The sequence below is a fragment of the Cololabis saira genome, chromosome 24, assembly GCF_033807715.1.
Source record: "Cololabis saira isolate AMF1-May2022 chromosome 24, fColSai1.1, whole genome shotgun sequence".
In the NCBI taxonomy this organism is placed as follows: domain Eukaryota; kingdom Metazoa; phylum Chordata; class Actinopteri; order Beloniformes; family Belonidae; genus Cololabis; species Cololabis saira.
In genome coordinates, this window is record NC_084610.1 from 3,408,872 (window position 1) to 3,480,960 (window position 72,089).

General features: G+C 41.9%; 2 protein-coding genes across 2 annotated transcripts in view; both read right to left on the reverse strand.

Annotated features, from left to right (window-relative positions):
- Window positions 1–17,208, reverse strand: part of LOC133425439 (inactive dipeptidyl peptidase 10-like) — a 92,333-nt gene extending 75,125 nt beyond the window's left edge. Inside the window, exon 1 of the mRNA XM_061716294.1 lies at window positions 17,149–17,208. Within this exon, the coding sequence (XP_061572278.1) occupies window positions 17,149–17,208 (60 nt within the window). The remainder of the gene's footprint in view (window positions 1–17,148) is intronic.
- A 14,110-nt stretch (window positions 17,209–31,318) lies between these two features.
- On the reverse strand, window positions 31,319–52,372 carry LOC133425440 (sodium/hydrogen exchanger 2-like). The gene is made up of 13 exons (XM_061716295.1): window positions 51,954–52,372; window positions 50,239–50,564; window positions 49,193–49,330; window positions 41,536–41,786; window positions 39,384–39,601; window positions 37,028–37,227; window positions 36,864–36,953; window positions 35,945–36,015; window positions 35,694–35,861; window positions 34,217–34,322; window positions 33,861–33,977; window positions 32,223–32,316; window positions 31,319–32,144 (listed from the first exon to the last, which is right to left on the reverse strand). The coding sequence occupies exons 1-13, from the start codon at window positions 52,240–52,242 to the stop codon at window positions 31,804–31,806; spliced, it is 2,409 nt and encodes an 802-aa protein (XP_061572279.1). The 5' UTR covers window positions 52,243–52,372; the 3' UTR covers window positions 31,319–31,803.
- Window positions 52,373–72,089: the final 19,717 nt, after the last annotated feature.

Below are 72,089 nucleotides of genomic sequence, written 5' to 3' on the forward strand. Positions count from 1 at the left end.
CTTCCTTCCTTCCTTCCTTCCTTCCTTCCTTCCTTCCTTCCTTCCTTCCTTCCTTCCTCCATTCCTTCCTTTCTTTCTTTCTTCTTGCTCATTTTTTTCTTTCTTTCTTTCTTTCTTTCTGGCTCATATCTTCCTTCTTCCTTCCTTCCTTCCTTCCTTCCTTCCTTCCTTCCTTCCTTCCTTCCTTCCTTCCTTCCTTCCTTTACGTACGTTGTGCGTGGATTTAACACAGAACCATAAATCATCTTTACACAAAAACGTCATCAACAGGAATTTATGGTTTTTACCGTGAAATGACAAATTCTTACCGTGGGGAATTTTTTTGACGGTAAATCGTGAACGGTAAAATATCGCCCATTCCTAATTAACGGTATTATTAAAAGATGCAGAGTACCTGGAGAAATCTCCTCGTATAAGGCAGAAAATCTGTGTTTGATGCTTCAACCTTTGTACTGGATACAGATCTTAAATCAACCAGTAGTGAGTATAAACCAGAAAACATGTTTTATGAACATCAGTGAGCTGTTGGCGGAGCAACTTTCCACCACCGAGCTCCGCTCTGTGCTGTTAATTTCACACCATCCATCACACAGCGGGGGAACTTCGTGGAGAACTCGGTGCGACTTGTCATCTCTCGCTTGTGAGGAGTGTGGGCTGTGCAAATAACGGCTTCACGTCGCTCTTAGAGCTCAGATCTGGAGCTGAGAGTCAAGCAGCCGCTCCTCGTCTGCACTTAACATTAAATGTGAGGACTTTAATGGTCTCCAGGTCTTGTTCCGACTGAGTGGGCGAGGCGAAAGCTCACCAAAGGCTAAGTTGCTAATTAGGCTGATGAACATCTCCGGGAGAGTGAGGATGGTTAAGATAGTATTACTCATCTACCAGTACTGGAGTTGAGGGGGATGAAATAAAAACAGTCAAAATCATCCCCCCTTTCCATCCCTTATGTCATTTCATCAATGAATGTGGTTTTACTGCTATTTCAACATTTAGAGTCATCACCAGAAAAATAACTTATTTGACAATTTTCACCTGTTTCAAGTAAATTTTCAATTGAAATAAAATCTGCCAGTGGAACAAGATTTATCTTCTCATTACAAGTAAAAAAGATCTTGTTCCACTGGCAGATTTTTCTACTTATTTCAAGTGAAAATCTACTTAAAACAGGTGAAAATTGTTGTTTTTTCCAGTGATGAGTCTTGTTTTAAGTGTTATGAGATTTTTTTTACTAAAATGAGACATTTTAACTAGAAATAAGACAAATATTCTTGTTAAGATTGTGAGTTTTTGCAGTGATCCATGTTACTTATCCTGTGAAGGACAGAGTCATATTGATAAGTTCAGAAAAGTGTTTTTTATTGTTGTGTTTTGATGTATTTGATGTAAGCCCAGTGGATATTTAAAGCTTACAGAAGGCTGCATTTAACTGCTGCTATGTCATTCCTGCAGTATTTCTGCAGGTGTTTTGGTCACTGCTATTATTTGTAATATATTATATTATTTGTAATCAGCACAAATTATCTGTCCCCATATGATAAAATCCACCATCCCCCCTGATTTTATTTTTACAACTCCAGTACTGCATCTACTGCTCCAACGCTCGCGTCCTAATGGGCTTTTTTCTTTTTTAAAGTCCACGTCCATCTCTACGGTGACAGATGGCTGTGACAGCGGGGGGCTAATGTTAATATTCAGCGGTTGTGGTTGCGAGCGCGCCGGTAGGATGGCAGGCTGTTCCCTTTCACGGGTCCGAGGGTTTGGAGTCGGCAGCAGTTGTTGCTTCGTCAGAAGCGATCATCAGGAAACGTCTGTTGGTTTTATCTCCATAATTGTTGGTTTGATTTATGTTTTTTCAGGTGTTTTAACAAACCAGAACGAGGAGCGAGAGCGAAACTCTGAATAAAGATCTAACCATATTTAATGGAGAATATGTTTGGAACACCTGGAGGGGTCAAAGGGCAAAGCTAAGCTGAGCAGCAGGCCGCTAGTGCTAACCCAGCGGTCGGCAACCCGCGGCTCTAGAGCTGCATGCGGCTCTTTAGCACCGCCCTAGTGGCTCCTGGAGCTTTCAGAAATGTTTGATGTTTTTTTTCCTTTTTTTCTATTTTTTTTCCCTTTTTTTCCTCTTTTTTCCTTTTTTTCTTTTTTCTTTGTTTTCCTTTTTTCTCTTTTTTTCTTCCTTTTTCCTTTCCTTTTTAAACACGACACTTCGACTTTGTTCTAGACATTTTGACTTTTTTCTCGACATTTTGACTTTTTTATCGACATTTCAACTTTTTTCTCAAGATTGTACTTCAACATTAATCTTGTCATTTCAACTTTTTTTTTCGAAATTTCAACTTTTTTATCGACATTTCGACTTTTTTCTTGAAATTTCGACTTTCGCCATTTGCCTTCATTCTAAGGCTGATACAAGACTTTTCATTTTTTGCGGCTCCAGACATATTTGTTTTTTGTGTTTTTGGTCTAATATGGCTCTTTAAACATTTTGGGTTGCTGACTGCTGTGCTAACCGTACATAAGAGATCTCCACTTCTGATGCGTCACCGTCGTCCTCCTTTCAGCACTTGTCTCAGGCTGTTTCAGTAGTGACACTTGAAACCGGGATGAACGGACAAATTTGATCAGAATTGAGCGTTTGCCAGCCTTCTGATTGGTCCCTGACTGACCAATCACAAAAAAATGATTCTCCACTGCTACATCCGGCTCAGAATATCCGGTTGGACAAAACTCTCTCGTTCACATCAATGGAAAAAGCCTAGTTTTTACTCGACTTGCATCAAAATTTAAATCACTGGATTATTTTTTAAACTTTGTATTAGTAAAAGAAACACTTCGGAGCACACTGCACACAGTGTAGTGAGGGTGCAGCGTATTTTTATCCCCAAACTGGCAGAAAAACAATCCGTACTGCCAAAACAAAGTTGGCTCGGCAGCAGCTACAACCCACACCTACAACCGCGAAAGCGTTTTATTTATTTATTCTTCTTAAAATGGTAAAGTGGTGTGTTTGGGGCACTTGTAAAAGTGACACCCGTTACCCAGAGAGAATCACAGGATCACAATCACATTTCATCCCAAAACCAATGGTAGATTACTAAAGATGTCTGCTTTGGATAAAGCTATGTGGACGGCCACACCTTCCACCTTCCATCAGCTAAACTCAACAAAAAACTCACTACATAGAACCTGAAGTGTTCTTTTTTTATTTATATCTAGTTGCTTTTGATTTTCTTTGGTACATTGATTAGAAATAAAGTGATGTAAAACCTGGTTTTTACAATGAAAGTGGACGGGAGAGATGAGAGTTTTGTCCAACCCAGCGACGGGGGCGACCTAGCGACGGGGGCGACCTAGCAACGGGGGAGACCTAGCAACGGGGCCGACCTAGCAACGGGGGCGACCTAGCAACGGGGGCGACCTAGCAACGGGGGTAACCTAGCAACGGGGCCGACCTAGCAACGGGGGCGACCTAGCAACGGGGGCGTCTTAGCAACGGGGGCGACCCTAGCAACGGGGTGACCTAGCAATGTGGGCGACCTAGCAACGGGGGTAACCTAGCAACGGGGGTAACCTAGCTACGGAGGCGACCTAGCAACGTGGGCGACCTAGCAACGGGGGCGACCTAGCAACGGGGGCGTCTTAGCAACGGGGGCGACCAGGCAACGGAGGCGACCTAGCAACGGGGGCGACCTAGCAACGGGGGCGACCTAGCAACGGGGGAGACCTAGCAACGGGGGCGACCTAGCAACGGGGGAGACCTAGCAACGGGGGCGACCCTAGCAACGGGGGCGACCTAGCAACGGGGGTCACCTAGCAACGGGGGCGACCTAGCAACGGGGGCGACCAGGCAACAGGGGCGACCAGGCAACAGAGGCGACCTAGCAATGTGGGCGACCTAGCAACGGGGGTAACCTAGCAACGGGGGTACCCTAGCTACGGAGGCGACCTAGCAACGTGGGCGACCTAGCAACGGGGGCGACCTAGCAAGGGGGGCGTCTTAGCAACGGGGGCGACCTAGCAACGGAGGCGACCTAGCAACGGGGGCGACCTAGCAACGGAGGCGACCTAGCAACGGGGGCGACCTAGCAATGGGGGAGACCTAGCAACGGGGGCGACCTAGCAACGGGGGCGACCTAGCAACGGGGGCGACCCTAGCAACGGGGGCGACCTAGCAACGGGGGTAACCTAGCAACGGGGGTAACCTAGCAACGGGGGAGACCTAGCAACGGGGGCGACCCTGAATCTTACATCCAGTACATTCTTACATATAATAAGACGAGTTTCAATAACTGTTCAATACAGTGATATAATACTCAATTATATGTATATATAAATATAGTCAAAATCAAAGCAAATCAAGGCAAACAAAAGAAAACAAAACAAAACGCTCAGCAAGTAATTATAATGCATGGTATTACATTATCATTACTTTACTATAATACTACATAATAGAGAACAATAGACAGTAATGGTATAACAATATACTTGAATAACTATATAAGAGTAGATATGCTATATATAGACTGGTTTATATATTTACCTCCAATTATATACATAAAAATTACTATAAATCTATATATCGACATATCTACATATAACTATAAATCAGTATATATTAATAGAGATATAGATACACAAATACTGTACGTATAATATAACTCAATATATCTATGTACATACCTACATATAACATATCTATATCCATAATATACATCTATATATCTACATATATTAATAAATGTACATATCTACATGTTTATTCGCATCTGTATTGTGAATATAATGTTTCTTTGTATCTTTCTTTAAATTGTGATATGTTTTGACTTTATTCACAAAACTGTTATTGTCTCCTAAAAAAAGGTGTCACCTCTTGGTTGGAGACATGACATTAATCCCTGTAAGTGGCTGTGACCTCTGGTCTGGCTGCTAAAATAAACAGTTTTATATGCTTAGAAATAAGTGCAAGCATAATAACAGAGATACAAACAGCCCATCATCATCATCATCAACCGCAGCTTTGCAAATGAACATATTGTCATGTTTCAATGTGTTTTCATTGTAAAGCGAAGGCTTGTTGCTTCTACAACTGACTCACTGCAAATTCCAGCGTACAAACACTCCCACTCATCTGACCCTGAGCAAATGGGATTTAACTGAGATGTATATAATAAAAATGTCCCAGAATAACAAGTTACTTAGCAACAACCAGCACAATCACAGCAGCAAGTGAAAATTATAAGGCGGAGAGGGAGCGATAATGACGAGATAACACTCTCCACATTTTCTTCATTTGTCACTAACGCCGACTCTTTGCATCAGCTGTGGATCGTAGAGTCGCTGCAATAAAAAGAAAATATGCAGCTTTGTAGATTTCACTCAGAAACGAAGTAGGTTTTAAATTAAATATCTGAACCTTTTGCGTGGGTATGGCCTCATTTTTCAAATAAAATCAAATATCAGACAGGAATCATTTCATATTTACACTCGATGAGCCTGAGTTATCTTGCTTTCACACAATAGGCTCAATTAATTGTTCTGATTCAAAACCTCTGGACGTGAAAAGAGACTGAATTAAGATAAACTGCTAATGAAATCCTTTTATACAGGAAAAATTAAAAATCCATCTCAGTTCAACTTCTAAATCAGGAGTATTTTCTCTTCTCATCTGTTAAACTGTGAAATAAAATGAGACAAGAGCCTCATGAGGCTGGATTTCCCCCCAAATTGATGGTTTAATCAATATTAGAAAAAACAGCCGGAGGAGAGACATTTTTAAATGCCAGTTTTGTCTGGTTTGAAAGGGAGCTGAATATTGATTGTCGTAAAATGCTTTAAAATTAACAACCAACATGCAGACTCAGTAAAACCAGAACAAAAACTCAAAATAGAAATAATTTTTATGCATCTGATTTAAAATATCCGTCTGTGCGGCTTTTCATGACATCAGCACAGCTTTCCGTTCACGATAAACCGTCAAAAAAATTCCCCACGGTAAGAATTTATCATCTCGCGGTAAAAACGATAAATTCCTGTTGATGACGTTTTTGTGTAAAGCTGATATATCGTTCTGAGTTAAATCGACGCACAACGTACGTGAAGGAAGGAAGGAAGGAAGGAAGGAAGGAAGGAAGGAAGGAAGGAAGGAAGGAAGGAAGGAAGGAAGGAAGGAAGGAAGGAAGGAAGGAAGGAAGGAAGGAAGGAAGGAAGGAAGGAAGGAAGGAAGGAAGGAAGATATGAGCCAGAAAGAAAGAAAGAAAGAAAGAAAGAAAGAAAGAAACAAAGAAACAAAGAAACAAAGAAACAAAGAAACAAAGAAACAAAGAAAGAAAGAAATGAGCCTGAAAGAAAGAAAGAAAAAAAGGATAAATTCCTGTTGATTACGTTTTTGTGTAACAAACATGGCATAATTGTTTTTTATTAATTCAATGTAATTGGTGTAGTTTAGTAGTATTTAGTATCTTTTAGAGCAGTGATTTTGGGGCTCCAAAGACTGAATGTGGTGATAGATTTATAGTTACAAAGTTGGAGTTGAATTGGTATATTTTTAATCGTCATTTTTATTGTTATCGGGATAAATGCCAGAAATTATCGTGATACATTTTTTGGTCCATACCGCCCATCCCTAGAGAGGACGGTTTCTCTCTGGCCCAAAACAACATTTCTGTCTTTTCAGGGTGTATTAGAGGAACTGGACAAGCTTCCTGTGACAAATATTAACATACGTTCAAATCTGTGTGAACATCCTCATTTCAGATGTCTCAACTGCAACAACATTCAACTGGGACGAGGACGAGCAGAGCAGAGTTGTGACCTGTTGGACCTGATGCTGATGATCCACGGTGAGTCAGAAATAAACTCTAATCTAAAAGTGCAATAACCTTCGCCCGCTAAATACCTCACATATTTTTGCACATGTAAATATTATGCGTTTTTTGGGTTTACTATTTTCTCTTGTACATTGCTCATTTTTCTACATTTTATATTGCTCTTTTTTTAATTATTGAGCTATTTATTGGTTATTTTTATTAAAATTTTTTAAGGATACACTTTTTTATACCTTGTCATACTTTCATGTGTATTTGTATAAACCGTTGAGCGTGTGTGTTTTGCTGCCAATTGAATTTCTCCTCTGGGAGATCAATAAAGTCTATTGTATTCTATTGTATTGTATTGTATTGTATTGTATTGTATTGTATTGTATTCTATTCTATATTTACAGGCTGGTTAAAAAAAAAAACGTTTGGTTCTCAATGTTTTGGTTTCAAATCCATGAAAACTCTCAGGGGTGAATTCTTTTTTGTACCTTGTCAGAAGAATTTATATAAAGCATTGAATTAATTTCTAATATGATTGATTGATAGTTGCCTCAGCCAATGGCTAGTCGTTATCACTTCCTCATCTCTTGTTATCATGCTAGCGCACTTGTCAACAGAAGTGTCGGCAAATTTGAATGAATTTTTCATTTTACCTTGGAGAACATGTTAAGCGGTTTATCCCGCTGTAAATGTCTGCCAGCAGCTCTGGAGATATTCTGCAGGGTTTGGATGAAGGAGCTGGTAGCCGAACGTAACTTTGATTGACATATAGTGGGCGTGTCCCTGTTAGCTTCCGGAGAAACATGTCTGCATACGGAGAAAAATGGGCTTCAGAACCGCTCTGCATCAATCCGTGGGTCACGTGACCTAATGCATCGTGAATTGTTTTCTACCACAAGTCAAGACCGGGCAAAGCAGCAAGTAGCTAAAGTGATGCCAATGGAAAACAGTTGATAGCATGGTTAAAATATAAAGACCACGCCCCCAGTAATACATAAATGTATTGCTTTGCATAGTTTAACTGATGCAGGATAAAAGTAAATATTTTATCTCTGCTACAAAGATGGTCATTTGAACATGGAGGCTTGAGGATATGGACTCGCTTTTGGAGCCACCTAGTGGTCAGTGGAGGAACTGCAGTTTTTCTTACATCCCTGTTGGCGTCAACCCAGAAGTTCAAATGTTTGTTGGGCGCGTCATAAAAATCAACCGCAACATGTTGTGGATGTTACAGTTTTAGCTTCAGTGAATCTGTGTTTTCCTATCACTAATCAATGAAAATCCCAAACACCGAAGCAAAAAGAAGCTGTTTTACTTTTAAACTCTTAATCTGTTGGTTTCAAAAGACCATAAAACTCATCATGAAGTCATTTCTCAGAAAATAAATCAGGAGATGGTGTTACTGTGTTGAAGTTACACCAGTTACAGTTTACAAAGTTTATCCTCGGGAATAACTGGAGAACTTTAACCACCATTTATCTTCAAATATACTTATTCGTACGTCTTCGTATCTTTATGATGACGACAGTTCTGACTGGAGGGAACGCTGCACTTCTTTAGAGGTTGGAAAATGGTGCAAGAAATAAAAATATCCAGGAAATCTGAGCTGAATTGATCTGGAAGTTGCTCAATTTATTGTTAGTTAGAGCAACCTGAGGTCTATTATTGGATGGTAAAGCGTGTAAATCATCTTTCATCATGAACCGAAGCGACATTAATCAGTAAAGTGTGTGAGAATGGGATATGCGCTTGCAGAAAAATGCCACCTGGAAAAAAACAGCGATGCAAAAGGAGGAGCGTTTATGATCTCTGCTTCCATAGAAATCAATTTGTACTTAGATATTTATGAAAGCCCAGGCCATAAACTCATTTTTATGCACTTTCTTTACACTTGCATAGTCAAAATGACCTTGGTTTATCTGCAAGGTAAACCTTGATTTAAGTGGACTGACATTATTGAGTCTTGTCAGAGGCTTAAAATTATGATTTATTTTGGTGTGATGTTCATGAAGTCAACAATGAGATAAGTTGGATTTCCTGGAGGATAAAGTCCTACTCTGATTGTTCAAAGGTCTGACTTTGATGCCTAGTTTGAACGCTACTTGTCTGACCAACCGTGACAGGAACATACAAGCTATATTTTACCTTTAAATCAGTCCTAAATGTCTTTTCAAGACCTAGATCCTCCCAAGTTCCCTTGAAATGGCTACAAAGTGAAATTTCCTGGTCACGAAATTCACCTCGGCCCTATCATTTTGAGCGGTTTCAGGTGAAAAACGCTCGCTTTTATGAAAGATGGGAGGCGATGGAGGCGGTGGGGAAACTGTACATTCACTAATTTTGAGTAAATTTACAGTCATTTGAATTTTCTTCTCATTAAGTCGCGGTATAATTAACAAAAAGCAATGCTTTATCCTACAAAGTCAACATTTTATCACTTCACCTCAAAAGTGGAGGTCACTAAAGTAAAAAGTGATTTAAAATCTTTAAAATGAATAAATAAATAAAATAAATCCCCTCCAGGATCAATAAAGTATCTATCTATGCAGTATTAAAAGTGCTGACAAAGTAATTAAGGATAGCCACAAACTGTCAACTAAATTGATGAAGCTCTCACTTTACTTGTCACCACAAAGTAGTTTGGTGCCAAGTGAAATTAAAGTGCCGAGTGGTGCCATTTCTCACCATGTGAAGCCTTGAATGGAAAAACAAGCCAGGGCAGAACTTTTTAAATATCGCGACCGTGAACTCCAGCAATACTTTGGACGGACCAGTATGTACGTGAGGGGACGAAGCCGCTCGCTGCTCCGAGTGACACAACAAAGACCAGAAACAAGTGCCCCTTTAAACCAAAGTTAGTGAAAAGATGGAGGGGTTTTGTAGGTTTACCCTCAGGACGCTATTTTTTTAACGCTACTTACTCAGACAGCTATTTATCTCCTCAAGGATGAGAAAAACCATTTCAACTTCAACCTTCAACTTCCCAAACTTTAAACTAAATGACTACGTTTACATGCAGTCAAAATTCTGGTTATTGCTAATATTCCGGTTACTGAAACATTCAGAATATTCCGTTTACATGGTAATTAATCATTCAGGATATCTGGATCAAACCAGCGACGCACGGAGAACATCATGACACAATTACCGTCATTTCTGCTTCTTCTTCCTGTATCCAAATTCAAAACAAATGCTGCTTTGCGCAACTTTTCTCTCACCTTCTTGTAAATCTTCTATCTCGGTACTTTCTACCGTCAATGCAGAAATGTTCATATCCTTCATTACATTTAGGAAGTGATTAGTCTCCTCCTGGTCTTGGTTTCTCCGTGTTTATAAGAACTTCCTGGACTCAAAAGACCAGGATTCCTTGCAAACAGAGCATGTGCAGAAAACAACTTCCTGTTCCGTTTGATGGGGATATTCCGTTTGGTGTTTACATGACCCAATATTCAGGTTTTAAAAGGAGTAACCCAGGGCTCATATTCGGGCTTTTAAAAACCAGAATATGAGCAAATTGGGGTTACTCAAAGGGGTTATTGGTGTTTACATGGCCGTGCAAATTCGGATTATTGCTAATATTCGGGTTTTAAAAGGGTTATTGATGCATGGAAACACAGTCAGTGATTGTAAATCCAGGGAAGCTTGAACAACTTCCGGCGTATTGTGGGGTTCGAATCCCGATTGTACCAATGATCTAATCAGGTTTATGCCAGAAGGGAAGTAGGAAAAAGTGTAGCTCCTCAGCTGACCACTGTGTTCAGGCTCAACCGGTCCGGTTTCAAATGTTCAGCTGCAGCTCCTCTGGCCTGCAGCCGGATTTACACCCATCATGTTGGCGTATCATTCAGAGTGCACCAGGCTGCAAAGCCGGTGTTCTGCCAATCCCTGCTACCTGCCGAGAAATGCTACTTTGTGGTTCTGCGCATGCGCACAGTCGATTTTCAAAGTTTGATTGCCACGCTAAATTGATAATATGGGATGTTGATGTTGAGTATTGATCCTTCAAAATACACGACCCATGACATGAATTGCATTACACTTTGTGAACATTATACGATAAAAAGGAAAAAAACTATTCTATCGCTTTATTTGATATTCATTCAGTCATTGGCCTTTATTTAACCAGGCAGGTCATTAAGAACATTCTTATTTACAATGACGGCCTGGCAAGCGACACGGACCACTTGGGGGGAAAGGAAGTGGTTTAGGGAGTAAAACACAGTAAAATTGTACCTCTACAAAGGTAGAAAACCAATTAGGTAGCATTTTTTGGCAAAGCCGCAGAAATTGGCAGAACACCGGGTCACCAGGGGTCCCCGGGGGTCCCAGGGGAGCTCTGCTAGTCCACGTTTCATTTGTTGTTTCTTGAAATGAGGATTTTTGGACAGATGTTAATCAGAATGACTGTAAAGTAATATATATCAGCATCATATGTTAGCATTAGCTGAGTCAGCCAAAATGGCTAACTATGATTGACATAAGGTGTGTGTGTCCAAACCAACTTTCCAGACCTGCACACAAGCTCCTCAGGAACCTTCGGTGACATCACAGAGGGCGTGTACTTGAACTCAAGGAAAAGACAGACGTTAGCATTATGCAGCACGTTGCAGTAGTTTGATTCAAGATCTGTTTTATTGAAGTTATCTCAATTCTTTGCAGTAGTTTGAGTTGGTGAAGGTGATCCTGCTCACGGTCCTTAAAGTAAACGGCTCCTAGCTCGCGACAATCAAAGACTTTCTCCTAAAACTAGTTTTCCTACTAGTCTGGATGGGGAATAAAAAGAGGGGGAAAGTAAGATAAGTAAGGTAAGATAACCCTGTAATGCCTGATGTATCATATTTGGTGAATTCCTGAGACTTCTGTAACATCCCATAATCAAAACAAATGAAAAAAAAGGTTTTTAAAAGAAACAACATTTTTAAAAATGAAGCCAATGAATGAGAAGTACATAAAATGACCCAATGTATTTATAATTATGCTAAAATTATAATTTACAAACTGTTATAGACAAATTGATTGTTTGTAATTTCAAAATACATTTTCTGAAACTGTAAAATTGCTCTGTTTACTTCAGATTATTTATCAAAAGACATCCATTTTTCTTTATTCATAGATTTGTTTTTCTCATCAGCATCCAAGTCCGCCTCAAACAAACTAGCTGTAACCTAGCAACCAGGCAGTTTCCTGCAGTGGATTCGTTTGTACCTACAAGTGAGACTTTCCCACTTCATGGTTACTTTCAGCCTAAATGCTCCGACGCTGGGATTTCAACTCTAGAGGCTGCAAGCGTCAACGCAGAAAACACGCTAATTTTACCGCTTGTGCTTTTATCTGTGGGGGTTTGTTACTACACTTTTATCAAGAGCTTCCTTGAATCCACCTTTTAGATTCCTTCCCGTTCTTTTACAAAACCTTGTCTGAGCGTTTGTGCAAAAACGCCCAACATTTTCTTTGCTCAGAAGTGTGCTAGTGCTCACCTGCCAGGAGAAGCAGCTCTGCTCACCTCTCCACCTGTTATCCTGTTCCAAGAGAAATTTCAGATGGTCTGGAGACAGACATTTAAAAGTGAGAAATGTTCTGAAACTTTTTGTGAAGCGGCAGGATGAGACAAGTACAGAAGAGTATTAGGGCCATGCAAGAGGAAAAAAAATTGAGAGTGGAAGATTTTTTTTTATTGTGCACTTCGAGAAAAAAGTTGAAATGTCAAAGTTAATGTTGAAATACAATTTCGAGAAAAAAGTCGAAATTTCGTGAATAAAGTCGAAATTTCACCTTTTTTCTCCACATTTCAACTTTATTCACGAAATTTAGATTTTTTTCTAACAATTCGACTTTTTTCTCGACATTTCGACTTTTCTCTCGAAATTATACTTCAACAATATTCTCGACATTTCAACTTTTTTCTCAACATTTCGACTTTTTTCTCAACATTTCGACTTTTTTCTTGAAATTCTACTTCAACGTTAATCTCGACTTTTCGACTTTTTCTCCACATTTCAACTTTATTCACGAAATTTGGATTTTTTTCTAACATTTCAACTTTTTTCTCGACATTTCGACTTTTTTCTCGAAATTGTACTTCAACATTAATCTCGACTTTTCGACTTTTTTCTCAACATTTCGACTTTTTTCTTGAAATTCTACTTCAACGTTAATCTCGACTTTTCGACTTTTTTCTCCACATTTCAACTTTATTCACGAAATTTAGATTTTTTTCTAACATTTTGACTTTTTTCTCAACATTTCGACTTTTCTCTCAAAATTGTACTTCAACATTAATCTCGACTTTTCGACTTTTTTCTCGACATTTCGACTTTTTTCTCGAAGTGCATAATGAAAAAAAAATCTTCCTCCTCTAAAATATTATTTGTATTTTTCTCCTGCCTGGCCCTAATACTCTTCCGTAGACAAGCATGGGCCAGGCATGCATATGAAAAAATACCTGGAGGAAAAAAAACATGATTTCTTCGCATAAATTGTGTCTGTTCCGTCTCAAAGCTCCCTCCTGGCAGATTACTGCCGTCCGGCTGCCGGGGCGGCAGCAGCACGGGATGGGCAGGATTAGGCTTCGCCTGGCTGTCGGCCTCCCTGTCTGAGGGATCTGCTCACAGCTAAGAACCGCTTTGCATAAACTGCAGGCGATAATGAAGCGCTTTAATGTTGGAGCTTGTTGCTGTCACTGTTTTTCTGGCTTAGAATATCAATGACTAAAACACGGGGAGGTCGCTGAAGTCACAGCAGCACTTTGATCATGGAGTATCGATGTTGATCCGGGAAAAAATTAATTAATCAGGCGGCAGGTTGAATTCCCTTTTCTATGCTGAATAATTGATATAAGTGAATTTCATTTGTCGTTAATTTGGCTTTTAATATGATGAATAAAATATAAAAAGTGGTTGGTTACCTGTCTGATATCACCGAGCCCACAAACCTCCCAGACTGCATCAGTCTGCAGACGCCACTCAGGCTTTGTGATGAGTGCTTGAGAAGCATCTCCCCTGGCACTGAACAGGACCATGATGCAAATGGGCATCCCCTCTCTAAGGTAATATTAGAAACTACTGCTGCATTCAGCTGACGCTCCGTCAGCACAAACCTCCGGCTCTTAGCTAAACTTCAGGCCCCTGGCGCTTCCAGCCAACCCACAACTTCGGTAAAATTAACAGCACAACAAAATTAGTTCTCTTTAACATATGAAGGATTATGGCCTGTGTCTAAAACCAAATCAACAGAGATTTGACTTTTTTTTTGGGAGCCAGCCCCTCGCGGCCAATCTATGAACTACGACTTTTCCTGCACCCGGGTTTAGCCTCTACGTAGAAATTGAAATGTTGGAGTAATCAGGGCACCAGGGTCAGATGTGGCCTATGGCCACTATAGCTGCTCCCAACTTTTTCTAACTGGTTGATGAAAGTGCAACGCTCCGACTGATGGTTGTAAACGTTTTATTACAGGATATTCTGTCTTGCAAACGCCCAAGACCACCGTGAACACTGAAACAAAATACACAGTGGCAAATATTCATCACCGAAACCGTCATGTTCCCATATATGAATTGCTTAACTGAAACTTATTACACAAAATATTAATGCTCTCAAAATAAAAATTATACACGTACAAACAAGAATATTTCACTCAATTGTCCATACCGTTAAAAGTAAAATAAATCAATTCACACAGAAAACAATGCTTATGTGTGCGTTCGCTACAGCCACCTTAGTCGTGCCCCCTTAACCCCCGAAGGCCTGACCTTGTTTGGTAGTTTTATTTCTTATCACTTCGGCCCCTCTTAAGCGTAATTCAGTATTATTGTTTAGACGCTTCAACATGTGATGTCCACACATGTGGATCTCTTAGGAGATTAAAAAACAACAAACACAAAAGATTAAAAGCTAAACATCATATTTCATCCCAAAATGGGAGGAACAAGGGAACGTGGAAGTCAGCTAAGCCACTCCTACTTTGGTCCCGTTACCGCCATTACCAACAGTTGGCGTAGTTAGCTTGGATCACATAAACCAGTGATGTGCTGACAGGAATCAGCAGGAGAGACCACGTCTCTCCAGTGTTAGCGTCGCTCCATTGGCTACCTGTAAAATTCAGAATCCAATTTAAAATTTTATTACTTGCGTATAAAGCCCAAAACGGCTTAGCTCTGCATTATTTGCAAGACCTGATAGTGCCTTATGTTCCTGGCAGAGCTCTCCGTTCTCAGAGTTGCAGGTTTACTCGTAGTTCCTAGAGTATCTAAATGTAGATTTGGAGGGCGGGCGTTCTGCTATCAGGCACCATTACTATGGAACCAACTTCCAATCTGGGTTAAGGAGGCTGACACCACCTCCACCTTTAAAACTAAACTTAAAACCTTTCTGTTTAGTAAAGCCTATAGTTAGTGTTTAGTAAACCTCTAGCTGGTGTTGGTAAATCTCTAGGTAGTGTAAACTCTAGTGTGTTAGAGTCAGTAGTCATAGTTGCAGCTATAGAACAAGACTATAATAGTTAGTCTCAAATATAGGCTTGGTGGTAGATATGCTGCTATCGGCCTATGCTGCAGGGGGGCACCGACATGATCCACTGGGTGGTGCCTCTCAACTTTCTTCTCCTCTCCTCTTCCCTTCCTCTCTTCTCCATTTCCATTTTTATTTATTATAAGTATTTCATAGCTATCATTTTTGTCCATCGTTCCTGTAGTTTCTTGTGCTGGCTCCCCTTTTTTCTCTTTTGTGCATGTTTGCAGGCCGGAGCCTCGGGAGCTGCATGCTGACCTGCGGCCCCCACCCCCGCTCATCCTGCTGCTGCTTCCACCTGCCTGTTGTGTGCTGCTGACGTCCCTGTCCACCCCAGTCTGGCCCTCGGCAGGAGGGTCCCCCCTTGGGATCCAGGTCCTGGTCCAGGTTTCTTCCTCCTAAAGGGGAGTTTTTCTTGCCCCTGTTTGGCTTAAGGCTTTTCTCCCACTAGGGGAGTTTTTACTTGCCATTGTTTATGTAATAATTGCTCGGGGGTTTATGTTCATGTTCTGGATCTCTGGAAAGCGTCTAGAGACAACATCTGTTGTATTAGACGCTATATAAATAAAATTGAATTGAATTGAATTGTTGCTAACTCATGTTACCTTACGTGGTTCTGATTAGATTTGGGTCTTCCACCCTCATTATGGACGTCTCAACCTAAACAACGTTTGACCCCAGGACTGGGGCGGTTCTGACCGAGCACCAGTGGGTGACGTGGAGTTCTGGGTGACGTTAATCAGCCGTCTCCCAGCAGGGAAGCTATCTGCTAACGGCTAAGCTTCATACCCCTTCAGGTCGACCCAGAACAAGACGCGGCGGTCTGTTGGTTAAATCAAAAGCACAATAAATCATATAACTCTTTAAAATATGAATTCACTTAGGTCTTTATTCACAGCCGTAAGCGCTGGTAGCAGCGGTGGCGCCAGCTAGTTACCAGCTTAACTTAGCCAGTCAAAAGATCACGCTCCACTTAAAAGATAATGTATTGCTTCATATAGTTTTACTTGATGCAGTGCTTTAAATGTGACCCCCATGCAGTTGTCATGGATCCATGATGTGGAGACCCTATTGGTCAATCGAGGAACTGCAGCATCGCCTACTTTTGTCTTGACGTCAGCGTTGAAAACAGGATGCTGATTTTAGCAGAGACAAATGGCATTAAAATGTTCAGCGACAGGTTTTCAGAGCGACTAATGTCATCACAGCAACTCTTTACAGCTAAAACACACTTGTGGTTTTAGCATAGATCAATATCATTTTGTAACAAAGCCAAACTGCAACATTGACTTGTGTAATTAGCCCTGATGGAGAAAGTGGACTGTACAGAAAGTTTTCAGCCTTTCTGCTTTAAAATGAAAGCTGAGATGAATGAACCAGACTTCAGGGCTAAACAGGAAGGATGAAACGGAGCGACGGGATTGAAAGGGAATTTCTGGCAGGTAATTCAAAATGAAAACAGCGATGTGAGCAATAGGTTCTTCAGGAGAGAAATGGAGATGCGGTTAGAGCGTGGGTTAAGTTTTATTCTCTCCATTTTACAGATGCACATGAAAGATGGTTTTTAGAAAGAAAAAGCTCAGCATTCATCTTCTGAAGGCGGTCTGTGGCGCGGCGCCGCGCTGCCTCCAGACTGAATGTAAAATCAAAAAATAAAGCAGCCAGTTTACAGCCTGGCAGCCGTAATAAACAGATCTTCTGTGTCGTGTGATTCTGTGATGCTCAAAAAGAAGAGGAAAAAAAAAAGTGTGAAAACTCTGAGGAGGAGAACCAAGACTGAGAGAAGATGGAGAATGGAGCATCCGCGTCCGGATGGGTCTTACCTTGGTGTCTTTGCTGGACTGGTACTCGATCTGATGCGAGACGGATGCAGTTTGGTTCATGTTTGCTGCTCGGCTTCGGGGAGAGCTCCTCCACCACAGAACCACCGAGATCCGAGGCGATCCGGACAAGTTTCCTCCGACTTCCCTCAGCGCAGCAGTCCCTGCTGCTGCTGATAATGCTGAGATGTGAAGGCTGCAGAGCTCCTGCGCTGGGAATGCAGCTCCTCCTCGCCGCTACCGGAGCCTCGCAAGATGCAACACATTTAGATACATAATCTGTTTTCCCCTCCTTTGTTTTTCTCTCTCCGGCTCCTAATGATCTCTACACATTTACACTCCTCCCCACCCCCCACCTCTGTTTCCTCTCTGCCTTCTCTGCTTTCCTTTCCCTCAGTAGCAACTACATCTCCTGCTTCACACGCTGCTGACAGACAGTTCATAAACCAGGAGGTTTGCCAATGCCTCCCACATACCAAGAAGCTTGTTGATCAGAATGCAAATGTTGCTCCAGGCAAAGGTTTTGCAGGCGAGTTCGGCGTTCAAAAAGGTTCTGGACTCGCGCCGATGAACCGATTCGTATCGAGGTGAAACCTTTGACCCTTCAGGAGCTGCCTGATGTTTGTCGCTCAGGTGGCCCCGAAAGCTGCACCGAGACGCATTTTAACCCTTGTGCTGTCTTCAGGTCAAGGAAGGAGGAAGAGAAGAAGGGAGGAAAGAAGGAAGGAAGGAAGGAAGGAAGGAAGGAAGGAAGGAAGGAAGGAAGGAAGGAAAGAAGAATGGAAAGAAAGAAAGAAAGAAAGAAAGAAAGAAAGAAAGAAAGAAAGAAAGAAAGAAAGGAAGGAAGGAAGGAAGGAAGGAAGGAAGGAAGGAAGGAAGGAAGGAAGGAAGGAAGGAAGGAAGGAAGGAAGGAAGGAAGGAAGGAAGGAAGGAAGGAAGGAAGGAAGGAAGGACGGAAGGACGGACGGACGGACGGACGGAGAAAAGAAGGAAGGGAGGATGGGAGAAAAAGAAAGGGAGAAAAGAAGGAAGGGAGGAAAGAAGGAAGGAAGGGAGGAAGGAAGGAAGGAAGGAAGGAAGGAAGGAAGGAAGGAAGGAAGGAAGGAAGGAAGGAAGGAAGGAAGGAAGGAAGGAAGGAAGGGAGAAAAGAAGGAAGGGAGGAAGGAAGAAGGAAGGAAGAAAGGAAGGAAGCGAGAAAAGAGGAAGGGAAGAAGGAAGGAGAGAGCAGGAGGAAAGAAGGAAGGAAGGAAGGAAGGGAGAAAAGAAGGGAGGAAGGAAGGAAGGAAGGAAGGAAGGAAGGAAGGAAGGAAGGAAGGAAGGAAGGAAGGAAGGAAGGAAGGAAGAAAGGGAGAAAAGAAGGAAGGAAGGAAGGAAGGAAGGAAGGAAGGAAGGAAGGAAGGAAGGAAGGAAGGAAGGAAGGAAGGAAGGAAGGAAGGAAGGAAGGAAGGAAGGAAGGAAGGAAGGAAGGAAGGGAAGAAGGGAAGAAGGAAGGAGAATTAGGTCATTTTGACCCAAAGACAGTACAAGGGTTAAAAAGTTCTCTCAGCGGAAAATTAATTTGGCATTTGGATTCATCCTTTGGCTGATTTTTCTTTTTCTCACGTTCTCGTGCGCTGAGTGAAAACAGCCTCACGCACAATACACCCACTTGTGTTTCAGTAAACGTGTCAAGGTTGCTTTCGTGCTGCCGCATGACGGCAAAGAGCCGCCAGTCCTCTCGCTGTAATCAGGCCCAAAACCCACATCGCTGCATCGCTTTCTGAATAAGTCTTTTAAAATGTAATTAACACTGGACATCTGTCTGGTGTAATTGCATGATTTTTATTTAAATATTAGACATCTATCCACCCGTGTGATGAAGTTCAAGTGGGGATCATAATCCAGTTCCTGGTGGGACGTAAAACATTGATGAATCTCACCAGGGCCGAGCCTCATATCCATACCTGTTTTATCTCCACTCTTCCCACTCCAGATTTGTTGTAATTCATTTCAACTGCCGTTGACATTAAAAATGTACAGCCCTGCTTCATATTGGATGATCCGCCCATTTGTCCGCGCCACGAATCATATTTATTGTGGACTGTAATCGCTCTCCTGCAGTCGGTCTCATTAGAAATACTCACCTGCCCCATTTGTTATTGGATTCCCATTCACAGGACATAAAAAGTGAAAGGTTATGAAGTGCTGCTTCCCTGCAGGAGCCCGGTTCCCTGCAGGAGCCCGGTTCCCAGCACAGGCTGTGGTTCCTGGAACATGCCTGGGACCGGGGGGTTTGTTTTTGGTTTGTTTGTTTGTTTGTTTGCTCATTGATGGAAACATCTTATCGACCAGTGGGATGGCAGCAGCTCAGCGCATTTATACGGTGGCCGACAAGCGCAAAACGCACTGCAACGGCCTAATGCGTCTCAGTTAAGGAAAACGGCTTCAAGTACAGAAACGATTCAAATTCACAAACTCAAAAAGAGGAACGTGGTGCAAATGAAAAAACGTGCTGCAAAAAACAAAGACAAATGCAGCATCATCAAACGCTGCAAATAGAGAAACGATGCAAAGCACAAAATGATATTAAACAAGAAACCATCTTCAAAAGAAAAACGCTTCATAACCGGTTACCAAACCTGCAGGGGGCGCTCTCAGTGTAACAGCTCAATGGACAGACACACAGATGTAGAGAGAGACCGAACAGCTGACTCTAACGTTAAAATATAATAAAGAAACGTCTCATAATGTACAGCGTTGTACAGTGATATAAACCACATTATATCACATTACCGTTCCGGTAATGTGATTCTGTATATTTAAACCATGGATGTAAACACTGTGGTTCAGTCAGCAGCGCCCCCTGCAGGTTTGGAGCACTTCCGGTTGTAGTGACCGGTTATGAAGCGTTTTTCTTTTCAAGATGGTTTCTTGTTTTATATCGTTTTGTTCTTTGCATCGTTTCTCTATTTGCAACACGTTTGATGATGCTGCATTTGTCTTTGTTTTTTGCAGCACGTTTTTTCATTTGCACCACGTTCCTCTTTTTGAGTTTGGGAATTTGAATCGTTTCTGTACTTGAAGCCGTTTTCCTTAACTGAGACGCATTAGGCCGTTGCAGTGCGTTTGGCCCTTGTCGGCCACTGTACATTTAAGCGCGTCGACATCAGAGACTATAAGAACAACGGGATCACTTTTGGAGCCCCTAGTGGTCAGACGAGGAACTGCAAGATCGTGTTACTTGAAAGTTGTAATGTTTGCGCTTGGTAGGCACGAGTAGTTTGATATCTGCATACTGCATTTCCTCATTAGTATGTAGTGTCCCACTGTAAACACGATTACGCTACGGCAGCACCGTAATCTGGTCATGTGACCATGTGGCCAGGAGTGTAGTTGTAAGATACAGTATCTGATACAGATTGCAAAGTTGTATACTGTAAGTACATTCAAAAACATTTTTATTTAGAATTATAAACCATTTGTTGTTATTTTTATGTTTTGTCACGTTCTGCAGATTGTTTGTTTGAGGTAGTGGGAGCTGTTAGGACCTTTAAATACTCATCTGAACTCATTTATGTTATTTCATTTGATGATTTTAGCTGTTGTCCATTAATGTTTGAGGTTGTGTGTGTGTGTGTGTGTGTGTTTTTTAAGCTGTATCAAAGATGGGACTGAGTTAGACTATAGTTTTCAGCGCCGTGTGTGTGTGTGTGTGTGTGTGTGTGTGTGTGTGTGTGTGTGTGTGTGTGTGTGTGTGTGTGTGTGTGTGTGTGTGTGTGTGTGAGTTTGTACTTACCACTTAGTGAGGACCGATGCAAGTTTTTAACCAACCAGAGTGAAGTCTTTTTTGGGAAGTGAGGACGTTTTGCCCGGTCCTCACTTTGTTTTCTTTGCAGTCACCTCCTGAGGTTTTCTAGATGCTATACTCTGTTTTTCTCAGAAGTTCTCACTTTTGGACAAATATGAGTTTGGGCCCCTGAAAACCACCCGGCGATTTCACACACTTTTTGCTCTCTAGTCCCCCTGTTGTCATTTTTTGGTATTTCACCCACATTATCCCAAAACAGCCATTATGTAATCCTGTGCTGCTATTTGGTGCTGAGAGGTATAAATAGAAATGGAATGAACACTTTTAAACAATTTATCTATTAATTATTTATCTATAAATTCTATATTCATTCGTTGACACTTTTGACAAGGCAATTGAATGATTTTACTGAGAGTTATAGAAAGGTTTTACAAAGTTAATCTAGTTAATTAGAGCAATTTTAATTTATGCTTATAAATGTATAACAATATTTTTAACTGAATATTAATCAATTAAATATACATCTAATGAAAGCAAAGGCAACAGTGTTTGACACATGATGTTGGTAATAGAGTTAGGCTGAGTCTGGCTCATGTACACATCAAGCAAACTATAATCATTTAATTGCACTTAATTTGTCATATTTGAACTGTAAGAATATGAGTCTTACATTTGAATACATTTTACCCATATTTAAGCATTTTAACTGTCTTTCATGTATCTTTTATTCATATGTATATATCATGTTTATACCCATATGAACTCATTTTTTCACAAAATTATTTATATTCTAATTTCTGAATGAAGACATTAATTTAGCCAGGCCTACACACAGATTTGCACATGTTTATCTGTGATTGTACCATTAAAACAATTTATTTAATTCAATGTTTAGACTTAAGCTGTGCATTAAAAAGGAAGACAGAGGCCCACAGACGTTTCACTGTAGGATTTAACAGGGAAGGAGGTGTGTGTGTGTGTGTGTGTGTGTGTGTGTGTGTGTGTGTGTGTGTGTGTGTGTGTGTGTGTGTGTGTGTGTGTGTGTGTGTGTGTGTGTGTGTGTGTGTGTGTGTGTGTGTGTGTGTGGGTAGGTGACGGGCCCCACCTCACCCAGGGCCCCAGAATGGCTTGAACCGGCTCTGTGCGTCAGTAACATTTCCCGGCAGTGATTCTGACGCCCCGTTGAATCTATATCATGAGGAATTCAGCTACTTGTAAAGTAAAAGGGCTGCTGATATTTAAAACATGGGATTCATGAGGGTTTCTGGAATTAGACATCAAGCAAATTAGTTATTTACCGCCCTTATTAAATGTAATCTGGCTTACTGTTGGAGTTCAGTTGCTTATTTACTATAAGTCTGAATATTTAGAAGTCTGTTCTTCAGACCGAGCCATTAACTGTGATTCTGTATCGAGTTTTGCAAGAGATCAGTTATGCATAAAACAACAAACTCACAGGATTGTTTTTTTTATTTTTTTTATTTTGTATGATAAATGTGTTATGATCTGTTATTATACCTCATATTTTAAAGAGCGCTCACAGCCCACGCCACGCGCAACTGCGATCGTGGTCACAAACCGCAGTTTCCTTTGAGCCAGCACCATCAATCATCATTTAATCGTTTACAACACAGCATTGTGGGAAAAAGCTGCTCTGCTGCCGTAATTACTTGAGAAAATGTAATTAAAGGTTTGCAAGTTGGAAGGATCATTAAACCAGCAGAAGTTCCTGTAAGATGTTGTCTTCCTCACGAAGCTGACGGCGTTGATGATGTGTGGATGCAGACTGGAATGTAAATATTCTCCCTGCAGGCAGACGCCGTCTGAGCTTCAATCCAACATCGATCCCGCAGATCCAACTCCCGCATTTATCTTCATCATTTCTGCATTTAGTACAAGTAGCTTTAGTTCATTTTGAGTTGTTTTTTTTACTAAAAATTGGATCAAAGGAGACAGAAATGGGAGCAATCACAGTGAAACATGTGTAATTAGAGCAGCTGTGCAGGAGGCGGGAGTAATAATAACAATATAAAAATCACACTTTTCCAAAGCTGAGCGGTGCGTAATGAGCCGCATTTACTGTCCCGACATGAGGAATTGCTTTTGTACTTTGTTCCCGACATTAATGTGCACAAGTTTGTGGAAACAAGCCGGATTTCTTGTGGTCACTGTTGTTTTAGTTGAGCTTTGTGGTTTCTTTAAGGTTTAATTTGCTCCTTTCAGCTTGTTTTACATCTTTTTTGTGGCTGTTTTCCGTGTAAGTCAATAATCATCTTTTTGAAACAATTTTACTTGGTTTTGTGTGTTTTTGGTTGATTTCTGACCTTTTGTGGTTATTTTGTGTGTATTTGTTGTTGGTATTTTTTCTTTTTAACTGATTTCATTTTTTAGGGCCCGAGCACTTACAGTGCGAAGGCCCTATTGTATCTGTATCCTATTGTTTCCGACGAAATGAGGGCCTTTTTTCCCACTAAACGTGCCCCAAAAGTCACCAAATTTTGCACCGAGCCAGGCCTGGCGAAAAATTTGATATTTCATGGTTTGCTTTAATGGGCGTGGCAAAATGGCTCAACAGCGCCCCCTAGAAAACTTTGTGCCTCAAGCCCCACAATACGATTTGACGTACATGCACGAAAATCGCTACACACCTGTATCATGTCGCAACTTAGAGAAAAGTCTCTTGGCGCCATGGCCCAAACCAAACAGGTAGTCGGCCATTTTGAATTAATCGTGTAATTTTGGAGCAATTTATGCCATTTCTTCGGCCATTAATACGGCCCGAACCGTAACGTGCACCCAGGTGTGTTATACATCAAAATGTGCATCTCCATCCTGCGACGCCGCGCATTACTTTTCTCAGTCAAAAGCGTTACTGTGGCGACGAAAGACGCCAAAAAGGGCGCCCATCCTTCTTCTGATTGGTCCATATCTGATAGTTCCTACTTCCTACTACTGCCATAACTTTTGAATGGTTTGATATAGAGAGTCTTGGGTGGTGTCATCCGCTAAATGTCCAGTCCTGATGAATCTACATGCAAGTCACACAAGCGCTTCCACTGCAGCCTGAACGTGCAAAAGGGTGCGAGGGCCCGTTCATCGCTGCTTTAATTTACGTTTTATGTTCGATTGTTGTCCTTTGGTCATGGCTCCTGTTTTTTCATTGTTTTTCATGTTTCATTGTATTTAAGATTAAGTCTCTTTTTTTCTCTCTATATGCTCCGAGTCGTAAGTCTTGTTTTTTTAAAGGCACTGTCTGTAATAATGACCACTCCGGGCCAAATGAGGGCAGTAGCACCAGCGAGTGAATGCGTCAGCCTCGTAAACGGTGTCGGGAGAACCGGAGAAACCCCCCAAACATCATCCATGTGTAGCTTTTCAGTGGTTCTGATCCATATGTTGGAAAACACCGACCTTGAAGCAGCTTTTCAAACATCTGCGTCTCCTCCCATTAGATGAAGCAGCCTTACAAGTATCGCTGGAAGTCTTGCAGCTTGCAGCTTTGAGATTACTTAGAGCTGTATTTGCGTTTTTCTGTGGTAATTTTGTCTCCTTGTGGTCGTTTTGCTTTACTTTGATGCTTCTGCTTTGTTCTTTTTGGTGTTGTAGCCTTTTTGACGGGTTGTGGTTGCCTGTCTCTGTTCTGTGTGATTATTTATTGTTATTCTTCATATATTAGTGCGTGTTTTGGCCTCTTATTGATGTTTGCAGTGATTTTGGGACAATTTGTCTCCTTGTTTTGAGGTTTGTCTTCATGTTGCACGCCTGTTGTTTCTGTGTATTGCTACTTGTGTCATGTCATTATCCCATAATGCTTTTGTGGTTGTTCTCAGTCTCTTTACGACTCTTTGAAGTCATTTTGTGCATCTATCTGCGAAGTGCTGCTGGCTCATAGCCGCTTAATTTATGTATTTGGTTCCCTGTGGAGATGAGGAGACGCCGTCTGTCTCCTGTTCAAAGCAGATCCAGGCCGTCTCCTCTTCGCATCGATGTTGATGTAAATCTGCCTCTGCACACACTCATCAACTAATCATTGCAGGAAGCCTCAGATGTCGCGCTGTAGTGTTGTAAAACACTTTTAAAGTGTCACTAATGCCTCCACTGAAACACTTCAACCATAGGGCACAACTTCATTCTGGAGCGCTTCCTGTGTGTCAGCAGAAAAGTTACCAAACTGAAGTTTAGCACCTTGATGTGCTTGTCTGATGCACCTTGAAGAAACGTGGTTATTTTAGAGTAAAGCATGTATCGGCATGTAGAGGGCCGATGGCTGCCGATGTGGGTGTAGCAGGCCATTAAAGACTTGAGTGGAGTAATAAAAGAGAGCATGAAGACATTTGCTGCTCTAACTCCATTCCTCCTTGGTTTAATAGCACCCGTGGGCCCTCCTGCATGGATCCAAGTGCTCTGTTTAAAAGGTGGGACGCAGCATTGTTGTGTTACACCAACGAGCAAATGCATCAGGTGAAATAACTCAGTCTTTGTACACATCTCGTGGCGGAGTTTTGGTATGAGCGAGTTCTTGAGCGAGGGAAGAAGGAGCCTCAGAGTGACTACGTTTACATGCAGTCAAAATTCGTGTTTTTGCTCATATTCCGGTTACTGAAACATTCGGAATATTCCGTTTACATGGTGTGGCAGGGTGGAGGAGCAGCCACTCAGCAGATTGGGCACAGGTGTGCCCAATCAGCCTCTCCACCCTTCATAAAGAGCAGCTGCACACCAGCAAGAGGTCTGCTGGGAGGAAGCTGCTGAAGGTGCTGGCACGTGTGTCTGGGTGAAAGAGGAGTAAATAAACCGTTTCCTGCACTAAACCCTGTGTCCTCTGTCCTGTTGGGTGACCTCCGTAGCACTAGCCTTGCTACACATGGCAATTAATCATTTGGGATATCTGGATCAAACCAGCGACACGTGGAGAACATCGTGAAGCAATTCCCGTCATTTCTGCTTCTTCTTCCTGTATCCAAATTCAAAACAAATGCTGCTTCGCGTAACTTTTCTCTCACCTTTTTGTAAATCTTCTATCCCGGTACTTTCTACCGTCTACAAATGCAGAAATGTTCATATCCTTCATTACATTTATGAAGTGATTAGTCTCCTCCTGGTCTTGGTTTCTCCGTGTTTATAAGAACTTCCTGGACTCAAAAGACCAGGATTCCTTGTGAACAGAGTATGCGCAAAAAACAAATTCCTGTTCCGTTTGATGGGGATATTCTGTTTGGTGTTTACATGACCCAATATTCAGGTTTTAAAAGGAGTAACCCAGGGGTCTTATTGGGGTTTTTAAAAACCCGAATATGAGCAAATTTGGGTTATTCAAAGGGGTTATTGGTGTTTACATGGCCGTGCAAAAACGGGTTATTGCCAATATTTGGGTTTTAAAAGGGTTATTGATGCATGGAAACGCAGTGAATGGCTAATGCAGTGACCTGAACTCAGTCTGTAGCAGCCCACAGGGCGCTGAAGATGCTGGATGGTCAGGTTTGGCACACAAGTATCTTACATTGTGAAAGTCTGAAAATTTTGGTTGTTTCCACTGTTAAAATCTTGCTGCTCTGTGGCCCTCGTCCTCCACCGAGATCTCCATCCACGTTCCTCCGTCACTCCTCAGGCGGAGGCTGCTGTGGCTGCCGACACCAAAAATACTTCACACGGCTCCACTCACGTCTCTGCTGAGCAACGTCGTGTCTTGGCTTTGAGTTTTGTTGCAGTCGCTGGTGTGATGCTGCAAAAAAAAGCATCTCATGACTGGAAGCTGAAAGTCAATATGAACATTATGTGTTTATTTTTTATTCCCTTTGAGCAACGGATTTGTAGCTGGTGTACGAGCCTGCACCATGAACATGCCAATGATCTGCATGTTTGATGTAGATGTCACATTTATTTGCCTTTTTTTCCTAAGAAAACAGATTTAGCAAATCTATTTTTGTTGCATAATATTTCTCTTTTTTTGCTCCATCACCTTCAAGTTTTAGCCAATTTTTCTCAAACACACGTCTGCCGTCTGTTCAGCTGCTTAGCGGTAAAACTTGGAGCATCAATACTTTAATCTCTTGCTCAGACGCTGCAGAAAGCTGATCCATAATAAACAGCGTCTTCACTCACAGATAATTGTGTCAGGTTAAAATAACTGCTGCTGTTTTGAGACATGGTGTCAGAGAGTTGACATAATCACCCGATAATCCTTTGGGAGCGCTCAACACTACTTTTTATTTCTGTTTGCTGTATCTGAAGACATCCGGGGCTGTTTTAAGAACCTGAAAAAGGCTTTTATTACACAAAGGAAACACAAACGGTGTTTAAAGCTGACTTCATATAGTCCATCGTAATATAAATTATTCTCTTTGATAACTTTCAGTGAACAATAAACAGACTCTTCAGGGGGATGATTTTTGACCATATGATGGTTACTTGAATATAAAAATACATCAAGAACCATAGCCTGTATAAGAAGAGCTGGACAAGGCCATGGTGACGAGTTCTAAAAAAAAAGGCCTTTAAAGCCCATTTTCTGGGACTCTGGATGCCACGTTGGCCAGAGGTGACTCTGCTCAACCCTAGTTGATCCCAAAAATGTGTTAATGGATGGAGTTGTCAAAGTTGTTTCAGATGTCGACCAATACAACCAACAAAGAGCGCCAGCGCTGCATCGGAGCCTCACAGGGACTCTCAGGTGATGACAGGTAACCGCTAGGGTTGCCACCTTTCAGAAATAGAAATAAGGGACGCCCTGATTTCTGCAGCGCAGGAGCCAAAAAAAAAAGCCCCAAAACTTCTAAACTGAATAAAAATGTGTTTATTTTATATGAAAAAACAAAATGCTTTGATTTAAAGTTTAAAGTGCAACTGAAATATCCTCCTCACACATCCTCCACATCAGCCCAGATGTATAATATAGCCTACAGGTGAACAATATGGTGTAAAAGTTAATTTATTTCAATAATTCAAATAGAATATGGTGTAAAGGTTAATTTATTTCAATAATTCAACTAGAATATGGTGTGAAAGTTAATTTATTTCAATAATTCAACTAGAATATGGTGTAAAAGTTAATTTATTTCAATAATTCAATTAGAATATGGTGTAAAAGTAAATTTATTTCAATAATTCAACTAGAATATGGTGTAAAAGTTCATTTATTTCAATAATTCAACTAGAATATGGTGTAAAGGTTAATTTATTTCAATAATTCAAATAGAATATGGTGTAAAGGTTAATTTATTTCAATAATTCAACTAGAATATGGTGTGAAAGTTAATTTATTTCAAAAATTCAACTAGAATATGGTGTAAAAGTTAATTTATTTCAATAATTCAACTAGAATATGGTGTAAAGGTTAATTTATTTCAATAATTCAACTAGAATATGGAGTAAAAGTTAATTTATTTCAATAATTCAACTAGAATATGGTGTAAAAGTTAATTTATTTCAATAATTCAACTAGAATAGGGTATAAAAGTTAATTTATTTCAATAATTCAACTTAAAAGGTGAAACTAATATATTACCTAGTCTTATTACATGCAAAGCAAGATATGTTATACCTTTATTTGTTATAATTTTGATGATTGAATTGTTTATTGATTTCATAAAATATTTTCTAATTTATTTTTTATTTGGGGTTTTCATAAACTGTGAGCCATAATCATCAAAATGATAACAAATAAACGCTTTAAATATTTCACTTTGAATGTAGTGGGGAAATTTCAATAATTCAACTAGAATATGGTGTAAAGGTTAATTTATTTCAATAATTCAACTAGAATATGGTGTAAAAGTTAATTAATTTCAATAATTCAACTAGAATATGGTGTAAAAGTTAATTTATTTCAATAATTCAACTAGAATATGGTGTAAAGGTTACCGTAATTTATTTCAATAATTCAACTAGAATATGGTGTAAAAGTCCAGTGGATGTCCAGAAATGTCTTGCTTCTAAATTCAGATAAAACAGAGGTTATCATTCTTGGTCCAGAGCATCTTAGGAAGGGATTAGATGGTTTCCAGTGCAACTGTGAGAAACCTTGGTGTTGTTTTCGATCAGGATTTGCCGTTTAAACCATATGTTAATCAGGTTTGTAAAATATCATTTTTCCATCTCTGTAATATTGCAAAGATTAGGAAAATCCTCCCACAGAGTGATGCAGAAAAACTAGTTAATGCGTTTGTATCTTCTAGACTGGATTACTGTAATGTGTTATTAGCAGGATGTCCAAGTAATTTGCTGAATAGGCTCCAGCTGATCCAAAATGCAGCAGCCCGAGTGCTGACAGGAATCAGCACGAGAGACCACGTCTCTCCAGTGTTAGCCTCGCTCCATTGGTTACCTGTAAAATTCAGAATCCAATTTAAAATGTTATTACTTGCGTATAAAGCCCAAAACGGCTTAGCTCCGCATTATTTGAAAGACCTGATAGTGCCTTATGTTCCTGGCAGAGCTCTCCGTTCTCAGAGTGCAGGTTTACTCGAGTATCCAAATGTAGATTTGGAGGCGGGGCGTTCTGCTATCAGGCACCATTACTATGGAACCAACTTCCAATTTGGGTTAAGGAGGCTGACACCACCTCCACCTTTAAAACTAAACTTAAAACCTTTCTGTTTAGTAAAGCCTATAGTTAGTGTTAAGTAAACCTCTAGCTGGTGTTGGTAAATCTCTAAGTAGTGTAAACTCTAGTGTGTCGCTCCTGTAGTTTCTTGTGCTGGCCCCCCCTTCTCTTCTCTTTTTTCTTTTTTGTACATGTTGCAGCATCCTCTGTCGGTGGCGAAGAGCATCTCTGAATGCAAAACACTGGATCCTGCAGTGTGGGAGTGAGGGGGGCAGGGTAACGGCCCCTTTACGGGCGGGGGAGAAGGTTCGTCCCTCAAGACTCCTCTCCCTGGCCTTGCCCCTTCTCAACCTTTCCCCGACCCTGAACCTAACCTGGGGCTTGCTAATTGGGCCGGAGCTTCGGGAGCTGCGTGCTGGCCTGCGGTCCCCACCCCTGGTCATCCCGTTGCTGCTTCCAACTGCCTGCTGTGCTGCTGCTGTCCCTGACCCCCAGTCTGGCCCTCTGCAGGAGGGTCCCCCCTTATGATCCAGGTCCTGGTCCAGGTTTCTTCCCTCCTAAAGGGGAGTTTTTCTTGCCACTGTTTGGCTTAAGGTTTTTCTCACACTAGGGGAGTTTTTACCCGCCATTGTTTATGTAATAATTGCTTGGGGGTTTATGTTCTGGGTCTCTGGAAAGGGTCTAGAGACAACTTTTGTTGTATTAGACGCTATATAAATAAAATTGAATTGAATCCCAACACCTATATCTTGCATTCTGACCAAAAATTATTGGTCTCCTTTTTACGGTTTGGCCGTGAGCTCGAGTTACAAATAAAAATTTGGGTTATTTTTTGCTGTTTTCTCACACTCTACCACCTGAATTCCGCACTCTAGATTTGACAAAAAAGTGATTTCCAGTCCTCGCTTGAGGAATATCTTGAAAAGTGTACATCTTAGGAAAAAACTGTTGCGGTTTGAAGAGAGAAGAGAAGTTTTCCTCCGTTTTGAAGTTTGAATGACATTTCTACGTGCAAGTATGAGAAAGTTAGGTGACTCAGAAAAAAGGTGGATTTTGGCTTTTTTTTACCTTCTCCCATCCACAGTGTGACATTCTGCGCCACACACATACGTGGGAAAATCTCCCATTAGTTTGGAAATTTGGAAATATTTTTGCACTTCGTGCGAAAACTATTTGTGCGATCGCTCTGAAAATTGACAGGACTGTAGTTAAATTCAGCGCCTACAACTTTCTAAATCGGTTCAGAATTTTTCGAGTAACGGTGTGCGAGTGGTGAGGCCCCAAAGTTCCCCAATGCGTTCCGGATGGCGCCAAAAGCGCACGTTTTTGCACGTTGCGCGAAAACGTTCGCACCAATCGCTAATAAAAGTAATTCCCGCTGAAGGCGCACGTTTCAACGTTTTTACTTTTTGCGTTTTCTCAAAGCTGCGGGACTAGTTACGCGCCGAAGTTTATACGCACGAGGCACTCCTCCATTGCATAGCTATGGACGAGGAGTGGCAGCCGTGGCACTAATAATATATATAAGATATATATAAGATATATATTAGATCTGGGCACAGACGCAGCAGGTCCTGTTGTCCCGCCACAAAGATTTTGCTGGCCTTAATGTTTCCTGTGTTTTATTTTGTTCATTATTGATAAATGTAGTGTAGATGTGTGTGTGACAGACGTGTGTATGGGCCATTAATGAAAATACAGGACAAATCGCATCCCGTATTATTTCAATACGGGACACAACATTTTTTTCCTCAAATAAAGGATAATTCCGTATTTTACGGTACGGGTGGCAACCCTAGTAACCACACTACAATATAGCTGCCACTCATGAAGACATGCCCCAAACCATTGTGTAGCCTCATATATTACCTGATGTGGAACATGAAAATTCTCCTCCCATACGGTTATTGTTGGTGTGAAATCTAAAGTAGGAGACCAAAACCTTTCTTTTGTTTGTTTGCTTTTTGGACAAAGCTGTAAATATGTTTTTTTCTGCCTTTTTTCTGCTGTAAAGTCTGAACTTTTTAACACGGTGGTCGGAGGAAGTTCACTCCCTTCTGACTATAGTGGACGATGCCCTGAGGCAAGAACATGTACACCTTTTTCTGAAAGGTTCTTTGACATAAAAGCTCTGGATTGACCGAACAAGAAATGACAGTCCTGCACACGACTTGGCGGCTGAAAGTCCTCCGGGAAAGAGGAACGAGTCTCCAGCTCGTCGTCTTCTCCAACTCCAAATATTCCTTTCTTCTGCAACTTTTAAAGTCCAGATCCTGCAAACCGGAGGATCTTCCTTTCTGCTGAAACACGAAGTTGCTGTTTCCACCAGTCACAACCTGGCCGAGTCTCCAGACCGCTGGGAAGACGGTCGGAGCAGCAGGTCTCCCGCCTCCTGCTCCCTGTTTTCCGGGGCCCAGCCTGGAGGAGGTGGTTGCAGCGGAGGATCCACCAGTTCCTCCCGTCCCACAGCATCTCCGCTGCTGTCCTGCTCCTCACGTGTCCGATGCCAGCTCCGTCTCCAGAGTGCAGAGGATGGATGTCCAAGAGCAGGCGGCCCCTCTGGACTCCTCGCTTCCTTGATGGTGTTCAGCCGGCTGGTGGAGGCGATGGAGCGGGAGGAGGAACGTGGAGACACACCGGAGGACTGGAACCGATCCATTTCCGGACCAGCTGATACCAAAGAAATGGGTGGGGGTTAAAACAGCAGGACTGAAAGGAAGATGAAGATAAAAATGGGATGAAAGTCACCATGACTCCGTCGTCTGAGGGGAAGAGCAGCAGCCAGATTTCCTCCGGGTTGGAGGGAGAAGTACTTCTGAGATCTGGAGATGTTCTGCTCCGGCTGGAAGAGGAGGGAGAGTGAGAGGAGAAAAATGACTAACCCTGCGTTCACACTGAAATGTACTGTCGACGGCTGCAGTGGGCGGGGGCTAAAGCTGCAGTGGGCGGGGCTAAAGCTGCCGTGGGCGGGGCTTTCAAGCTGCGCTGCAGAACTGGAGGGAACAGTGGGAACAGCCTACACATATAGCTGCACATCTTCAGTTTCCTATTTCACCATAGATCACACTTTGGGACGCCTGCTTTATATTTTAGCGTTATTTCCGCGTAGATAAGAGTGAGTTTGATGCTCCTTAACAAGTTTGGTCCGCCGAACAACATCAACCATCGGCGAGCCCTTGCTACCGGTGAAGGCTGATTTATGGTTCCGCGTCACACCAACGCAGAGCCGACGGCGTAGGCGACGCGCACCGTACCGCGACCCTACGCCGTTGGCCACGCCGTCGATTTAACGTGGAACCATAATTCAGGTGAAGCTGCAGTCTGTCTGCGCTGATCACTGACACTGGGTCGAAGCGGATTTGGTCATGATGTTTAAACTGTGTTTTGTGATTAATAAGCACGGTTTTTAAATTTTTTGCGTTGGATCAATGTAGCAAATAAAATCGTTGGGACCATCCAGCTCCTCAACCATCAGTTAGTGTTTCATATGAGCAGTTCAGGTAAAAACGACAGTCAAATCAGCAAAAATGTCAGTTTGCTGGATGAAATTGTGAAGTTAATCAAACTTCTGAACTAGTTAGTCCTCATGAAACTATCACATGTTAACAGATGACAGGGCAGCCCTTCCTGAGTTCTGTCAGGGGGGTCGACTGTCCCACAACTCTCATTGTTAGCCTGGATTATCTGTTAAAGACCCCCATGAAGTTCCTGTTTTTGTCCAGGAAGGCATTTGACCCCTTGACCTTTGTGTTCTTTTAAAGACTTTAAGCTAAAGATGTCTGTTTCACAATCTTTGACCTCTTTAACTGAAATGTCACATGTCACATGTGTGACTTTTTAAATCTCGATGTCTGTTACCTCTGTCTGTTTCCTGTTTTTTTCCAACTGCCCATTGTCCATTCACTGTTCCTAATATGGTAATGTTCCTGTCAAAGTTTCTCAATGAAAGCTGATGCAAAGGAGGAGCCAGCAAGCATTTGTCGAGAGCATCCGAGAGGGCCATGTTGCTCTGCAAGCTCCGACTTTGCTTCCCTTCTGCAGAAGGCCTTAAAAATCATTCTGACAGCCTCTGTGTCTTTCCTTGTTTATGTTATGTTGATTTGAGACCCAACAGAAATATATTAATTCCTGATAAAATAAGTGTGTTAGTGCACAGCTCTGCTCATGTACGCATTTGAATGAGGATACGTTTGTGTGTACATGAAAGTACAATCTGCATTGAGGCTTCTCGCTCCGGGAATCCCGGTCTGTGATTGGACGCTGCCTCGGCGTCGCCGCTGCTCATTTGCATAAAGTTCAGACAATGAATGGCAGCCGGCTGCCTATGACGCCCGTGACGCTTTCAGTGTGAACGCAGGGTTAAAAAGAAAGAAGAAAGAAGCTCACTTGATCGCGGAAACTTTCAGGACGAAGGCTTCTCCTGATGCTCGCGTGGCGGCGAATCAGAATCTCTCTGGCCTGGCTGTTGTCAGGCAGCTTGTGTTTGCTGGTGGACGCCATCGCCTGGAAAAACATGGAAGAATACCAATATTATAGAGCGAGTGAACGCTCATTAACCCCTGAAGAAGCTGGGTTTACTCTAATATGGCGTCTTTAATGTATCACAACTTAATTAGTGTCTGGAAACTGGAGCTGGAAGTCATTCAGTTGCACACGAATGGACTTTCAGGTCCAAGTGCAGAGATGTTTCCCATAAATTAACTTTTTTTTGTCCATTTGCTGGAGTCGCAGGTGTCTCTCACCCTGTGTCGGATCTTGTACATGTTGTTGGACAGGATGTTGTGCATCTTTCTCACGTCGGCAGACAGAAACTTCTTCTTCGGTCGAGACGCCTCCAGTTTCTCATCACTGGCAAAGAAGAGAAAATGAGTAGAGGAGAATGTGATACTCCGTCATTACCGCTGGCATTAAGACGGGCGCTGAGCAACCGCCGCACTTTCAGTCGGAAGGGAAACGGCTTCATCAGCCGCGGCAAGATTAGATTAAGTCTGGACGTTTGCTGCATTTGGCAGAGACACTAACGACCAGTACTGGAGTTGAGGGGGGATGAGGGGGGATGAGGGGCGATGGCATCCCCCCCTGAAATAAAAACAGTCAAAATCACCCCCCTTGTAAAACTGCCATCCCCCCTTTCCATCCCTTATGTCATTTCATCAATGAATGTGGTTTTACTGCTATTTCACATTGCTACATTGCTACATAACATTTAGATTCATCACCAGAAAAATAACACCAGAAAAATAACTTATTTGACAATTTTCAAGATTTATCTTCTCATTACAAGCAAAAAAATCTTGTTCCACTGGCAGATTTTTCTACTTATTTCAAGTGAAAATCTACCGTATTTTCCGCACTATAAGGTGCACTTAAAAGCCTTTAATTTTCTCAAGAACCGGCAGTGCACCTTATATATGATCATTACGGTAATTTCTGTTACTGTAGTCAGGGGGATTGTGGGTAATGTAGTTGGTGTCGCCGAAGTAACGGCGCTAAAAACGTCAGGAACGTCACAGACGTTCAAGACAACAGCAGCGACGCTGACTCGCATAATGGAGACTTTGACGAGACGGAGCAAAGCTGGTTTTTATTTTGTTAATAAAGTTTGACATACGGTACTTTTCTTCTTGGTTTTTTTTTGCATTTGCTGTAGGATTTTGTAGCATTTCCTGTAGCGCAGCTCCATCAGGTAGATACGTAACTCAACCCCAGCCACTATAGGACGGTATTTTACCAGATATTTAGTGCGCCTTATAATGCGGAAAATACGGTACTTGAAACAGGTGAAAATTGTTGTTTTTTCCAGTGATGAGTCTTGTTTTAAGTGTAATGAGATTTTTTTTACTAAAATGAGACATTTTAACTAGAAATAAGACAAATATTCTTGTTAAGATTGTGAGTTTTTGCAGTGATCCATTTTACTTATCCTGTGAAGGACAGAGCCATATTGATAAGTTCAGAAAAGTGTTTTTTATTGTTGTGTTTTGATGTATTAGATGTAAGTCCAGTGGATATTTCAAGCTTACAGAAGGCTGCATTTAACTGCTGCTATGTCATTCCTGCAGTATTTCTGCAGGTGTTTTGGTCACTGCTATTATTTGTAATATATTATATTATTTGGAATCAGCACAAATTATCTGTCCCCATATGATAAAATACACCATCCCCCCTGATTAGTTTTTTACAACTGGAGTACTGGACAGGTGGGATGTGGGGACGTACTGCAGAGAAACGATAGACGGCGCTGCGCTGAGGTCTCCGATCCGCGTGTCCAGCAAGTCGAATGCACTCTGCAGCTCCAGCTTCTTGTACAGAGACACGATGCTGGACTCTGCTCGGTTGTCTCTGAGCAGGATTCGCCTCAGAAAGCGGTCGTTGAACTTTTTGAATCTTTAACAGAGAAAAAACAACAACATTGTGACAAAGACTTGAAGTTTGTGCAGCTTATTGCTGGAAACGCTGGTCAGACGTACTTGTCTTTCCAGTAGTAGTGACTCCACTGTCCACACAGGTCCTCAACCCCACTGATGGTGTGCTCCATCACCTGCAGACAACACAGGCTGCAGGTTTCACCAACTACGGTCCAGTACTCGAGTTGTAAAAAACAATCAGGGGGGATGGTGGATTTGATCATATGGGGACAGATAATTTGTGCTGATTACAAATAATATAATGTATTACATATAATAGCACTGACCAAAACACCTGCAGAAATACTGCAGGAATGACATAGCAGCAGTTAAATGCAGCCTTCTGTAAGCTTTAAATATCCACTGGGCTTACATCAAATACATCAAAACACAAAAATAAAAAACACTTTTCTGAACTTATCAATATGACTCTGTCCTTCACAGGATAAGTAACATGGATCACTGCAAAAACTCACAATCTTAACAAGAATATTTGTCTTATTTCTAGTTAAAATGTCTCATTTTAGTAAAAAAAATCTTATTACACTTAAAACAAGACTCATCACTGGAAAAAACAACAATTTTCACCTGTTTCAAGTAGATTTTCACTTAAAATAAGTAGAAAAATCTGAAAGTGGAACAAGATTTTTTTGCTTGTAATGAGAAGATAAATCTTGTCCCACTGGCAAATTTTCCTACTTATTTAAAGTGAAAATTTACTTGAAACAGGTGAAAATTGTCAAATAAGTTATTTTTCTGGTGTTATTTTTCTGGTGATGACTCTAAATGTTGAAATAGCAGTAAAACCACATTCATTGATGAAATGACATAAGGGATGTAAAGGAGGGATGGCAGTTTTACAGGGGGGATGATTTGGACCGTTTTTATTTCAGGGGGGGATGCCATCCCCCCTCATCCCCCCTCAACTCCAGTACTGCTTCTGTCACAGCAGAGGAAGTAGAAGATGAACTTTGACCCCTACCCTGCTGTGAATGGCCACGTTGATGCTCTTGAGATCTTTGTTGGTCTTCCTGATGTTGATATAATCCACGATGGGCCGGATGCTGATGCCCTGCGGAGGAGACAGATCAGAGCGACTGCTGGAGAAACAGAAGGAGCAGCAGAAGGAAAACGGTTCCCGCCCACCTGGATGAACACGGTGAAGATGATGATGGCGATGGAAGCCGTGACAAACAGGTTCTTCCTGTTGATGTTGTCCGGGAGCGTGAAGACCAGGGCGAAGCAGACCGCCCCTCGCAGGCCTCCGTAGGCCAGACTGAACTGGTCCTTGAAACTGAACTGGATGGTCCGGAAGGGGTTGATGATCTGGGTCAGCACCAGGATTCCTGGGGGGGGCGAGCAGCAGAGGTGTGGACGCCAGTCGTAGCGGTTAGCTGGTGATTGTTAGCGATAGGGGGGGGCCCAGAACTGGGCCCTCATTCATTTACCGCTAAATACCTCACGTATTTTTGAAAATATTTGTAAATATTTTGTAAATATTATCCGTTTTTTTGGTGTTTACTATTTTATTTTTTTTTTCTCTTGGACATACTCTTTTTCTACTTTTTATATTGCTCTTTTTTATTATTTAACTATTTATTGGTTATTTCTATTTTAATTTTTTTTGTATAAACTGTTGAGCGTGTGTGTTTTTTGGCTGCTGCACGACTGAATTTTCCTCTGGGATATCAATAAAGTCTTCTATTCTACTCTATTTTTTTTTTTGTCATTAAATTATGGAATCATTTTTCAAAAATGTTTCAAAATATGTCTATTTGTGGAAAAAATATGTAGTATTTGAGTTACATAAAAGCTTGCTATTTGTTTTCTTCCTAATTGTCCTTGAAATAGTGGTCAAGAACATACGGTGGCCGAGACCCGCCATTGCTGAAAATAAAAGTAACGCTGCAAACAGAAACAAACGCTCCTGCAAATTAAAGAAACGCTGCAAATAAAAAAAAAACTACGCAAATAAAAAAGCCACAAAGGAAGTGAATTACCGGGGACTATTTTTGCTGATACACCGGTGTTTTTTAAGTGAGAGGAGAAGAAGAAGACGAAGAGGACGTAAGTGAAAAGGAAGAAATAAGAAGAGCGAGGAATAAGAAGAACAACGAACGAGAAAATAAGTGATAAGGTTAGTGTTCAACGTCGCTACGTGTAATTTTTTTCGTCTTCTTCTTCTCCTCTCAGATAAAAACACCGGTGCATCGGCAAAAATAGTCCCCGGTAATTCACTTCCATTATGGCTTTTTTATTTGCGTTGTTTTTTTATTTTATTTGCAGCGTTTCTTTAATTTGCAGCAGCGTTTTGTTTCTGTTTGCAGCGTTACTTTTATTTTCAGCAATGGCGGGTCTCGGCCACCGTAAGAACCCCCCCACCCCCAACACAAAAATGGTTTGGCCGCTGATCAAAATTAGATGTTATCATTTAATTTGAAGTTCAGTGCGCTCAAAATGTCCGGTCAGCACAAGTCCGGTGCTCAGAAAAGAAGTGAAAAGAGAAGAAGAGAAGAAGAAAATAGAGGCCTCAGAGATTCTCTACACAAATATTTTTAAAAGGTGGTGACGGTGAAGCTGGAATTAATAAAGTCAGCGTAGAGCAAGGTAAGAAACAGTTACAACGTTTACCAACCTTGTAACTTAACCTAACTGGCTAGCTCGGGGGTCGGCAACCCGCGGCTCTAGAGCCGCATGCGGCTCTTTAGCGCCGCCCTAGTGGCTCCTGGACCTTTTTCAAAAATGTTTGACCTTTTTTTTAATTTTTTCTTCTTTTTTCCTTTTTTTTCTCTTCTTTTCTCTTTTTTTCTTCTTTTTTTCTTTTTTTCTTCTTTTCTTTTTCCTTTTTCTCTTCTTTCTTCTTTTTTTCCTTTTTTGCTCTTTTTTTCTTCCTTTTTCCTTTCCTTTTTAATCTCGACATTTCTACTTTTTTCTCGAAATTTTGACTTTTTTCTTGACATTTCGACTTTTTTCTCGACATTTCGACTTTTTTCCCGAGATTGTACTTCAACATTAATCTCGACTTTTTTCTCGAAATTTTGACTTTTTCTCGAAATTTTGATTATTTCCTTGACATTTCGACTTTTTTCTCAAGATTGTACTTCAACATTAATCTTGACATTTCGACTTTTTTCTCGAAATTTCGACTCTTTTCTTGACATTTCGACTTAGTGCATAATGAAAAAAAAAATCTTCCCCCAGTTCAATATAGAAACATGCAGCATGTGTTGTCTTCATTCTAAGGCTTATACAAGACTTTTCCTTTTTTGCGGCTCCAGACATATTTGTTTTTTGTGTTTTTGGTCCAATATGGCTCTAAAACATTTTGGGTTGCCGACCCCTGGGCTAGCTCTAATGTTAACGTCCATTAGCTTGTATAAAAAACTGAAGAGCAGAGGGAGAGGAGAGGAAGAGGGAGAATGAGAGATCCGGGCGCAGGGGGGCCCATCTTAGATTATTTTGTCAGCTGGCCTGGTTGTTCGGACAGAGTGGAGCCTCTTACCCATCACTCTCCAGAAGAAGGCAAACAGCAGCGTGAACAGGACGTACGCCCAGTTCCACTCGTGTTCCGTCGTTATGGTAACCACGCCCAGAAAGAAGAAGATGAGGGTTTCGGAGACGGTGGCCAGCATCTTGACCACATGACGGATAGTGGTGCAGGACCGCTGGGATACGTTCTCCTCCACGTAGTACTTCATGGTTATGGCACATATTATGATCCTGGATGGAGGACAGAAGAAAAGACACGTGGGACAATCGGAGGCGGGGATTAGACTTGTACGAGGGCAGGAGGATGGACTTCCGTGCTTGACAACGGATAACCAGGACATGTTCCTTTGAGGGAGCGCCTCTGCACCCCAGATACTGAAGGCTCATCTGTGACAGGACAATGAAATCTGTGATGTCATCAACTCATCATCACAGCCTTAGGAGGTGTCGGCCAAACTGTGCCCCATTGTTCAAACTTTTTGGAGTGATATGTGTAATTTTGTGTCTGAAAGAATTGAAACTGATTTCAAATTATTTTGGAAGGATGTGTTTGGTGTTTTTGACCATGTTACAATTAGAACAAAGCCAAAAGAAACATTTATTATTAATTTGTTGATTATCCTCGCAAAATTCCACATCCACAAATCCAAATTTTTAAACAAAAAACCCTATTTTTTTACTTTTCATTGTGAATTAAATCAGTATCTGGACTCTATTACGTTTTCTACTAATTCAAAAGCAATCAAAACCATAAATGTATGTAAATGTTTTGGCTTTCTGTTATAATTTCATCCCCCCAGGCTGGTTATAATGTGTTGTGCTTTTTGTTTTGTTTTTTATTTGAGTTAGACTCTTTATATGTTATAATTCAACGAGAAATTGCATAATGTGAAGATTTTGTTATCATTGTACTTTTTGCAAATGTTAAATAAAAAAAAAAAAAAGAGGTGTCGGCCAAAACTCCACCTCTGCTTCGCTCGCAGATTTCATTTTGTCGTTTCAACTTCGTCTTTTAGACATTCTGGTTGTATCTGGCTTCATTATTCTCATCAATTAGATTTTTTTCTACTATTAATTTCCGACTAATTTCCCCTATTTTACTATTTTAGTGCAGGAGCTGCTATTATGTGAAGTGAGTGGAGTGAATAAGCTGTTCGTACCTTTTTAATGTGGTAAAAGGTGAAATTAAAGCCTCTTTTCACGCTTCACCGATAGCTCACTGATATCAGCACTTCTTTCGGTACCAGCTGATAAAGACGTTAGGATCAACGTTGACAGGCCAAATAGGTGTAATTTGTTCTGGTTGTGACTGTTGTCAGGACGGTGTTTACGCCTCTCGCTTGGCTGGATCGTTAGTCCGGGGTGTCACGCGTGATTTCAGCCTCTGGTTTCCCAGAAACAGCTGCTTTGGTCATCTCATGTCTCCCAGTTTTGCACCTGCAGCCTTGATTTTTACCGGGTCATGAAAGTGTATCATGTTGTCAGATGTCAGAAATGTGGACCAAGCAAGTTTTAGTACACAAAGATCAGGCCAGATGAAGATGATGCAGATTTAGGCCCAGTCCTAATCCCCCCTCTAGTCCTACTTTTCAGTCCTACCCCTAAATTTTACGCGTTCCTGTGAGGGTAGTGGTGTCCCAATTCCTCAGTTTGCTTATTTAGGGCTAGTGAGTATAAATCTAGCCCTTCAGAGTTAGGGATTTCAGATTCTGACTCGCCGACCGAGGGCCAGAGAAATTTCCCAGAATGCTTTTTGTCGTCATTTGCAGACTGAATCAGAAAAAAAAACATGGCGGACATTTCTTATTTTTTAGTGAATAAAATCAATATTTTGAGTTAGTTTCTGCATAAAAATGCGTTTTGATTACATTTCTAGAGAGAAATATATATTTTACTTTCATAATATTCACTCAGTGAATGTACATAATCACTCGTTTGCCCGTTGTTGCCAAGTCTTTTTCAAACCTCGCCAGAATAAAGGCTGATTTATGGTTCCGCGTTACACCAACGCAGAGCCTACGCCGTAGGTTACGCGGCGACGCGCGCCGTACCCTACGCCATAGGCTCTGCGTCGATTTAACGCTGAACCATAAATCAGCTCCCGAGCCGACAACAACAAAGTAATCTCTGCACTCTCAACATGTTGTGTTTGTAACTTCTCTTACGCCATGACGCTGGAGATGGCGAACAGCTCGGCCACCAGGTATGCCAGGTAGCTGTACATGAAGATGAAGAGGGGCTCGATCTCCCGGACCTTGTTGGTGAAGTGCGAGGTGAACGCCGCCACGAATCCGAACAGGAGGCCGTACAAGACGCCGCCGACCCCCACCACGAAGAACCGGGCCACTCCCAGGAACACGTCGGTGGATTCCACCTTCGGCATGTCGGCCACGAAGGCAAACATGCTGTAGAGGACCTGAGGAGGATGAAGACGCACATCTAACGCAAGCTGCAATCCAGTAAGCAGTGGTTTTCTTACATGTTAATTTTTTTTTACTTAAAGTTTTTCTATGCAACTTCCTAGAGCTAGCAAGAATTTTGAAAGAGGCACCTCTAAGCCCCGCCCATTTGGTCCGAATGATACGGATTGGTCCAGGTCCAGGAAGGGAAAGAACCAATCAGATGCCTTCATTTTAAACCACGCCCCCCCCGCCCTGTCCCATGCGCGCACTCGCTTCCAGCCCCCCATGTCCACTTCCCACGGGTCCTCCTGGACTCACAGTGTCCCAATGTAACTAACCCCCCTCCCTCGGAGGGGCCACGGAGCCCAGTAGTTATTTCCAGAGCGGCTCGGTCCCGCTGTGTGTGACCGGGGAGCAGAGTGTCGGTCCGGGCTGCTGCTGCAGCAGCCCGCCGGGACACGAAGAGCCGCCGCAGCTCCGGCTCGGAAGTTGTATGGGGGTCCGTGGGGATGTAGGCGTCTCCATCACGGCGAGAGCGGAGAGCGCCGGTGCACGGCACGGCAGCGCAGCGGCTGGCGGAGCGCTGCGCCAGCCGGGGACGCGGCGGGAGCACACACACACGTAGCCACAGCTACGCCGTAGGGTACGCCGTAGGCTACGGCGTAGCCGTGGCTTTAGAGCCTGCACGGCACCGCAGCGCTGCCGTGCCGTGCACCGGCGCTCTCCGGGATGGAGACGCCGGTGGGCAGGATGCACGTTTGGGTGGGCACGTTTGGGTGGGCACAGCCCCCCCCTGCCCCCCCTAAAACCGGCCTCGCTTACAGGTGAATGAGACATGGGATAGTTTTGCTGTAAATGTGCTGTCCAAAATGTTTAATAATCGTATGCGCGTTCGTGTTTGTGGGGGCGTGGCTTTGGACGGAGCGCTCGTGGGTGGGGGCGGGGCTTAGAGGAAGCGCCACTTTCAAATCTTGCTAGCTCTAGGAAGTTGCATAGAATAACTTTAAAGGTATCCACCTTATTCCTGGAGCCTCTACTGTAGAAACTGCTGTGGGAGGAACTTCCTGTTAGCCGCCGGAAGTTCCGTAACGCCGTTGACTAACCATGGCAGCTGAGCATGAACAGCGGTTTATTTTAAAGCAATTTGCTTTCAATCTAGCAGAGAAGTTACGGTTTTTTTTTCTGACATTTAATGTTTAACATGTTTATCAACCGTAGCATTTACTAAAATGTCCTTGCGGAGCTCGGGTACGTCGTTTTGTGGAGGAAAACCTGCATCATACTTTGTGGCTCGGATCCGACAGACTGCCGGAGGAGAGACGGGAATCCTCAGAGGATTGACAGGAATATCATGAGAATATCAGGTATGATTTCAGGTTAATGTCATGAGAATATCAGGTATGATTTCAGGTTAATGTCATGAAATATCAGGTGTGATTTCAGGTTAATGTCATTAGAATATCAGTTATGATTTCAGGTGTATGGAGGACACAGCATTGTAGTATTTGTCCGGTAATGACAACCTTTAGTATTATTTATTATTATTTTCTGTGCAGTTAAAATACAAAGTGTGTTTATGGCACGGACTGCAGGGCAGCATTAGAATAAAAATACAATAGTTTCACTACAGACATGTTGATAAGAAAAAAGTTTTTTGTTAATTAAATTTTAAATCTTAGCTGTGATCAGTACTCGAGTTGTAAAAATAAATCAGGGGGGATGGTGGATTTGATCATATGGGGACAGATAATTTGTGCTGATTACAAATAATATAATATATTACAAATAATAGCAGTGACCAAAACACCTGCAGAAATACTGCAGGAATGACATAGCAGCAGTTAAATGCAGCCTTCTGTAAGCTTTAAATATCCACTGGGCTTACATCAAATACATCAAAACACAACAGTAAAAAACACTTTTCTGAACTTATCAATATGACTCTGTCCTTCACAGGATAAGTAACATGGATCACTGCAAAAACTCAAAATCTTAACAAGAATATTTGTCTTATTTCTAGTTAAAATGTCTCATTTTAGTAAAAAGAAATCTCCTTACACTTAAAACAAGACTCATCACTGGAAAAACAACAATTTTCACCTGTTTCAAGTAGATTTTCACTTAAAATAAGTAGAAAAATCTGCCAGTGGAACAAGATTTTTTTTCTTGTAATAAGAAGATAAATCTTGTCCCACTGGCAGATTTTCCTACTTATTTCAAGTGAAAATTTACCTGAAACAGGTGAAAATTGTCACATTTTTCTGGTGTTGACTCTAACCAGAATGTTAAATGTTAATGTTGAAATAGCAGTAAAACCACATTCATTGATGAAATGACATAAGGGATGGAAAGGGGGGGTGGCAGTTTTACAGGGGGGATGATTGGACCGTTTTTATTTCAGGGGGGGGGTGCCATCCCCCTCATCCCCCCTCAACTCCAGTACTGGCTGTGATAATGTACCGGTATTTTCCTAAACTTCTGGAGGGCTTAGGTGATGTGGTTGCAGGTGGGGGGTTGTGGGTCTTCCCCCAGGTACATTTGATGAGGGGGCTGGGGGTGTTATAGTGGTAGAGAAAACCCTAATGTATCATATCTTATCTTAATAATTGTGTACTGTATTGCTCCCTCAGATGAGCCTGACCAGATGGATCAGAAGGAGGAGCTGTGATCAACACCAAAGCTTCCTGTGATGCCCAAACACAGTGGTCAGATCCAGGGATGGAGGACCACACCTATTCTATTATTTACGTGCTGGAGATGAGGTGATGGGTGACCGTGGTTTCACAGTTAGAGACTTGCTGGAGGAGTGTAGGGTGAAGCTAATCATTCCAGCATTCACACGCAAAGGATGCCAGCTGACCAGTGAGGAGGTCCCTCACACACGCCGCATTGCTCATGCCCGCATTCACGTTGAATAAGGCACCTGGAGGTGTACAAGATTATTTCTCAAACAGGACCAAATTAACTTTGTGCCCAAAATTGACAAAATGCTCAAGATTTGTGCTGGTTTAGTGAATTTACGAGCTGAGTTTATTTCAAGAGAAAAGTGAGAAGACATTTAATATTGCACTTAAACATACTTACATATTTCATTCATTTAACATTTTCTGAAAACAATTGAGGTACAGTTACACTTACAGTATCTTTAACACATAACTCTCAACAGGTTAAGTGCTGTATGTAGTTTGTAGAGCTGCACTTACATATTTCATTCATTTAACATTTTCTGAAAACACTTACAGTATCTTTAACACATAACTCTCAACAGGTAAGTGCTGTATGTAGTTTGTAGAGCTGCACTTACATATTTCATTCATTTAACATTTTCTGAAAACAACTGAGGTCCAGCTGCAATTGTTGTTTTTTTGAGGAGATAAAAGTCTAAATATTGTGATTTCAGCTTGTCAGGTGTGAATATTTTCTGGTTTCTTAAGTCCTCCGACAGTAAACTGAATTTCTCTCACTTAAGACACAAATGTAATGTGCTTTTGTTAAACAATATTTTTGTGTTAAAATGTTTTGATTCATGTCCCAATATTGTATGTCCTAATATGTCAGGAGGGGATCTTTCAGGTTCTGTTTTTAATAAAACTGAAAACAAAAATGAAGTCTGTTGTATTGTTTTCCCCCTAGCTTTATACAGAGGGGCAGAGCTGAATCTTCTTTGTACCAAATTCATCTACAAATGTTTGTGTGAAGTATGTGTGAAAAGTTCTGGAGGTGTTTCATGTGTGTATCTGAAGTCTTTGTCAAATGAAATTTGGAACTCCAGGTGCTCAGTTGGTGTCCAGATAAGCAGCTTGCAGCTCTGCAGCCCCAGGAACATCACTGCCAGCTGGACCTGAAAGAATAAATATAAAAGCTGGCTTACAGTTTGTCTTAATGAAGGTTCACAAGTAGCCTACCTGTCACATTAGTTCATAGATTATAAGCAGTAGTCGAGTTGTAAAATAATAAATCAGGGGGGATGGTGGATTTGATCATATGGGGACAGATAATTTGTGCTGATTACAAATAATATAATATATTACAAATAATAGCAGTGACCAAAACAGCTGCAGAAATACTGCAGGAATGACATAGCAGCAGTTAAATGCAGCCTTCTGTAAGCTTTAAATATCCACTGGGCTTACATCAAATACATCAAAACACAACAATAAAAAACACTTTTCTGAATTTATCAATATGACTCTGTCCTTCACAGGATAAGTAAAATTGATCACTGCAAAAACTCAAAATCTTAACAAGAATATTTGTCCTATTTCTAGTTAAAATGTCTCATTTTAGTAAAACAATCTCATTACACTTAAAACAAGACTCATCACTGGAAAAAACAACAATTTTCACCTGTTTCAAGTAGATTTTCACTTAAAATAAGTAGAAAAATCTGCAAGTGGAACAAGATTTTTTTGTTTGTAATGAGAAGATAAATCTTGTCCCACTGGCAGATTTTCCTACTTATTTCAGGTGAAAATTGTCAAATAAGTTATTTTTCTGGTGATGACTCTAAATGTTGAAATAGCAGTAAAACCACATTCATTAATGAAATGACATAAGGGATGGAAAGGGGGGATGATTTGGACCGTTTTTATTTCTCATCTCGAGTACTGATAAGTAACAATATTTACCCACCTGGAGGAGTATCCACTTTGCCCATTGGGAAGAATGAGATACTTCTCATCTTCTAAGCATTTCTTCACTTCTTCAGGTCGTCCTCCCATCCCTCAACAGCAGGAGGCAGAGGTAAGATGATATTGTCCCGTTTGAGCTGTGACAGGTGGTGTTTCCACATGTTTTATATCCCCAACGCTCGGAGAAAGAGGGTTAACGCGTTCACTCAGCATGTAAACAAACGCCGGTTGGGGCAGCACCGGAAGGAGCTCCCACAATTCGCGCAAAGCCTCATGGGCCGTAGGAATAAGGTGGATAGTCTGTAATGTTGGAGAGCTAGCAAGATTTGAAAGTGGCACCTCCTCTAAGCCCCGCCCCCTCCTCCCCCTCCCGTCAGCGCTCCGTCCAAAGTCCCGCCCCCACAAATTTTGGGGAACGCATTTGCAGGAGTCCAGTTTTCCAGGACATTTTCAACAAAACTACCCCATGTCTCATTCACCTGTAAGCGCAAGGCCGGTTTTAGGGGGGGGCAGGGGTGGGCTGTGTCCACCCAATCAAAGTTATGGGGATCCTTTATTTTTTTATAATTACATTTTTTTATAAATCTAAAAAAATATCACAGAATATCTGTACCGTTTCTGATTGGGTGTAATGGGGCAAAAGTTGTGTCTCAGCGGACGGACCCGACGTCCCAGCAAAATCAGCACAACAGAGAAGAGAAGTGTTCAGAACAGCAGACAGAGCACACACTGAAGGCTGATTTATGGTTCCGCGTTACACCAACGCAGAATGGTGCGCATCGCCGCGTACCCTACGCCGTAGGCTATGCCGTACCCTACGGCGTAGCCGTGGCAACAGAGCCTGCACCGCACCGCAGCGCACCGCCACCTGCACCGGCACTCTGGCTGCGTTTTCTCGTTTTCTGCGCCATTCTTCAGCAAACGTGACTCGAGTGTGTGAAGTTTTCCGGCAAGATTTTCGACGTGATGAGTCCGCGCATGGGACAGAGGGGGGCGTGGGCGGCATGAAGGCATCTGATTGGTTCTTTCCCCCCTGCCAATCCCCTGGTCCTCTGACCAATCCGTTTCATTCGGTGCACAAAAAACAGATTGGTCAGAGTTTTTACAGGATTAAAGCTGTCAAAGAGGTCGGATTTTTTTCTTTCCTTTTTCTGAACACATTATTCACTGGCTACTCTCAGGATGGAAGGACCATTTCACCCAGTATAACAATAAATGTTTTTGAATACGATTACAGACTATACCTTTAATTTTTTTTAAATATATAATGACACAGTGGGAACATTAAGGTCGACATTGACCCACGAGCCGCTGTGATTAAATTATTTTTATGATGTTTTCAAAGGTATAAAAAGATGTAGCACGAACATATGCTCCTAACTTTGTGTTTGCAAAGCTGGAACCATAAAACCTATTTTTTTTGGGATGGGAATGAATAATGAGTAATGTTGGAGACACATGACAGTAAAAATACTATTTTAAAGCAACTCTGTGTATCAAAACCACTTATGACCACAAGGGGGCAAATAGATCAGCTGTTATCAAAAGAGACAGTCATTACGGTTCTAATCAATGGGGACGGTCCGGCGCTGCCTGTAATGCCACTTTGTCCCAGTTTAGGTCCACTGAAGGTCCAGTTCATCAGTTCATGCCCGGGGCTGATACATGAACGTTCTTGCTATTGGCTTTAATAGATCAGGTTTTTGTGCATCTAATCTTGTCAAGTAGTTTCAGATGTGGGAGGTGGAGTAAAGATGTGAGGTGAAGGAATTCACGAGAGATTGAAAAATGCTATCAGAGTGCACGTCTAACCCTAAATAACCCAAACAAACGCGGGTGCAGACGGTAGGACGGGATGTTGCGTAAGTGTTGTCAGGCAGGTTGAACTACTCTGCTGCCGTTTCAAACCGTCTCAAAGTGAAGCTTGTGTGCTGACCTGCATGCTTGAAACAATGCATCAGCAAGACCTGAGTGAAACTGGTCTCGTGAGTGAAACCCGCCCAAAACCGCCGTCGTTGAAGGCTGAGATTTCCCTACAAGAACAGGGATTCAGCTTGTCGTCCTGTCGGACTAAGCAGCCTCCCTGAGAAACGTGCAAAAATGGGGAGAAGTGTTTAATTTACTGTAGCGATTCTGAACAAAGTGCCAAACACTGTCAGGTTCCTGCCAGTATTTTTGCAGCTTTACTGATGCTGGACTGGACAAAAAAGCATCTCCTCTTCTCCTCCTCAAAAACACATAAATAAAAAGTGACGAGATGTTCGTTCCAGTCATGCTTGAAGCTATTTTTAGTATTTTGGCCATGCATTGCATGTGGAAGTCCTTAAATCTGCTGCTCAGATTTCATTTGAAAGGAGAACCCTCTCATAAGTCCAGAGTAAAAAGGTTTTCTTGACTATCAGAGCAATTAGTTGATAGTCATCTCAATAGACAGACTGCAGCCAAGAGCTGTAACAGCTACTCTACCACACTTTTAAAGCTGCTAATGGTTCAGAGTGCGAGGAAGTTAAAATGATATCTTTTCTGATATGAAAAGTGCTCGAAGGCTAAAATGATGACGTTTCACTCTGTTGTGTGATGTATTTAAAGCTGTGTTGACCTGCAGCCATTTGTAACTGATCTTCTTCAGTTGCATTCGTATCACCTGCCAAAATAAAACCTAATCTGCTTAAATTGCACCTGGTTTCCAACGAGAGAGAAACCAACCCCTCAGGCGTTTCCGCTTAGCAGCAAATTACCAGCGTGTAACCAAAGACGCTCAAATCAAAGCCTCCGTGCAGGGCACTCACCACCGTCACGGCATCGTTGAACAGTCCCTCCCCAAATATCACGATGTGCATCTGCTCGTTGGCCCCGATGTCGTCGAACACGTTGAGAGCAGCGACGGGGTCCACGGCAGAGATGATGGAGGCGAAGAGCAGGTTTTCCTGCAGGAACATGGACGTACAAAGGTCAGGATGAGGGCTGATCAAGATCCTGCTGGAGAGATGGACTTGGGAATGTCTCCGCTGCTCTAGAGAAGGAGTCTGGGAAAGCCGTTAGTCCTTCCTGTCAGGGGAAACCCCTCTGCTGTCTCCCTATCAAAGCTTTGTCCCGGTACCAGTACTGGAGATGAGGGGGGATGGCATCCCCCCCTGAAATAAAAACAGTTCAAATCATCCCCCCTGTAAAACTGCCATCCCTCCTTTCCATCCCTTATGTCATTTCATCAATGAATGTGGTTTTACTGCTATTTCAACATTTAGAGTCATCACCAGAAAAATAACACCAGAAAAATAACTTATTTGGCCATTTTCACCTGTTTCAAGTACATTTTCACTTGAAATAAGTAGAAAAATCTGCCAATGGGACAAGATTTATCTTCTCAAGCAATAAAATCTTGTTCCACTGGCAGATTTTTCTACTTATTTCAAGTGAAAATCTACTTGAAACAGGTGAAAATTGTTGTTTTTTCCAGTGATGAGTCTTGTTTTAAGTGTAATAAGATTTCTTTACTAAAATTAGACATTTTAACTAGAAATAAGACAAATATTCTTGTTAAGATTTTGAGATTTTGCAGTGTTGTTTTACTGTTTTTTATTGTTGTGTTTTGATGTATTTGATGTAAGTCCAGTGGATATTTCAAGCTTACAGAAGGCTCCATTTAACTGATGCTATGTCATTCCTGCAGTATTTCTGCAGGTGTTTTGGTCACTGCTATTATTTGTAATATATTATATTATTTGTAATCAGCACAAATTATCTGTCCCCATATGATCAAATCCACCATCCCCCCTGATTTCTTTTTACAACTCGAGCACTGCCCGGTACGTATGCCACCGTGACGACCTCTGACCTGCAGGTTGACGTCCTGGAGTCCAAACACTTCAAACTGGCAGATGGTGAAGAGGGAGATGCCGATGCCGATGCTGTTCCACAGCGTTCCCACCACGGCGTACCACACCACCGTGCCGATGTTCTCGAAGAACGGCCTGGTGGGCATGAAGTAGCCGTTCTCCAGGATGATGGGCGGGAGCATGTAGAGGAAGAAGACGTTGGAGTCGAGCACGGCGGGGGGCTCCTCCTTCACCGAGTGCATGATGGCCCCGACGATGAGGCCCACGGCGATCAGGAGGCAGGACTCCGGGATCCAGATGGTTATCTTATTGTAAACGTGGAAACCTGGGGTCGGATTCACCAATATGTTCTTGAGAACGATCTTAAGAAATGTCTTAAGATCTAAAATTAAGAAGTTCATAAGAAAGTTCTTAAGTGCAATTCCTCAATATTTTCTTAAGAACCGTCTTAAGAACTGTCATTTCTTACGCATTTCTTATTTTTCCTACTTTTAAGAAATGAGACTCTCTAGCGCCACCCTTCACCACGACGGCCGTTGGGGGTACTGCAGCCAACAGTGAAGCCGGCACGGGAGAACGGGGAGAACGTGCATGCAGCGTCATGTGACGTCACATCCGCAGCCCAGCGCGGGAAATTCGGACTCCGAATTGCAGCACATTTTGCAGCACACAGCCTGTTCAAGGCAATGGAGAGATACACTAGAGGAAACATTCTTTTGGGTTTGGAACGCTTCATCTGACATTATTACTAGAAAACTTAACAGCAGTAGCAGCCAAGTATCCCAGAATTAGATTATTATTTTTATTATTATTATTATTATTATTATTATTATTATTATTATTATTATTATTATTATTATTATTATTATTATTATTATTACCGGTATTATTCATTTCATTATATTCAGTCGATTTATTAGAGTCTTACCTTTTCACTGAAGAATTTTTTAGACAGGTCAAAGTTGTCTTAAGAAAAAAGTCAAGAACAAATTTGAGAACTTTTATTTCAAGAATACCATTTATTCTTAAGTTTTTTCTTAAGAAGAAACTTAAGAAGAAAGTTGAGAAAATACTTAGAACTTTTTTTGGAGAATATGACTTCTTCTCTTTTTTCTTCTTAAGACTGAACTTAAGAAAAAAATGACACTTAAGAAAAAAAAATGTCTTAAAGGAGCATGAGCGTCCTTTTAAGAAATGAGACTCTCTAGCGCCACCCTTCACCACGACGGCCGTTGGGGGTACTGCATCCAACAGTGAAGCCGGCACGGGAGAACGGGGAGAACGTATATGCAGCGTCATGTGATGTCACATCCGCAGCCCAGCGCGGGAAATTTGGGCCAGAATTGCAGCACATTTTGCAGCACACAGCCTGTTCAAGGCAACGGAGAGATACACTAGAGGAAACATTCTTTTTGGTTTGGAACGCTTCATCTGACATTATTACTAGAAAACTTAAAACGTATACACTTTTTTTTTTTTCATAAATCCTGCCTCAATCCTGCCTCATGCTCCTTTAAGAAGAAAGTTGAGAAAATACTTAAGAACGTTTTTGGAGAATATGACTTCTTCTTTTTTTTCTTCTTAAGACTGAACTTAATTTTTTTTCTTGAGAATGTTTTGTGAATCCGGCCCCTGGACAAGTGACACGAGCCAGCGGGAGATTACACCTCCAACCTGCTGCAACTCAAGACTCTGGAAAACTCTTGAAACCTACCGATCTTGGAGAAGGAGGCCAGCAGTACCCAGAGCGTGAACTCAAAGGGGACCTGGATCCGAGCGTAGTCCATGGTGAACACGGGGAGACTGGCCTTCTCCCCCTCAGGGAAGGCCTGCGGCTCACTGAAATCACTGTCAAAGGGTTTGGCAGTTTGGACGTCGGTAGGTGGCGGAGGTTTGGATTCTTGAGGCTCGCATCTCCCAAAAGTGCAGAGGAGGAGGAGGAGGAGAAGAAAAAACATCCAAAAAGCTCCACTCATAGCCCTGATTCCTGACAAAGAAGACATCCTGACTGTGCACTGAAAAAACCTCCAAACTGAGAAACAAAACACTCCAGAAACGTTCAAAAGAATCTGTAAAAACTTGACTATAAAATCCTTGAAGCCCTAGAAACTGCAGAGTTGTGTGTAAACCGCCGGTCCATGGTGAGTGTGATAGACTGTCAGAGGTTTCACTCCTCCCTCCTCACAGGGAGCGGGGTCAGGTCTAGGGTGCACGCCTGGTTTCAAAAGTTGTTGAACCTGCTCCTAATCCACTCAGCTTGGCTGCTGGGTGGAGCTGCATGCTGAAAACGACATGAGACAAAAGCAGCCAGCATGCTGTTTGGACGTTGTCAGCAGTGGAGGTGAAACTGTGACAGACATGGACTCGGCTGAGTGGTTCTGACCCGGTACCAGGACTTGTGTAAAGCAGATCTGCAGGCTTGAGTTTAAAGCTGCAGTACCAGATAGAATCCACACGATGGCAGCACAATACTTGGATTCAGAGGAAAAGTCTTCCCCCTGTGTAGTTAGTTAAATTAACTTAGGTTATTTGAAGAAGTGGATGGACAGTAATAAATTATCATTAACCTTAAATAAGCTTGATAACCAACTCACAACTACAGATAATGATTGAAGATGTCCATATTGAAAATGTAGATGACAATACATTTTTAGGAGTTATAATAGACCGTAAATTATCATGGAAAGCCCACATCAGACACATAAAAACAAAAATCTCCAAAAGCCTTTCAATTATAAACAAAGTGAAACCACTTTTTGATTTAAATGCACTCTGTACTTTGTACTGTCCTTGGCACTCCCATACTTCACGTATTGTGTTGAAGTTTGGGGAAACAGTTACCAATGCACAATTAATCCATTAGTCACATTACAGAAACGAGCAGTGCAAATTATTATTAATTACAACAAGGTTGGATTTCTAGAACACTCATATTTTGTTCATTCAGTCAAAACTATTAAAAATCCACAAACAAACAAATTACTACCAAGTAACATACAAGATTTTTTCACAGTTCAGGAGAGAACTTATAATTTGATATAGGTATTTTGTTCATTGTTTTGGTTTAAATGTTAGACAGGAGGAAGCCTTAAAAAAATCGGTCAAATTGTGGATGAGAAACAGGGGTGGGATTAAATACATTTCTTCTTCCCACCCCCTTTCGAGTGTTAACAAATTCATTTGTATTTTGAACCTGCACATCTACTGTTAAAGGTATTTGTTTAATTTTCTGTTGCACGCAGGTCACTTATGTTATGTTGTATTGCTTGAAATAAATATGAACTGAACTGAACTTATGTAACGTACATTTTACGTGTTAGATTAACCTTTTTTAGTCCCTGATGTACTCTTGCAGTGTTTATAGTAATAGCTTAAATACATACATTCATTCTCTACATTTAGTCGTCTGATTGTCATGATATTATATTATTATCTGCTTTCATTTTAACTAACTGATAAGGGAAGTTGAATAATAAAAATATTGATTGATTTATTAATTCTGTAAAGGTTATGTGTAAACTTCTCAGAAGAAAAATAAATCAAACTAAATCTGAATGCTGTCACTCAGTGTAAGAAAACATAATATCAATGATTCTGGAGACATTTTTGTGAGCAGGGGACAAAACTGAAAAATGAGCTTTCAGATTCTGTGTTTTTAGTCACTGGATGGACCTGAAATCACAGATCCAGGTTCAAGTTCTGTCATGCAAAGAAGAAACCTTTTGTGATCCAGAAATTCTGCCAATCTCTTCGTCATGGACTGAGGCAAAGTGGGAAAATATATTGGGTGCTGAACCACCCTGCTGACAGATCTTTCAGATGAAAGCATTTGACATTTTAGGAAATGAGAGATGTAACAAGAAGACATGGGACGCTTGATTATTATAATTTTACAAGAATAGGGGAACATTTCTCTCCCAAAACTGGTCTCCTCCGTGCAGATGTTTGTGGACAATTGCTAAAACATCATCCTCAACTGTTCTACTGCCGTCAAATTCAAAATTGGCCTTGTTTTCTTCTTACAGTCATCCTTTTTTATTTATTTTAAACATTTAACATGTTTTGTATGTGCTGCTTTCAATAAAATACACACTTTACATAACGTTCCAGCATAATGAGATTTTGGTTGTAGTTGCATAGTAAAATTACGGTCATTATATATCAAAATAAAAGTATGAACAGTGAAGATATAGTGTCTTATAAAATGATTTTTTTTTTACTTAAGTAGAATATAAGTAGAATATATATATGCAAATTTCTTTGCATTTGCCATCATTTTCCATTTAGTTCAAATATGGGGGATGAAATTGTCTTTTTTTTTTAGTAATAGCCATGTATAAAAAGTTGCTTTGTTTGATCACTATCCTTTAGCTTAATGAAAATAAAATTCAAATAATTAATTAAAAGACAGACCAATGCATTAATTTTTTTTCAGCGATGAACGGGCCCTTGCGCGTGCAATTTGCACCAATTATGTTCAAGTACTCAAAACCGAGTCCGATGACACCACCCACGACTCTCTGTCAAGCCATTCAAAAGTTATGGCAGAGAGTAGGGACTATCAAATATCGACCAATCAGAAGAAGGGGCGGGGCTAATTTGCACCAATTGCACCAATCAGCTACTAGTATCACTTCCTGTTTAACGTTGAAGTGGCCACGGCCACGCCATTTCACGAAAACTCACGATTTTGATAACTTTTTTTTAACATGGTTAACGTTTTTTGTGTCTCCTGACCGAGTTTTATGTCGAACGGACGATCCTGCTAGGAGGAGTTCGTTAAAGTACGACACGTGAAAATGGCATAAATTGCGCCAAAATTACACGATTAATTCAAAATGGCCAACTTCCTGTTCGGTTTCGGCCATGGCGCCAAGAGACTTTTCTTTAAGTTGCGATATGATACAGGTGTGTACCGATTGTGTATCAGTGTGTATCAAATAGGGTGAAAGGGAACGGTCCTGGCGCCGTTCCTCTTCACTCTCTACACTGCTGACTTCTCCTACAACTCACCAACCTGTCACCTACAAAAGTTCTCTGATGACTCTGCTATCGTCGGCCTCATCACTGATGAAGATGATAGCGAGTACAGAGAACTGTCCCAGGACTTTGTGGACTGGTGCCTGCAGAACCACCTCCAGATCAACGCGGGGAAAACCAAAGAACTGGTGGTGGATTTCCGCAGGTGTAATAAATCCCCCCCGACACCGGTGAACATCCAGGGAACGGACATTGAGATGGTGACATCTTATAAGTACCTGGGTGTTCACCTCAACAATAAACTGGACTGGACTACTAATTCCTCTGCACTCCACAAAAAAGCCAGAGGAGACTCTGCTCAGGAGACTGAGGGCCTTTGGTGTGCAGGAGAAACTCCTGAAAACATTTTATGACACTGCGGTGGCATCAGCCATTTTTTATGGAGTGGTCTGCTGGGGCAGCAACATCACAGCTGCAGACAGAAGGAGGCTGCACAAAATCATCGAACGGGTCGGCTATGTGCAATATCATTCACTGCAACGTGCAATTATGTAAATATCCATCTGTAAATATCCGTCGGTTATTTTTTATATACACGTATTTCTTCTTATTTATTTTTCTTAGTATTATTATTATTGTATATACCAGTTTACTGTTTATAGTGTGTCATACTCTGATATTATTACTGTTTTATTACTATTTCTATTGATGCGTCTTGTTTTGCACTATCCCCTTTGCTGCTGTAAACTGCAAATTTCCCCTCTGTGGGACTATTAAAGGATTATCTTATTTTATCGTATCTTAAATTTCGTGTCGTGACTTCACAGCTGCGTATCATCAGCATAGCAGTGGAAGTTGAGACCATGGTGGCGAATGATCTGGCCGAGGGGGAGCAGGTAGGTGGTAAAGAGGGTGGGGCCAAGCACAGAGCCTTGAGGGACTCCCTGGGGGAGGAGGAGCCATGAAAGGTGACGAACTGGGTTCTGTTAGAGAGGTAAGAGTGGAACCATGACAGTGCTGAGCCGGTGATGCCAAGGAGGTCAGAGAGCCGTTTGAGGGGGATAGCATGGGAAACAGTATCAAAGGCAGCAGAAAGGTCGAGGAGGAAGGAGGATGCTCCAATCAATCATAGTTCATCTGATTTGCGCCAGCAGGGAGCTGGTATCTTGGTAAGGGTGAAAGGGAGGTTACAGTTCATTATGGGTGAAAATATCTTTTGAATTGTTTTTAACTTTCAGATGAGTTGTATTGTTAACTGTAAACGCTACTTAGGACCGTTTAGCTTATAACCTGAGTTGTTAAATTAAGTGTTTAGAGAATGAATGAATGAATGAGTGAATGAATGAATGAATGAATGAATGAATGAATGAATGAATGAATGAATGAATGAATGAATGAATTATTCTATTTTCGTGTCCGGACATTTAAATGACGCATCCCTCATGGGATTACACAGACACATTAATTACATCAAAATATAACTTTCCGGTGTGTGAACCACCTACTTCCAGCTACAAATAATATTAATGATAATAAGCAGCAATAAATAATAATAATAAATACAATTAAAATAAAAAAAATAAAATAAAATATCCCACACTAGAAAATGAACAAAAAAAATACAAAAAAATACACCCACAGAAATACCGACCCACACGCACACAGTCCCCCCATGCCCAAGTCCATAATTAGATCATCATAATTGTTTACAATTATAAATGTAATGTTACTCTTTTTATTAATTTCTACTATCATATAGCAACATTTACAAGAACAAATAAATATATATATTTTAAAAATGTCTGTTGATTGTGTTTACTTGGTCTATAATGTCTTTTAAAAACCCCATCCCAAACATTTTTTTCCAACAGGCATCGTGATGCGCCGACGTGATGACATCATCAGGGACGTCGCTGCGGGGGCGTGGTAAGGGGGCGTGGCCAGCCTGTCAGCTGCTGCGTTCAGGGACACTCTGGAAGAGGCGGAGAAAAGCCGCAGCGGCTCGAGGCTCAACTCCTACCAAACATTTCTGCTTTTGTCATTTGAACGGATATTTTACTTCAACAAGAACAGAAACTGGTAAGTCGGTGCGGTTCGCGGTAGACTTTAATTCGAGTGAACGCTGCAAACTGTTGGTTTTGTTGGCTCCGAAGAGCCGACGGTTACGGCTGCTCCGCCGGTGTTTGTATATCTGTCGATAAAGGCTGATTTATGGTTCCGCGTTACACCAACGCAGACTCTACGTAGGCTACGACGTAGGCTCTGCGTCGTTTTAACGCAGAACCATAAATCAGGCTTGAGTTATTGCAGGGAAGGTTTAGTTTTGTTTGTCGCCGTTTTTCTTCACAGAACAGAGTTAAAGTCGTATTTCTGGTACAAAACCTACATACATAAGGCAACGGAAAGCAGGGGAGCACAGCAAACTAACGTGAATCGTGCTGGAGGAGTCATTGTATAAGAGGTTTTTATTTTAGTTCAAGTAAGACATCATTAACCATCTTGGAAGGAAGTAGTGAACCGTATAAGTGGTTCCTTGACAGTGGCAGGCTGGACTCACACTGGGAAACTGCTGCCAGTGTTATGTAACTTTGTATGGAAACTGCATTTTCATGCAAACCTGCGTATCACCATGTAAACATGTAGTTTAATTCCTAGACGTGGGTACAGTTGTGGATGGGGAGGATGCACACACGGGTCTGGACCGCTCACTACAGGTCTGGAACGCTCTCTGCAGACCTGCAGGTCTGGACCGCTCTCTGCAGCCCTGCAGGTCTGGACCGCTCTCTGCAGCCCTGCAGGTCTGGACCGCTCTCTGCAGGTCTGGGGTTTCAGGGTGTGCAGGAATCAAGGTCAGCTGGACATCGATCTGGAAGAGCTGGTGATGCTCTGCAGGAGGACAGAGACCTTCAGTGTGACTGGACTGGAGGAGGGGGGGTTGTTTTGGACCATCAGGCCTCTTCTTCATTCAGAGGGATACAAGTGAAAACTAGAGATTTAAGACAGCAGCCAAGAGTGAAAAAGTGAGATTCAGCTGTAGCGCTGTTAATATGCCACTTTATTAAGTTTTAATATTTTTTCAGGCGTAAAAGTAACCGTTAAGATCCCCAACCTGGGCTCAGTTTATCCAAATAACGCCTGTTAAGAAATTTGATCCGATGTTTTCGGCGATGAGAAGAGCCGCCGGCCCGGAGCAGCAGCAGCCGGAGTACAGACGTGATCGCCAGGTCAACCTGCGCCGTCGTCCCGGGGAGAAACCTGCAGCTCTGTGGAGAATTACCACTGGCTGAAATAAATCATTTAGGAAAATAAATGTTGGTTTAATAGATGAAATCTAACAGTTGTAGCTACGCCTGTTAATAAATTTGCTCCGAAAATTTCGAGATTTCTGCCTGCCGGCTCGGGAGCTGATTTATGGGTCTGCGTTAAATCGACGCAGAGTCTACGGCGTAGGGTACGCGGCGACGCGCGCCGTACCCTACGCCGTAGGCTCTGCGTTGGTGTAACGCGGAACCTAAATCAGCCTTTATTCTGGCGTGATCTTCGCCAAACGGGCAAACTAGTGATTATATACATTTACTGAGTGAATATTATGAAAGTAAAATATATATTTCTCGCTAGAAATTTAATCAAAACGCATTTTTATGCAGAAACTAACTCAAAATATTGATTTTATTCACTAAAAAATAAGAAATGTCCACCATGTTTTTTTTTTTGGATTCAGTCCGCAAATGATGACGAAAAGCATTCTGGGAAATGTTTCTGTCCCTAGATCAGCTAGTGAGCATCCGAAAACACTCGATCCGTAGGGACAGATTCATACACACTACACTACTTTTCTTCACTACCCTAGGTGGAAAGAGGAATTGGGACACCACTACCCTCACGGGAACGCGCAAAATTTAGGGGTAGGGATGAAAACTAGGAGTAGTGGGAGTATTAGGACAGGGCCTTAGTGGGTCTTGGATGGTTTGACAGCATTCAGAAGGAGAGGATCCACTTCCCTGAACTAGGAAGACACATGCATCTCGTTTCTGATCGTGGGGTAAGCTGGTTTTTAGTTATTACGTGAAAGAGTGTGAACATCTCTGCCTGAAATAGGAGTCTGTCCTTAGACGTCTTCAGTTTGGCATATTGATGGCACCCATCTCCGACTCCGTGCATCCTGTTTCCTCCTGCACCCCTCATTCCATTTCCTCCTGTATTTCCACATAAATCACGGCTGGTCACACTCCGCGTCTCACCAACCCAAACATCGCCCTGTCCTGGCCTGGAGCAAAGCCCATGCACCAGCCAGTCTTTTCAGTGGGGAAAATTCTGAAGCTTTTCCACAGCTTAATGGACGAACTTCACATTTACGAGAGGATAAAAATATGCTGCAGATGTTTTTCAAGGAGGGTTTCCTTTTTTATGAGAGTTATTTATCAATTCATCCCAGGGGGAGATGTAATTCACCAGTCTCATGTTTACATCAGGATTAATAATAATAGTCATGTGCTTTTACTAATTTAACAAACCATTTTTAAAATCATATGGGCTGTCATTTTAGCACTTTGCTGTGAAGCATTCAGTTGTGTCTTAACACGATGCCAAGAGGGAAAGACATCAACTGGGGAAAGGAAAGGTTATACAAATTCAAACAATTTGTTATTTATCATCAGACAGAGAGATTATTTAGAAGTGGAAAGCATGCAAAAATGAAAGAGGAACCACGGCTGAGGTTCATAAAACTGAAGACTTCTGGAGCAATGTCCTACCAGACCACAGAGGAGTTGCTTGTTGCATGTTTAGTGCAAATCAAACACCTCAATTCAGCTCACACCCACTGTCAAGCACGGTGGTGGAGGAGTGATAATACGAGTTGTCGCCGTGCAGTCCATGAGTTCACCGTTAATTAGGACCCGAGCACTTAAAGGCTGAGGTATGGTTCTGCGTCAAAACGACGCCGTGCCTACGGCGTGTAGTTTTCGTCCACGCAGACCACACGCCGTCACCTGCGGCGTCACTGACCTGCACCTTCCGAAAATTGTAACTACGCGTCGAGGCAACGCAGACCACACGCAGACAGAGAGGGCTGTGATTGGTTCGCTTGGAAGCAACGCATTTCTGGTTTCCGGTTTGAAGCAGTAGCGAACTTTCAGGGCTCTTTTCTTCGTTTATATGTGATTTTTTTTTTTTTTTTGGTTTAGTTTTTTTTCACAATAGTTGTCCTTATTTCTTTGATTTACTGTGACCGGAAAAAGTCGGATAAACCATTCAGAAAAAGATCGCTAACTAGCGGCCGCGGGGGGTACTGCACCGCGACCAAATGGAGTGACGGAGAAGTCCGAAAGGGTTCAGGACGGCGTCACAGCTGCGGCGTGTGCTCTGTGTTGGTTTGACGCAGAACCTTAATTCAGCCTTTACAGTGCGAAGGCCCTATTGTATCTGTAGGAATTTTTATTATTATTATTCTTTTTCTTCTGACGAAAGGAGGGTCTTTTTTCCCCCTAAACATGCCCCAAAAGTCACCAAATTTTGCACGCAAGCCAGGCCTGGCGAAAAATTTGATATTTAATGGTTTGCATTAATGGGCGTGGCAAGATGGCTCAACAGCGCCCCCTTGAAAACTTTTGCCTGCCATAACTTTTGAATGGTTTGACTTAGAGAGTCGTGGGTGGTGTCATCGGACTCGGTATTGAGTCCTTGACCATAATTGGTGAACATTAGCCCCGCCCCTTCTTCTGGTTGGTCGTCCCTTTTTTCTGCTATAACTTTTGAATGGTTTGACATAGGAAGTCGTGGGTGGTGTCATTTCTGATATGCTTTTGGGAGGCGGTGGCCGTGAGTGCGAGGGCCCGTTCATCGCTGCTTGCAGCTTTAATTCCTCTTTATTATTGAGGAAATGTGCTTTTGACCAATCTGTGGACCAAAACGCTGAGCCCAGAAGCTGCTAAATCATGGAGATACTCAGTCTGCCCACGTTTGCTTGTTTGTTTTTCACTTCAGTGAAAAAAAGTTATACATTTGTTGCCCATCTGAAGTTATATTCGCCTAATGCTTAAACCCACTATGATGATGTGGTTTATTATCTTTTTACACTATAAAACTAATTAAGATGGTTGCAAGCTTTTGCACGCCACTAATTTCCACCACCGTTTTACTTTTCATTAAACATAAAAACATATTGTCTCTGCTTTTTAAAGCGGATTTTCCATTTTCTCGTGTGTGCTTTCATTTTTCACCTTTTTCAGTTGTTTAGAAAAAATAGCAGCAGATGAATCAGTGACTCCAGAACCGTCTTCAGCCTGGTCGAACATCATTCTTGAGTGTTCATTATTGTCGTCACTGAAGCAGGTCGTCAATAAAACGTCATACGATTAGTAATAAATACTTTAGATGCTTTCACACAGCCTCGGACAACGTCTCCAGTCACGACTTTTGTCCTTCCAGAAATCTGACTTCCCAAGAATTCAGATTATGACATAAAAACATGAACAATATTCCCATTTTCGAGGCCTGTCGTTTCCTGTTGATCCGCTGATGGTTGAGGCTGCGAGTGAAGACTCTTCACATGAGGAAGGAGTGTATGTAGAGGTGGAGGCTGCTGTCTGGTATGTTTGGATGTTTAGTGATGTGAAGCCACGAGGTGTTTGTGTGTGTGTTGACTCATCAAACTCTCCCCCTCAGCTGGGAGCCGAGGGATGAGCCTGTTGATTCATCCTCATCTGCTCGTCTTCTCATGTCACGTATGCAGCGGGCGTGTGCAGGGCCACCATCAGATCTCCTCCGCCGTCTGCGTGTTTGATGGTTCAGGGGCTCCCGTTGTGAGGAGGCGGCGGCTGATGGGCGGTCACAGCCTCTTCACTGAGATATATCTGTTCTACATCACTCTCGTAATCAGGTAGACGAGCAGTGCTTTTGACGCCAAATAGGAGATCCCTGTAGCGGAGCCAGAGGGGGGGCGAGGGGGCGGGCGGCCCGGGCCCACAAGCTCATAGGCCCCAATGATAGGGCCCCGTTTTGTGTGATACGTTCATATATAACCGTAAATTGTAGGCTATAATTACGATAAAATGTGCATTTTGTAGGCTAATTGTTACTTTACAACTGTCCTGAACGCATCAGGGCTGTGAGCCAACGCTGATTGGCTGTAAAGCCTGATTTATGGTTCAGCGTTAAATCGACGCAGAGCCTCCACCGTAGGGTACGGCGAAGCCTACGCCGTAGGGTAGGCGGCGACGCGCACAAGACGTGCGCATCGGCGCGTGCCCTACGCCGTAGACTCTGCGTGGTGTAACGCGGAACCAAAAATCAGGCTTTACAGTTATAGCCAGTTTGCCGACTCGGCAAATTTGCTGCCATGAAGGAGATGAGCGCTAAACTTTAAAAGAGGACTAAGCATGTACAAAGTTTTATGGAAGAGTCAACTACCATTGGTGAGTCAGTGGAACCTTTTTAAATAATGTCTTTATCAGAATGTTGTGTAGCCTTGACCACCTGCCTATTTGAATGTTTGTGTTGTTGTCAACTAGACTAGAGTCTATTCTCTGTTCTAGAGCTCAGAAATGATGTTATAGACCGCTGTGTCTGTATCTATCTAAATAATTGTCTAATTTTAGACCAGTTATGTAAGTTTTTTTTTGTATTTAAGCTGTATCAAAGATGGCACTGAGTCAGTCCTGACTATCTGAGTTTTCAGCGCCGTGTGATTGACAGCTGTGACTTTACTCTGCTTTCTGCAGCATAGTCCTATAGGCTTGGCTCAATAAAAGTGAGAATAAATGTTGTTTGATGGTAGGATGAGGTGTTGTCAAACGTTAAAATGACTATCATAAGGACCCATGGAGAATGCTCCGCCCCCTCTGTACTGAGACCCACACTCCACCACTGGGAGATCCGAACTATCAGCGAAGACTGAGTTAGTTGAGTAGGGGTTCATAATATATTGACAATGATCCTCACAGTATCAAGTTAGAAAATACCGGCTTGACTGCAGCAAACGGGAGTATATTACATTTCTGGGTGCTATGCAGTCGTTCTCTTAATTATAATAAAACGTTTGGCTTTAGTCTGTGAGTCTGGTTCTGCCAGCAAACCTCTTCTGCCAGAGGTTTGGTCCTGTTGAAGAGGCGTTTTTCCTTCCCACAGTCGCCTGGTGCTTGCTCAGGACGGGGGATTGTGTGGTGGGTTCCATAGTGAAGCAGTGAATATTATTGTTATTTAATTAGTTTTGTATCAATGGGACTGCTTTGGAACGACTTGAACCCTATTGTTAAGTGCGTTGAGATGACGTTTGTGATGATTCAGTGCAATATAAATAAATCTGAACCAGTTTAGTTCAGAAGTTCACCGGTGCTGATCTTTTTTCAATTTTTTTTCTTTGGTAACATGTTTGTCTGATTTTCTTTCCATTCACTCATCCATCTATCCTTTAACTTCAACTTATGGGGTCTCTGTTGCCAAAGCGAGACGCCCTGTCTCTCCGTCGGCCAGCCAGAGGATGTCGTCGCTCCAGAGTGTGCGGCGTCTCTCTCTGCGTTGTCCCGCGTCCCTGAAGGAAACTCGTTTATCTGCTTGTATCCGCGTCTCTTTCCGTCTCTACCACAGGTAGGAACGAAGATGGTCCGTAAACGGAGAGCCTCACATTTTTTGCTCTACTCACTTCAAATGCCACGTCGATCGACTTATTGATTTCCCACGACGCTGAGATACTTGAACTCCTCGTCTTGAGGCAGCAGCTCGCTCCTAACCCAGACAGGGAATTCAACCCTTTTCCGACTGAGAACCATGGTCTCGGGTTCTGAGGTTCTGATCCTCATCCCTAGCGCTTGAACCGCTGCAGCGACGGTCTAAAGATCCCCGATCGATGACGCCGGCTGGACCAGAGCAGCTACAAGCACAGATATAAGGGTCAATGACCAATAAGGATTTTCAACAGGTCAATTTTAAAATAATAAAAAAAAGAATATCTATTACAGTAGTTCAAACATTAAGAATGTTGTGTACACATAAATTCATATAAAAATTTTAAATTGTCAAGATGAATTGGCACTAGCCTTAAAAAAGGTCATGTGGTGCAACCATGATTCATATTAAAATAAATTAATTTCCTTAACATCTTGACAAGTTTTCAGTATTATACAAAAATAGTTGTTTTTTTAATGGTCACGCCACATTATATTTCATAAAATGGACATCATCACTCAAACTTTGTTTGTATATTATGATGGAAATATAAATATAAATGTGTATAAATCTTACACACTACAAGACACTTAAGAAATCATGCCAGATAGGGCAGAAGATTGATTTAAAAACATTTAGAGTGATTTCAAAAAAAGTTTTCAAAACAAGAGTCATGGTCGGACGGTCGCACCACATGACATTTTGACGCTTAAAACGACAACAAAATCCCAAATAACTAGTATTTTTTGTAAAATTCAAGTGAGTCCATATGTGGGACAGGTCGGTCATATATATGGTATTTTTATCCATTTAAACCTTTTTTGAATTGAAAAAAAATCTGTTTTCCAGAAAATATAGGCGTCACGTCATTGACCCATAAGCTAAATGCTTAATGTTTTCCCTTAATTTATTAAAATCCTGATACTTTATCATTAATGTGAAGTGACAGCTGAATTTAGACACTACCTTTGGGTTTGAATATTATGTTTACATTCAGATTATTTAACAAACCTTGATTTTTATTTACGTATTTAGAAGAAATCCAAGTTATTAGGGATGTTTTTTTGTGCAGATAAGCAGGAAAAGTTAATGATCAGTTACTGCCGGTAGTAAGTAAATTAGGTCATATTTACGTTAAGGCCTCGTTTACACGGAGCAAAAACGGAGGCGTTTTCATGCGTTTTGGCTGTTCGTTTACACGAAAACGGAGGTCAAAGTCACCAAAAACGATAATTTCTGAAAACTCCGGCCAAAGTGGAGATTTTCAAAAACTCAGTTTTGACGTTTGCGTCTAAACAGAGGAAAACGGAGATTTAGGCTTCAGAACGTCACATTATGCAACAGAAACGTCACCAGCATGATGTGTGCAACCTGTGTTTACAATTTGTTTGGCCACCGTCAATATTTTCTTGTATTTTACCTGTTTTATATTCTAAAGTCACACTTAAAAGTAACTCCACTTCTCTGTCACTCCAAACGAAACACTCTCGTTCATCTTGGAAGTAAAGCCTGAATTATGGTCCCGCGTTAAATCGACGCAGAGCCTACGGCGTAGGGTACGCAGCGATGCGCGCCGTACGGTGTACGTCGCCGCGTACCCTACGCCGTAAGCTCTGCGTTGGTGTAACGCGGAACCATAAATCAGCCTTAACTGGAAGTTACACGTGTCATTTGTTGATGTTTTTTCCAGGATTCTGATTGGCTGGCATGACGTTAACAGCGTATTTATGCGGATTCGTGTAAACGAAGAGATTTTGAAAACGATCTTGTGTAAACGATGGAATTTTTCAAAACGTACAGGGGAAAATATCCGTTTTTGTAAATACCCGGCTATGTGTAAACGTGGCCTAAGAATCTTGAACCAAACAAATCAGTCGGCTGTTTATTGTATTTTCCTGCTAATCTACATTTAAATTTGCAGTCGTTTAGCTCAACATTCGAGCTCTGTGGATGTCGTCACTCGTCATCATTTTTGAGCTCGCATGTGACCAAACTCTCAGAGGGAAGTTGTGCGTCCTTTTCAGTGCACAGACTCTTATACCGGGCTGAGCGGCGTCAGCCGAGGCTGCACGGAGACGCCGCGGCCCTCCGACGCCGGCTGCTCTCATCAAACAGCCTCTCTGAATATTGATGAGCTCATGGGAAAGTAGAGAAGCGTCAAAGACGGGAGTGCGACACACTGAGGCACATGCAGCATCGCAGGAAATGTGATGCTTCCTCAGGGGTCCTGCACGTATGAACCGCCACCACGCTGCTCTGCAGGAAGCAACGCTGCCGCAGCTTCATTTCTGCTGTTTCATCCACTAAAACCTGTAGTGATGTAAAAGAGAGGTGATCAAACCTTCATGTAAAAGTCAGCAGTCGCATGTAAACCCCTTTAACCCTTGTAGTGTCTTCAGGTCAAAATCACCTCATTCTCCTGTTCCTTCTTCCTTCCTTCCTTCCTTCCTTCCTTCCTTCCTTCCTTCCTTCCTTCCTTCCTTCCTTCCTTCCTTCCTTCCTTCCTTCCTTCCTTCCTTCCTTCCTTGTTTTCTTCCTTCCTTCCTTGTTTTCTTCCTTGTTTCCTTGTTTTCTTCCTTGTTTCCTTCCTTCCTTCCTTCCTTCCTTGTTTCCTTCCTTCCTTCCTTCCTTCCTTCCTTCCTTCCTTCCTTCCTTCCTTGTTTCCTTCCTTCCTTCCTTCCTTCCTTCCTTCTTTCCTTGTTTTCTTCCTTCTTTCCTTGTTTTCTTCCTTCTTTCCTTCCTTACTTCCTTCCTTTCTTCCTTCCTTTCCCCCTCCCTTCCTTTTCCCTTCCTTCCTTTTTCCCTTCCTTCCTTCTTTCCTTCTGCTCTCTCCTTCCTTCCCCCCTTCCTCTTTTCTCCCTTCCTTCCTTCTTTCCTTGTTTTCTCCCTTCCTTCATTCCTTCCTTCCTTCCTTCCTTGCTTCCTTTTCCCTTCCTTCCTTTTTCCCTTCCTTCCTTCCTTCTTTCCTCCTGCTCTCTCCTTCCTTCTTCCCTTCCTCTTTTCTTCCTTCCTTCCTTCCTTCCTTCCTCCCTTCCTTCTTTCCTTCCCCCCTCCTGCTCTCTCCTTCCTTCCTTGCTGTTTTCTCCCTTCTTTCCTTCCTTCTTTCCTTGTTTTCTCCCTTCCTTCCTTCCTTCCTTCCTTCCTTCCTTCCTTCCTTCCTTCCTTCCTTCCTTCCTTCCTTCCTTCCTTCCTTCCTTCCTTTCTCCCTTCCTTCCTTCTTTTCATTCTTCCTTCCTTCCTTCTTTCCTTCCTTCCTTTCTCCCTTCCTTCCTTCCTTCCTTCTTTTCATTCTTCCTTCCTTCTTTCTTCCCTTCTTCTCTTCCTCCTTCCTTGACCTGAAGACAGCACAAGGGTTAAAACATGTACTCCGTCTATTATAACAGCAGTCACATTAACGGACAGACAAACATATCATAAACATAATCAGCTACTCTAAATCTGACGGATAAATAACAGCACTTGTGCATCTTTTTGATCTCCTCCAGGGTTTTACTGGTAATCAGCTGCAGCTGAGTTGTCTTTAAAGAAGTTGGGCAGAAAAAGGAGGAGAGAAAAACACTTTTCAAGTGTTTGAGATGCAGCTGCAGCCTTGACATGGACTGTTACTGCAACTCAGGTGTCGTTATATTGTTGTTACAACTGATGCACCTGCAGCCTAAATAGTTGGGTGTTTCTTTGAAGAACCAGTTCATTCCTCCGATTTTAATTTTTTTTATTTCCGATTTTTGCGACATATTGCAGCTATCAAATTCAAAATGACCTTTTCTCCCCTTTCAGAGCCGTTTTGCTGTTGCTACACATGAAGGAAACACGGCCCACTCACTAGAAATCTATACACCCCATATGGTCATGCGTGGCATTACTACCTAGAGTGACTTTAAAGTGGTTTGATTTATTAATCTTCCCACCTTTTTGAAGGCAGATTAAACGGGAGAAACGTGGGGTGACGCGGCTGTTTTTGCTGCAGACCAGGCAGAGGAAGAGTTAAAGGGATCATTGTTTGGGAGGCAGCGAGCCGAAGAGGAGAGGGCAGTGCGGCGTCTCTGCCTCATGCCGGCATCTGCAGCGTTGGTTTGTTTACATCCTGCCGTCGGCTGTGTGTGTGTGTGAGTGAGTGTGTGTGCTTGAACGCAGCCTGCCTTATGTTCACCCTGAAACAGCGGTGTCATGTAGACCCACTCGGCTGCAGATTTGTGCTGCGACGCCGGTTTTTTAACGTCTTCAGAGAGACGTCTCGGGTTGCGTTTGGGCCGTCTGGGAGGAAATGCAGCATCATTCTGTGTGCTGATAGGATGTCTTTCACACCCCTCTGGATTTCTGCTGCGACATCCACATGAGGAAAATCCCAAACAGTGTTGTAGCGAGGCGTGAGAGGCGCCTGCAGTCACTTCTGTAGCACGAGTAGCTGGAGGGGATTGGAGCTGGTGATGCAGCGTAGATGGAGACGGAGGACGTAATCAAGGGGAACGTGAGTAAGATTTATGCTTGAAGAGGGAACAGATGTTTTATGATAGGAAAGAAAGTATTTATAAACCCTTTTATAAGCAGAAATGTCCGACCAAAAGCACAGCTGTTGACTTCAGTTACTCCAGGGGGAAACGCAGCTATTTGTGATGGATTCAGTCGACTCTCAGTCCAGATTCAGACCCCTAGATGTGCCGTGTGTTTTCTTCTTTCCCTGATGGAGAGTTTTCCTGTCGTACATGAGGTGGTGTTTCCGTAACGCTGCTGGGAGCCTGGAGATTATTCACCTGGCTGCAGCATCAGGTCACGACTGGAGATGCACCGCTTGATCCGCCGGTGATCAGAGTTGGGCAGTTTTGGTCCGATCAGCTCACTCAGCGCCCGCTAATATGAACACTAATGATTCCCGGAGAAGCAGGTGGAAGTTGTTAGCTGCAGCTAACGCTTGTTTTGGTAGTTGACTAATGTGTCGGTTGTTTCCTGGATGTGTCACCTCCTCGAGTAGTTCTGAGGCCTCTTTTTCCTCGTACACGGCCGTGTTATAAGTACCATATTTTCTGGACTATAAGCCGCCTGCATACAAGCCGCATCAGCTCTATTTAAAAAAAAAAAGACATGCAAGCCGCAGATATTTCTGTTGTTAGATTAGATATTTACTACATGTACAGAAGGATTTAGAACTGTAAATGATGTACATGTTTGTACCTAAATAGATCTTTCCTTACAGTGTCTTTTAACACGGCAGCAACTTTGCTGATTAAAACGGGACAGAACCAAGAGAAAATAACCGCTATTTATTTATCTATTTATCTGTTTGAAATCTGCTTCTACCTACTTCTATCTGCTAAAGAAGAAGTAGTGTATTCTTCTTTGTATTTATTTTGTCTTAGTTTTGATTCTAATTCCGGTTAAAGCGCCCCCGAGCGGCGGAAGAAGAATCCACAGAATAGCTGCACCTTTGTATAAGCTGCATGGTTGAAAACCTATTAAAAAAGTAGCGGCTTATAGTCCAGAAAATCCGGTAGATGGAGCGAGCAGGCCTGGGAACCCGGCCGGACCTGAGAGAGATCTCAGCGGCTCAGGTTCGGGTCTGGTGATGCCAGAACCACAGAAGAAATCTGTCACTTGTAGCATTTGAAAACATGTGAGCTAGGGATGGGCGGTATGGACTAAAAAATGTATCACGATAAATTCTGGCATTTATCCTGATAACGATAAAAATGACGATAGAAAAAATACCAATTCAACTCCACCTGTAACTATAAATCACCACATTCAGTCTTTGGAGCCCCCAAATCACTGCTCTAAAAGAATACTAAGTGCTACTAAACTACATCAATTAAATTGAATTAATAAAAAACAATTAAATTAATACACCTGTACTGCAAAACTGTAATGAAACAAGTTTGAAATGTAAGAACAGATTCAACATTTATTCAAACTGTATGGCTTAAACAGTGGGATAACAGTGCAAACAGCAAAAGTATCATTGTCCTTCAAGTTTTCTCAGCTTATAAAATCACAAAGTAGAAAAAAATACAACCTGATAAATAAAGAAACAGTATTGCCATCCTTTGCACTCAGTGTTTTTTTGCAGACTCTGCATATAATAGATGATGTTTCCTCCTCGTCTCTTTTTAAATCCAAACCAGTTCCAGATAACGGAGCTGGAGCCTCGTTTAACAACGAGCTTCTCGCTCTCAGATCCGCCTTCCGCCATCTTTGTTAAGCCTGAATTATGGTTCTGCGTTAAATCGCAGCGTACCCTACGCCGTAGGCTCTGCGTCGATTTAACGCAGAACCATAAATCAGCTTCACACAAAAACGTCATCAACGGGAATTTATTGTTTTTACCACGAGATGACAAATTCTTACTATGGGGAATTTTTTTGACGGTACATTGTGAATGGTAAAATATCGCCCATCCCTAATGTGAACTTGATGCTTGACTTGATTGGGTTTGTCCTCCTTAACACCAGACGAAGTCACGATGACGAGGATGTTTGCTCATTTCCTTTCTGCACAAAAACACAACCCACAACGGCAAATCTGATGATCACAACTAGCAACAGTAAACAGGTGTGACTAGTTTTGCTCTTCAGTACCTCAGTGATGCCTTTTGTTTCGTTCAGTCACTTTCACGTCTGCAGTACGAGGATGTTCTTCCTGTCTGACATTTCCTTGAACCTTTTACATGTTCTTGACTCTCAGCAGGGCTGGTTCTTGGACATCTACACAGATTTAATGGCTCTCCATGTCTTTTTGATCCACAAAACAAACGTTTGTTGGTCTTGTTCATTAAAAATGCAGGAAAACAAAGGAACATTGTGTTTCCCCTGAAGAACAGAATCTGGAAGTGTCTTCCAGCGAGACCACCACCAGAAAGCTTGATGTGACCGTTACAAAGTCTGATCCAAATCTGAACAGTCGGATCATTTATCAGATCCTAGACGGACGTTTGGAAGTAACTCACAACTGTCATGGAGTGTCAGTCAGTATTCATCCTCCTAATTTCCTTCTGGGGAATTCAAACTGAAACCAATGAAGTAATCTTGATTCTTGATTATACAGCAGTGTTGCCTTGAATGCAAAGTGATTCATCGTTCACAGCAGATTTGTTGTTCACCATATTGGGCAATCGCAGTTTTATCTTCCTCCTAACAATCAATCAGAACTTCCTGCAGCCCGAGATCATAGATCCACCAGATTTATTTAATGTCAAGTCTCTTTGACAAATCTCAATCATGTTCATCATCTCAGACCGTTTCTGAAAGAGAAGAAGGGAAGAATGGTTTATACCCAGCCGGCATCTCAGGAAACGCTCAGGAACAACTTGATGTGTATGTTTGAACTCCACATTGACTGAGATGAATCCACAGAGCTGTCAAGTGTCAATCATCCGGATCCATCAAGTCATTCCTGAGATACGGCCACCGATGAACCACTGGGGTCAGCTGATACAAACAGAGCCAAAAAAGGTTCTACATGAAAGGCATTCACGTATTTAGTGACACGTATATCAAATAAAATTAGTTTTATAGTTTAGTTCCTGGAAACTTCAACTTATCTGGAAAGTCTGTGCAAACAATCTCCATCCCACCTTTTTCAGGACTACTTTTACCCAATTTTAAATTAGGTTCAGAGTTCTTCTTTATTGGAACACCTTACCACTCAATATTAGAGAATGCTCGAGCACAAATAATTTCAAAAAACAAATCACAACTTTTTTGCTAACCCAGCTTAGCAAAGCTTAACAACTAATTTCCAGAACTTCTCTGCACATCCTCATCAGATTCCTGTTTTTCTAGTAATTTAGCTTATTCTCCTTAGTTGTCCTATGTTTTACATATCTCTGTAGATATTGTTTGTTTCATTATAGGAGGAACCACTCGACAAGCCCTTATGGGTTTTTTTTGGTTCCTCCTGCACATTTTTTCTGTTACATTGTATTTTTTTTTTTGTTTCCTTTTTTTTCCCTACATACTGTTTATCTGAATTTTTGGCGGTTGTATATTTTTTTTTAATTCAGATTCAGATTCAGAAAAACTTTATTTATCCCCGAGGGGCAATTACAAGGACAACTAAGCAGCAAGACGTTGAAAGTACCGAATAGAATAATAGAATAAAATAAAAGCAGATAAATAAGGCATGTCTCGTATGTACAAAGAATATATAAAATATAAAAATATTAAAAAAAATATGTAAAATAGAGTGCAAATGTACAATTTTGTGCGAATAAATA

Coding starts and splice junctions, on each gene's coding strand:
- LOC133425440 (XM_061716295.1), bottom strand. CDS start 52,242: ATGTCTTCTTTGTCAGGAATCAGGGCTATGAGTGGAGCTTTTTGGATG. Junction 37,228..39,383: donor CTTCTTCTGGAGAGTGATGG/GTAAGAGGCTCC, acceptor CGCCCCCCCCAG/GAATCCTGGTGCTGACCCAG. Junction 32,145..32,222: donor CCTCAGACGACGGAGTCATG/GTGACTTTCATC, acceptor CTTTGGTATCAG/CTGGTCCGGAAATGGATCGG.